Raw genomic sequence first — 56,293 nt, 5'->3', positions numbered from 1 at the left:
GACAAGCTGGCAGGTAAGTTGACTCAGTGTCCTGATTAAAATGACTAAAAAACTAAATTAAATTCATGTTTTAAATCCATCCTTGCTTGTCATTTTTCCAGTTTAGACTAGCTTCTAGCCTTTTAACTTTATAGCAATAGTACATCAGAGACTGTATATTCTGACTTAATAAAATTAGTCACTTAATAGAGTCATAATGATTTTTCTCTTTTCTTCAGTGTGACCAGTCATTCTAACTCAATCTTAGACTGGTCTAATATTCAGTCCAATGTTAGAGATTCCTATATTCTAAATTACTTAGCAAAGTTAATTCAGAGCATATCCCCCACTTCCCCTAGATCCCTAACCTCAGAAGGATTGCTGGCCTTACAGCTAGTGGAAAAAGCTATTAAAGAGCAATTTGTCACTTATATAGATTACTCCTTGCCCCTGCATCTGTTTATCTTTAATACGACTCATGTGCCTATAGAACTGCTATAACAAAAATTTCCTATAATGTAGATACACTCAAGGATTTCTCCTAAATGTAATATCTTGCCATATCACAAAGCAGTGGCTCAGATGGTTATCACTAAAAAAAGGCAGGCATTAACTTATTTCAAAAAAGAGCCAGATATCATTGTTCAGCCTTTTAAGGAAAATATAGACAGCTATATCCCCCAAGGTCACCAAAGGCTCATCTTGCCTTTACCTTATTTGTTCTAAATAATTTACAAACTAATATTAAAGGTCAGTCTACAGTGGATTGCCACTGGCATCTAGTTACTTCTAATTCTTATACATTGGTAAAATGGAAAGACCCCCCTGACTAACAAATGGAAGAGTCCAGATCCAGTTCTAATTCGGGGTAGGGGCTCGGTTTGTGTTTTTTCACGAGATAAAGATAAAGCGTGGTGGCTGCCAGAGAGATTAATTCGTCAGATGAACACAGATTCTAAATCTTCTTATAAATATCACCTTGAGGACTAAAATTCCTCTTTTGCTTAATATTCAGCTAAAAACTAAAGCTCCCAGAAAAGCTGTTTTCCTGCTACTCTCTGAGCCAGCTCCCCGACAGGAGGCCGGAGACTAGCCTTAGCTTTACAATTTTCAACTAAATAAAGTACCTAAACTTCCCCAAAAGAAGCTTTGTGATGTTACTCTTCATTCTCTAAGATTTTTGTCTTTCAAACAGGTCAATTTACACCTTCAGCTGGACTGCAGCGGGCTTACATCCCTCTGCCCCCAAGAGCACACAGGTGACAACTGTTATCTTCAGTCCCAGGACATTCCAGCACATGGCTTTCAGTCTGAGTTAAAAATTAGGTTTACCAAGAGGGCTAAAAAAGTAGATATTTCTAATATTAATAGAAATTGGTTTTTATTCTGATAGACAGGCTTAGTCCCTTAGCTGGCCTCTGGCTTTTCACCCTTGCTGTTACTACAAGGTGTCCTTAGTCCCTCAGGCTGTGGGAAATACAGGGATGAGGAGGAACGACTTCCAGCTCCTATTTTAGCCACAAATCGTGGTGTTACTAATGACATAATTCTTGCCTAGGCCTTGCTAAATCTGAGGTTGATAATTCTCCTTTAGGAGCTGCACAGTACTCAGAACTGTGCATACTGGTTTGTGATCGTACAAATTCAGTATGGGTATCACTTGGTACAGAGACCTACTACAGGAAAAGGTCCAGTTTAACCATTTCTGAGTTTCCTGTGGGTTATACCGGGTTTAAAAAGGAGGTTGGTATCTAATTTTGGCTAAAAACCAAAAATATCTACGGCTCTGCCTCCCCTCCCCAAAAGATACCAAGAGCCACAGGTGTGGGTCGTGACAACACCCACGAAAAAAATCTGGTCAATGTCCACCCAAGCCAAGGTTAAAAGCCCTCTCATCTATGGATGAGAAAATATTTTGATCACCTCAGTTAAGCGTTGCCTTATTTAACTTAATTAATAGGGGAGAGAGAGGTTGGAGACCGTACTCTCTTCACTGCCTCCCACCCCAAAATAAAAGCCAATTGGCCTTGTACTACGGAGCCAGTTGCCACCCCCTTCTCTCTGTTTCCCGCCTGTCATCCAAAAATTCGAAGGAATATCAACTCAGTGTTATTCTTAATAAAGTGTATTTCAAATTTGTTCAATCAAACTTAGCCAGGGTTCCAATGCCCTACTTAAAAATCAACTAGGAAGCTACCTATTCAGTACTAATTAGCATTATAAAGTCAGAGCCTGCAGCTCCAGGCTTTTCAGTTAGTTGTTTACTAGAATAGAAAGGACAGTCTCAGCCAGATACAGTTTACCATTAGAAAAGTTAGGGAGTCCCACAGAGACAGGTTTTTTCCTTAGCCCTAAAATTCAGGCAGAACTATTGAGCATAGATAAATTTTTTGACTCAGGCCAGCTTTTTCTTTTTTCTTTTATTTTATTATTTTTTTTGTTAACAAAAGGGAGGAAATGTAGTCTCCCCTCCCCCAGCCTGAAACCTGCTTGCTCAGGGGTGGAGCTTCCCGCTCAATCGGTCTGCCATGCCCACTGCTGGAACCTGCCGCTTTGCTGTTTGGAGCCATGCACGTGGTCACCCTGCTATTGGATCCCAAGATTAATTGGCAAAAATCGGGCCCCCTTCCCCTGCTTTATAATTGTGTGCGAAACAGTAAAATTGAGCTTTGATCAGAATGACTGTCTTAGCTACAGTTCTTTATCTCGCCACCTAGCCCCTCTTCTCTTCCAGGTTTCCAAAATGCCTTTCCAGGCTAGAACCCATGTTGTGATCTGCTAGCCAGACACAACAGGCTATCACTAGGCAAAAATTACCATTGCTCTGACCACTGGGGGAAAAATGCTGTCTGAAATGGGCAAACATGATGGAGGAATGTTAACTGCTGAACTCTGCCAATACAGGGTAAGCAGACCTTCATAACTCCTGCTTCATTAAAGATCTGGCACATATTTTGGACCAGGATGCTGAAGGTAGATGCTCCAATATTTTAAAGAAATTCTGGGGGACTGTTCAGGCAGCAAGATCCTCAGTCATTTCTTAGTTTTAGACACTGCTTGGCTGCACTTCCTGCATACTAAGGTAATATTTATTCCTTCTCAAGTCTCAGATGGGGTTGAAGACTAGATGTTTATAAGCTCACAATTAAGTTTACATTGTTTAGGATTTAAGAATATCTTTTTACGTTAGTAGTACAAGTTATAATAGAAAATGATTTAGGTATGAAACACTAAACTCACCCAAATAGGATAGATAATAGAATACTTTATCCAAAGATGCCAAATACAGATAGACTGGACTTTAAATGTAATTCCCACTTGATGATTTTCATAATTGTTTCATATTTGTTCCTACTGTACACCATTTATTATTGTAAGAGAAAGAGCCTTTTTATTTAGACAAAAAGGGGGGAAGTGTTAGGGGTTGGTCTTGTTGTGGATGGGTCTAATGCTGTTTGTATTTTGAAGTTAATTCCAGTCTTTTGGGAGGGATTGGGGACAAGGACTGAGTCATATACTAGGTGACTTCTTGTAAACACACCCCTAATGAATAAAGGAGCCAATCATTGGACAAGTAGGAGGGACTTTTGGGTTGGATAGGGGAAGAGAAGAAGCAGGAAGGAGAGAGGGTCTTTTGGATGGGGATAGCATGAGGACAAGATGTAATGAGTAGTGTCTCTCATTTTCAATGGTGGATCCATCAGGATTCACCACCAGAGGATTTAGATTTAATAAGACTTACAAGATTAAGATTTTAGTTGTTGTGCCCAGAGATTGAGTTACTGTTGTTTTTGAACTAAGTTTGTGTTGTGTTTTCCTTCACGAGGCAGCTTGTCAGAGTTCAAGAGAAAAAGATAAGCGGCAAAGCGTGGGTTTGCCTGATGTGCACCACAAAGGCTGTGGGGGTTTTGAAGCATGGGGCTGGTGTGGTAGAGACCCGTCAGTAGGAACTTAGCAACCTGGGTCAGAGAGTCTCCACGAGTTAAGAATAGGTCGACCAAACACCTATGGGGCTGAGAGTAGGTGGGTGTAGTTTGGGAACTTGCCGTTCTCTTTTTAATATTTCCCGCAACATGGTCTAGTGCTGATATGTGTTCAAATGATAAATTCTGGACTCCCAAGATCTGGTTGTCTCAGGATCAGCACATTCCCATGTACCAGCTTTTGTTGTGTAAACCTTGTTTCCTAATTTAAAAGTATTGATTAAATAAAAATGGCTAGACAATTACTGGGGGGAATGGAGATAGCTGGGTTTTCAGTTACCTAGCTGGGGGTCCCAGGAAAGAAAATGAAGTAGGAAGAAGATAGAGGGACCACGATGTCTCCATTATAAGTGATGGACCAGGAGCACTGAGTACCCTCCCAGGATGCCTGAGTACCCTCCCAGGAGCACTGAGTACCCTCCCAGGATGCCTGAGTACCCTCCCAGAGTGAACTGCTGGAGCCAAAGTCATGTGGGTGAGATTCAAGAACAAGTCCCTTGGGTAATGCAGCTGGGAAGTAGTCTAGTCAATAGAAATATAGATTATGGGCAATACATCAGTAATATTGCTAGAGCTGATTTTTAAAAAAAATCCATAGGACTCTGCCTTGATTATTGGGGGGCTGAGAAGGTCATATTAATAACTAATTGAGTTTACTAAACTCCATTTACAAATGTTCCTCTTTCAAAATACTCTGACATGCTTAGCCCATTGTGTCTTGTACCTGAAAAAACTCCTCCTGCCCTTAGGCTCCTAAGCTTAGAAAGTTGTGGACGTCTTGGAAGATGGGAATGGAGAAAGTCAGTTACTGTGGGTAAGGTCATTGAGGTTTGATAGTCTAGTCCCACTTCCTATTTAGTCTCTGTTTCCTCATAGTTACATGCTTTCCTGTTCCAGGTAAGAATATGACCCCATGTTCCCACAATCGTGCCTCCCTGCTGTGATGGGCTGAATCCCCTCAACTGTAAGCCAAAAATCAACCCTCCCTTAAGTTACTTCTGGTTAGATATTTGACCATAGCTGTTGAGGTTTGGTTTTTTGCTAAATTGCTATGCTAAATAGTGGTCTCCAAGACCTGGCAGCCCCCAGGGATGAGAGAATCCATAGTAAACCCAAGTGACACTAGGTAACTTTCCCCCTGCCCCCAAGTTATCCTTGATTGGTGAAGAAAGATGCCTACAGCCAACAGCTGGGAAAAAGAGAGATGTGTGTGGCTTGGGGTTCTTGGACTCAGGGTTAGAGGAGGACCAAAGGAAGATGCCATGAGGTAAGGGATTTTAAGAACTGGACATGTAGCCGGGCGTGGTGGCGCACGCCTTTGATCCCAGCACTTGGGAGGCAGAGGCAGGCATATTTCTGAGTTCAAGGCCAGCCTGGTCTACAAAGTGAGTTCAAAGACAGCCAGGGATATACAGAGAAACTCTGTCTTGAAAAACAAACAAACAAACAAACAACAACAACAACAACAACAACAAAAAACAAGAACTGGACATGTGGGCTGAGCAATTGGAGTAAGAGCCGCCCATCCAGAACATGTCAATTCATAACTTGAGGTTACTGGTAGGGAGATAAAAAACTAATAGTTTAGAGGGTAGATATCAGCCCAGCTCTAATGCTATAAAGGGTTATTATAAATATAAAAGTGTTGTGTCTTTTATCTGGGAACTGACTGGTCAAAAGCAGGGTAGAAACCCTAATTTGAGATTAAATATCTACTACCACAAACTGATGAGCCAAAGTGTGGCAAGAATTCACTATTAACAAAATGATTCTTAAATAGAACACACTGTCACTGAAAGACCCCTGAAGGGAGACCCTCCCTCAAGTCTCAGGATAGTCACAGACCCCCAAGAACTCACGAGAGACCAAGCTTGATGCAAATCACACGAGGCTTTATTTGGGGAAAGTCAGAGCTCTGGGGACGACTCGTATCCCACGCAGGGGTAGAGGAGTCGACCCAGAAGTGAAATGGAGCCCTCCTTTTGTGGGCCCTCAAGGGGGAAAGGAGGAGGAGAAAGTAGGGGATTTCCAAATCACATGTTTCTAAGCAAACAATTCCTAATCTAAGGTGATTTCACAAGAAATGGGTATGGAGAGGTACAAGGGAGGAGTCGTGCACAGGCACTGGGGTGATGCTGCTCTATTGGCTAATGGCTGATAAGTGGGGCAACGCAGGATTGGCCCTATCTGAAGTTGTTGGGGAAATTTTCTGATTTCAGCCCAGTAACCAGATTACCATCACTTGGCAGTGAGCTACAGCGGTTGGCAAATACATGAGTTCAAGGAATGGTTGGAACATTGACAAGCACAGGTTCAGAGAATGGTCAGAATATTGTGCATAAACATTTTCTAAATCAATAGAGCAAGTTAAACTTTTACTTTCTGTCAATAGTGAGGTCCATGTTGGGTGTCAGTCTAGAATCTCTCATGAATTTTTTCATTCTTTCATTCCCCACTTCTTCTAGTCACTAGTTCTAATCTTAGAACTACACTTCAACCTCTTCTTCAAGGTTTTTCAGGGACTGGTACTGTTGTCTCAGCACCAGCAACTGAACTGCACTAATTCTTTCTCTAACCAAGGTCACCAACCTATTAAGAATCAATGGGCCGCATGTCAGCAACAAAAGCAAAATTATTAAAGGTCCCATCAGAGTGGAGATGAGGGTGGTTAACCAAGGGGATTTATTAAAAAGGCCTTCAAACCATCCGGTCTGTGCTTCTCGGTCTCGCTTCCACTTTTCTAGTCTGTCTCTTAACTTGCTCATGGAGTCTTCAATTACTCTATCGTGGTCTACATAAAAGCAACATTCTTCTTTTAAGGCAGCACACAATCCTCCCTCTTTAAGGAAGAGCAAGTCTAATCCCCTATGATTCTGGAGAACCACCTCAGACAGAGCTGTTAAGGACTCTTTTAACTTAGTAATGGATTGCTCCAGGGCCGCTATATCAGTGTCCATGGCTTCTCTTAACTGATTGTAATATCAGGGCACCTTATCTAGGGCAGCAGCGCCAATTCTAATTCCTGCCGCTATTCCTCCCACTCCCAAAAGCATGGCCAAAGTCATAGTCACAGGTTCCCTGGGGAGGCGAGTCGGCAATTTGTCAAACTCATCAACAAAATTTTCTGTGGGATGGTAAATAACTCTAGGCACTAACTGCACCAAGATGCAATAGTCTCTGCTCTCATTAAACACCGATGTTGACACACAGGGGGTCAATACGGTGCTGCAAGCCCACCACTTATTAGGACCAGGTAATAAGTAGTAATAAGTTAGTTCAGTCTTGGGGCTTTTATGGGTTTCATTACACAGATGACGATGACTTGGAGGCACTTTTCCTATACATGTGCCTGTGCCCGACACTTCAGTGAGAGTGAGCGTGTGGCTACATCCCCAGCTGCAGTGATCATGACTGGTGGTATTATTTTAAGTTCTCATTACTGCCATTCCCTCATAACAGGGAGGACCAGAGGCTAAACACAACCAACAAGATTTAGTGGCATTGGGATTGGTACTATTTAACACAGAGAAAGCTCCCTGGAGAAGGCTGAATAGTCTTTGTCTGGTAGGTGGTGGCCCGACTTGTGCTGGGGTTATGGGAGGGAGAGCGGAACTCAGAGGAATCCCCTGTGGGGAAGACTTTTGGGTGGAGGGTAGGGCCGGGAACGAAACCGGGAGGGAAAGTTAGTTTTGCTCAGGGAGTATCTTATTAGGGCCCACTGGTAGGGCCAGAGGTCTTTCAGTGTGTAAGCGTACATGGAGCAACGATCCTGGCTTACTCCCATAATTGTAAAACACAATGCCCCAGGTCATGCCCCTGAGCCACTGAGCAAGATCATACTTTTTCCCCATTTCAGTAAACTGCAGTTTTACTCTATCTAAATCTGTAGACTTGCATTTCTTATCCGTGTAGAGCCCCATTACTACATGCTGGCCTGGACCTTGATTTTGGAAGGAAAAGTTTAGCCTATCCCCGGTGGACTCAGTGGCCCATTTCCAATCTCCATCATTTGAAGTAACACAACTCCAACCACTGCAAAAATACCATCTGGGTCCTCCACATCAGGAACTCTTTTTTTTTTTTTTGGTTTTTCGAGACAGGGTTTCTCTGTATAGCCTTGTCTGTCCTGGAACTCACTTTGTAGACCAGGCTGGCCTCGAACTCAGAAATCCACCTGCCTCTGCCTCCCGAGTGCTGGGATTAAAGGCGTGCACCACCACGCCCGGCACACCAGGAACTCTTAATGTGCTTGGGGCAGCTATACAACCAGTAGCTTCAGACCGCGTTAGGGGGCGTACTTCCAGCCGCAGGAATAATTTGGCGGAGACAAAAATACAGGGTTGGGCACCATGCCCCCAGGGGTTCCTTTTTTGAAGTGGTGAAAAGTATTTCCCCTGATTGGGATAGTACTTGCCAAGTAAGAGTCAGGGGCTGATGCGGGTTATCACTCTTTTTCTGGATTGCACCGGCGGCATAGGCGCAGCTTAAGAGGATCAGCAGTCTTTTCCACTTCCCAATTATCTTGGGGTTGATCAGGAGCTCGCTTTATGTGAGAGGCGTGGATCCAAACAGAGATGTCTTCTACTTTAACCGTGGTGGGGGTGGTCAGCAGCACGATGTAGGGGACCTTCCAATGAGGCTCTAGATTTCCAACTCGGTGTCGTCGGATGAGGACCTTATCTCCAACCTGGAACTGGTGTGGCACCATCAAATCTCCTGGTTCATAGGCCTCCTTGAGCTGTTCCCAGGCAGTGTTTCTGACCACTTCTAGGGCTTTCATGCATGTAAACAATGAAGGACCAAGGTTAAATTCTGGAGGCTCTAACACTCCCCCCACCTCGGTGAGTGGGGAAGCTACCCCCCCCCAAAGGATCTCATAGGGAGTGAGCTTAAGCTTTCCTAAAATGTTCCTGACACGGAACAAGGCAAAGAGAAGGAGAGCTATCCAGTCATTCCCGCCAGTCTCTATGGTTAATTTAGTTAAGATCTCTTTTAGAGTTCTATTCATTCTTTCTACCGGTCCTGAACTCTGGGGTCTATAAGCACAATGCAACTTCCAATCAACCCCCAGTTGAGTGGCCAGTCCCTGACTTACCTGGGCAACAAAGGCGGGTCCGTTATCTGACCCTATTACCTTAGGTATTCCAAATCATGGAAAAATCTCTTTCAGGATTGTTTTGACCACGACATTGGCAGTTTCCCTTTTAGTTGGGTAGGCCTCCATCTATCCTGAAAAGGTATCTACAAAAACTAAAAGATACTTGTTACCATATTTAGTTGGTTTTACTTCAGTAAAATCTACTTCCCAATAGGCTCCGGGGCGATCTCCTCGTAGTCTTCTTCCTGGAGGGTATCTTGAATGTCTTGCATTAGTCATGGCACACGGTACACAGTTTTTAACCACGGCCTCCGCGACATCGGAGAGTCCCAAAACATAATAGTTAGAAGACTTAACCAAAGTCTGTAGATGCTTGGCCCCTAGATGGGTTAATTGATGTAAACTAGCAACATATTTCTTTCCTTCTTTTTGGGGCAAAATCACTTTCCCATCTGTCTTAGTTAGGGTTTTTACTGCTGTGAACAGACACCATGACCAAGGCAAGTCTTATAAAAAACAACATTTAATTGGGGCTGGCTTACAGGTTCAGAGGTTCAGTCCATTATCATCAAGGAGGGAACATGGCAGCATCCAGGCAGGCATGGTGCAGGAGGAGCTGAGAGTTCATGTCTTTATCCAAAGGCTGCTAGTGGAAGACTGCCTTCCAGGCAACTAGGGTGAGGATCTTATACCCACACCCACAGTGACACACCCATTCCAACAAGACCACACCTTCAGATGGTGCCACTCCCTGGTCCAAGGATATACAAACCATCACATTCCACTCCCTGGTCCCCATAGACTTGTTCAAAAACATGAGTCTATGGGGGCCATACTTAAACATAGCATAATGCAAAATGCATTTAGTCCAACTTTCAAAGTCCTCATAGTCTATAGCAGTTGCAACAATGTTAAAAGTCCAAAGTTCAAGGTCTCTTCTGAGATTCATTCAACTTAATTAACTGTAATCCCCAAAGCAAGGCAGGAAACCAGCTGGGAAAACTCCAAATTCTGCATCTCCATGGCTGATGTCAAAGCAGTCTTCAGATCTCTACTCCTTTTTCACCTTTGTTGACTGCAGCAAACTGCTTTCTCCTGGGCTGGTTCCACTCCCTGTTAGCAGCTTTCCTCAGCATGTATCCCATGGCTCTGGCATCTTTAACATCTTTGAGTCTCCAAGGCAATTTCAATGTTACAGCTTCTTGTTTCAGTGTCTGGGATTCCACTTGATCTTTTGGACTCCTCCTAAGGGCTGGCATCACTTTTCCAGCTCTGCCCTCTGTAGCACTCTATGCTCAGGTTGATCCACTCCACTACGGCTGCTGTTCTTGGTGATCATCCCATGGTACTGACATCTCCAATACACTAGGGTGTTCCACTCCAACTAGGCTTCACCAATAGCCTCTCATAGGCTCTCTTCAGGGTGCCAAGCCTCAAATCCTTTGCATGACCCCTTCAGTCCTGGGCCATCAACTACAGCTGAGGCTTCACCTCCAATGGCCTTCCCTGGCCTCTCACAGTGCTAAGACTCAGCTTCTCTCCATGATCCCTTCATTCCTTCACAAGCAGAAACACCTGAGTGACTTACACTTTACCAAGTCCAGCTGCAGCATGAGGTACAACCTTGGGTATCTCTGGAACACAGCTTCTTTGTGCTCCCAGAAAACAATTTCCAGAAGATTTGACCCCACTGATGCTGGTCTCTTCTTAATCACTGCTAATTCCTTAGCTCCAGCTAACCAGCATCAATTTTCCCAGTAGTTCCTTCCATTCTTAACTCTAGAGCCAGAGCCACATGGCTGAAGCTGCCGAGTTCTGCTGCTTACAGGAACTAGAACATGATCCCCTTGTACTATTACATTATCATTAGCGTTATATTTTCTAAATCCTTCACTGCCTAAGCTTGGCTATCCTGGTTCTTGCTCTGTAGATTGACCTTGAATGCAGAGATCAGCATGCCTGTCTCATGAGATTAAAGGTGTGTACCACCATGCCTGGATCTAATTAAACTGGGTAGAATCTTGCCCCAAGGTCCCACTCCCTTAATCTGTTATCTCCTAGAACACAAGATTTTGCTCCATTTCACTTCCTGGTACTCCTTTAATACTCAAACCATATATTTTATATTTTTCCTTTCTAAGCTTGCTATGCTTGTTCAAACTTTTCTTCATAAGACTTAACCAGAGTGCTCACTTCGGCAGCACATATACTAAAATTGGAACGATACAGAGAAGATTAGCATGGCCCCTGCGCAAGGATGACATGCAAATTCGTGAAGCGTTCCATATTTTTCTAGCTGCATATGTATCAAAAGATGGCCTAGTCGGCCATCACTGGAAAGAGAGGCCCATTGGACACGCAAACTTTATATGCCCCAGTACAGGGGAACGCCAGGGCCAAAAAGGGGGAGTGGGTGGGTAGGAGAGTGGGGGTAGGTGGGTATGGGGGACTTTTGGTATAGCATTGGAAATGTAAATGAGGTAAATACCTAATAAAAAATGGAAAAGGGGAAAAAAAAAGACTTAACCAGAGAACAAAGTCTCTGCTGGGATTTTTTGAAACTTCTTTTGTCAATGCAATTAATCTAAGTCTCTTCACCTTAGCCTCAGGCAAACTTTTCAGACAAGGGCAAAAAGTAGCCACATTCTTCACCAAAATACCACAAAACAGTCTTTATGCCACATTCTGAAATTCTTCTCCTTTGAAATATCTTGGGCCAGTTCAACACAGTTTAAATTACTCCCAGCAGCTAAGTCTTCCATATTCCTACTAGGATGACCCATTAAGCCCCATTTAAAGCATTCCATTGCTTTCCAAATACAAAGTCCCAAAATCCACATTCTTTCAAATGAAAACATGGTCAGGCCTATCACAGCAGTACCAGTACCAGTACAAACTTCCACTCCCAGTACCAACTTCTGTCTTAGTTAGGGTTTTACTGCTGTGAACAGACACCATGACCAAGGCAAGTCTTATAAAAAACAACATTTAATTGGGGCTGGCTTACAGGTTCAGAGGTTCAGTCCATTATCATCAAGGTGGAAGCATGGCAGTATCCAGGCAGGCATGGCACAGGAGGAGCTGAGAGTTCTATGTCTTCATCCAAAGGCTGCTAGTGGAAGACTGACTTCCAGGCAACTAGGGTGAGGATCTTATACCCACACCCACAGTGACACACCCATTCCAACAAGGCCACACCTTCAGATGGTGCCACTCCCTGGTCCAAGGATATACAAACCATCACACCATCTTTAGCTTCTCTCAGGCCATAATAATTTTCAAACTTGAAGCCTAATTTATTCATTTGTTGATAGTCTTCTGGGATGTAGTTAAGGCTGACCTTTAGGGAACGATAAGGGTTTTCAAGTTGATTATGCCAGGTTTTCATGGTGAGGACAATGGGTCCTTGTGCCACTCCTTTTGCTTCTTGGTCAGTCATCTGATTACCTCTAACCACAGGGTCTCGGCCTTTTTGATGCCCTGGGCAATGAATGCATGATGGCCACTTTAGTTGGCAAATGGATAGCCTCAAGGAGACTCAGCATCTCCTCTTTATTTTTTATGTCTTTGCCTTCTCACATCAGCAACCCACTTTTTGTCTATAGATGGCACCGTGGATGTGGGCTGTAGCAAAAGCATACCTGCTATCAGTGTGGATGTTGATGGGTCATCCCTCAGCCATCCGAAGGGCTTGCTTCAGGGTGATCAGCTCGGCTTTTTGTGCTGATGTACCCTCTGGTAGGCTGCTAGCCCATACAACTTGCTGGCATCTACCACCACCGCCCCTGCCATCCTCTTACCTTCTACCAGAAAGCTACTTCTGTCCGTGTACCAGCTTGGAATGCCTGGCCATGGCTGGTCACACAGATCACTTTGGATCCCTGTTTCTTCCATAAGGATGTCTGCACAGCAGTGAATGGGCGAGGAGTCGTCCATCTCAGGCAGAGGGTAGCAGGGTTGAGGATAACGGGAGGAGCAAACACAATCCGTTCAGTCAGCAACAGACTCTGATAGTGGGTCATTTGGGCGTTGGTCATCCATTGGTCTGGGGGCTGGCGGATAATGCTCTCAAGAGTGTGGGGGGCCACCACAGTCATTTGTTGTCCCAAAGTTATCTTGTCAGCATACTTAACAAGCAAGGCTACCGTTGCAATGGCCTTCAGACATGTGGGCCATCCACTGGCTATTGGGTCCAGCTTTTTAGACAGATATGCCACGGGCCTTTTCCATGGCCCCAGAGTCTGGGTAAGGAACCCTCTGGCCTCTCCTGCCCTTTCATCAACATAAAGGGTAAAGGGCTTGGTTAAATCTGGCAGAGCCAAAGCTGGCGCAGTCAACAGGGCCTCCTTAATATTCTAATAGGCTCTCTGGTGTTCTGGTGTCTATTTAAATTCCCCACTTTCCTTTGTCAGGGGATACAGGGGGCAGCCAATGTTGCAAACCCAGATATCCAAAGTCTGCAGAACCCAGCAGTGCCCAAGATTTCTCTCACCTGCCTCGGAGTAGCCGGTACTGGTATCTGAGTCACAGTCTTTTTCCTAGCCTCCGTCAGCCATTGCTTCCCATCTCGAAGAGTGTATCCCAGGTAGACAACTTCCATTTGACACAACTGGACCTTTTTAGCAGAGGCCTGGTACCCTAACTCACCCAGTTCCGTTAGCAGTTTCTCAGTACCTTGCCTGCATTCTTGCTCTGAGGTTGCAGCAAGGAGCAAATTATCAGCACATTGAAGCAAAGTTATCTGGAGTTTTTTTTTTTTTTTTAAAGCTCTGAAGGAGGCTAAATCTCCATGTAGAGCCTCATCAAAAAGGGTGGGGGAAATTCTTTTTTTGTTGTTTGTTTGTTTGTTTTTGTTTTCGAGACAGGGTTTCTCTGTATAGCCCTGGCTGTCCTGGAACTCACTTTGTAGACCAGGCTGGCCTCAAACTCAGAAATCCACCTGCCTCTGCCTCCCGAGTGCTGGGATTAAAGGTGTGCGCCACCACTGCCCGGCGGTGGGGGAAAATTTTAAACCCCTGGGGTAACAGTGTCCAGGTCAGTTGTCCCGTTTGTCCAGTGTCAGGATCTCTCCACTCAAAGGCGAATATAGGCTGACTGGAGGGATGTAACTTTAAGCACAAGAAAGCATCTTTTAAATCAAGTACTGTGTACCACTTTCGCTCTGGGGGAAGTGAGATGAGGAGGTTATAGGGATTGGGAACCATTGGGTGAATGTCTTGGACCCTCTTGTTGACCTCTCTCAGGTCTTGGACAAGTCGATAGTCACCAGATACCAGGTTTCTTTACCGGCAGCAGAGGACTTTCCAGGGCAATTGGCAAGGCACCAGAATACCTTGTTGTAACAGTCTCTGAATATGAGGCCTAATCCCATCCCTCGCCTTGCGGCTCATGGGGTATTGCCGCACCCCTATAGGGGTAGCATCCGTCTTTAATCCCACAACTACGTGGGGGGGGGTTACTCTGACAGCCATTCCCATGCCTCCAGTCTCCTCCCATGCTCTAGGGAAGGCAGTCAACCAGTCTTTCAGGTCTAGCACTTCTGCTTGCTTTGTGCATTCATGCAAACGATATTCTTCCTCGAGCTGCAGGGCCAAGACCATGGAGGTGGGGGATTCCCAACTTACTCTCGGCCCTTTTTGGGTAAATCTGATCTATACCTTTAGTTTAGTCAAGAGATCTCTCCCCAGAAGTGGTGTGGGACACTTAGAGATAACCAAGAAGCAGTGTCTCACTTGTCCTTTCCCTAAATCTACGGTACGTGCAGTGGTCCAGGGATATTGTTTCTGACCTGTGGTTCCAATTACTATGGCTCTTTTATTTTTAAGTTTTCCTAATGGTTGTTTCAACACAGTGTTCGGCTCCAGTGTCTACTAGGAAGTCCATAGGGGTCCCTTCCACAGACAAGGTTACCCTAGGCTTGGGGAGGGGGTCCGAGCCCAGTCTCCCCTAATCATCATCTTCTAGGGCCAGAACCTTAGGGGCCTTTCCCCTCTTCTTAGGGCATTCTCTTGCCCAATGTCCTTTCTCTTTGCAATATTCACATTGGTCCTTCTCCGGAGTCCTCTGGGTGGGTCTTCTTCCTCCAGATCTGGATTTGTTGTTGCCCAGGTACCCTGTATGTCTATTCTCAGTTCTACTGATTCTCTCATGTTCCCCTACCACTGTGGTCAAAACCCTGCTCAAGTTTCTCTCCTTTCTTCTATCCCTCTTATTTTCTCTCTCTTCTTCCTCACACTTTTCTCGTTCGTTCTTTCTTCTCTTCCTCTGTCTCTCTTTTATGATACACTTTCTCTGCCTTTCTAACCAAATCTTGCAAAGCCATAGCATGTAACCCTTCCAATCTCTGTAACTTTCTTTTAATATCTGATGCTGACTGCCCTATAAAAGCCATAGCAACTGTGGCTTGTTGACCCTCAGAGGTCGGGTCAAAGGGAGTATAGTGTCTGTAAGCCTCCATTAATCTTTCCAGAAAAACAGATGGAGGCTCAGTGGGGCCCTGCATCACTTTTCTTACCTTAGCCAAATTGGTGGGGCATCTTGCCGCTCCCTTGAGACCTGCCACCAGAGCCCGGAGATAAACTGTCAACCTCTCCCTACCTTGAGCCGTATTGTAATCCCAATCCGGCCGGTCCAGAGGAAACCCAGCGTTAATCTCATTAGGCAGGTTGGTTGGAACTCCATTCACTTTGGGAACACTTTTCCGTGCTTCCAGGAGGATGCGCTCCTTTTCTTCAGTGGTGAACAGACCTGCAGAAGTTGCTGGCAATCATCCCAAGTGGGTTTGTGAGAAAACATGAGATTCCATCAGCCCTGTCAGGCTGGCCGGATTCTCAGAAAAAGAAGCATGATTAGCTTTCCAATTATACAAATCGGCCGACGAGAAAGGCCAATATTTAGGGTCTGCAGGGACTGCGGATCTGCAGGCAGGTTTCCATGGCTTGTAAGGAGAAAGCAGATGTGGTATCAGAAACCCCATCTGTGGAGAGGCCCTGGGACCACCCGCTTCGGGTCCTGGCTGCTGGTCCACCGATTGTGCCACCATCAGCCCCAGGGACTGCCTCCAGAAGCTGTGGAGGCTCGGGGGCTGGAGGGGACAGGGGGTAGGAGGGGAGGAGGTTCCAGCCACTCAAAAGGCCCCTCGATCTTGGGATAGATGGGGGGGGGGCTGAGGGTTGAGATGAAGGCTCTGTTTTGGGGGGAACCTTTGGTTTCATTTTGTTCTGTGGAGAGCCAGGGCTCAGGAGCCTGACTTCCACTGTGGGATCCACGGTTTAACCCACAATGGTGGATTCTGGACGAGGTTTTGCCATACAGTTATATATCGCTGCTGGTCCGGATGGGACCCAGGTCCATCCTGAAAAACAATGGCCTTAACTTCAAAGATTAAAGTCAAGTCAAAAGTCCCCTCTGGTGGCCATCCTACATTAAATGTTGGCCACTCGGAGGCTCCAAAAGTCCGCCAAGGTCCCTTCTTAATTTCCACTGAAAGGTCGTGGGCCCTTGACCTAACTTCAGTCCAGTGATCTAAGGTCAAACTCGGGGGGGGGGGTTGTCACAGTCTGCCCCATTGTCCAAACCACAAAAAAACACAAGACAGACGCAAGAAATGGACACACACAAACTGACAAAAAATGCTCGTCTTCTATTAGACAAAACCAATTCAGAGATGCAGAAGGTCAGGTTGGCATTTAGTTCTTCCAATCCAGAAAGACTACTGAATCCTCACCCCGTTCCCAGATGGACTCTTGGAACCCTTCCCCTCGCTCTGAGGCATCCCCCAGAGCGGCAGCCGATGATTCCAGCACATCTGCTGATCACACTCTGTGTCTCGTCTGGAGACTCGGGTCTTTGTTTCTCGTGAACCTACATGGCTGCAATTTGAAAGTTCAACACCAAACTTCGCCGGCACACAGAAACAGTTTCAGACAAGAAATCTCACCTCCAAGTGGGTCTTTGGAGACTAGGGTGGTAGCGCAAATCCCGGACGAGCCTCCAAATGAAAGACACCCCCTCCCCCACTTCTTCCATCACTTTAAGAACAAGAAGACAGGAAGAAATGGCTCTATCAAGTTGGTTCCTCCCCAAGTGTTTACTATTTTGCTGAGATATTAGCCGCACATTTCATTCCTGGAGTCATGCTGTCTTTGATTATCATGGAGTCATTAACGTTAACAGGGAGGACATCCCTTGAAGGAGGTGACAGACCCTAAGAGCTTTTTCCAGTCCCACACCCTCCTTGCAGCTTCCCCCTCCCACCTGGAGTCAAGTAGGCCACCCACAGCAACATTCTTGAGTAAAAATTCTCAGAGTGTACTGACAGTCACCTGACCCTCTGGAAAGTACCAGGTAGAGTTCAAATGCGTGTCATGCTTGCTAGCCAATAGATTTAAAGGTCAGTATTCTTAGCCAATAGATTTGAACTGTAACCTTGCTGATATAACCTATAGCCCTAAAACGTATAAAACCTGCTTGTAATAGCCATTCAGGGGTCGCCTTCTAGTCACTCGACTTAGGCACTGATTGAAGGTCGACCCTGATGCTCCAGAAAATAAACCTCTTGCTTTTGCATCAATCTGCATTTTGGTGTCTCTCTCAGGGGTGTCTCAAAATAAGTACCACTGACTGAGGGTTGTGGGGGTATTACATTTGGGGGGTCATCTGGGATTTGAGAAAGCCCCCTGAACAACCACCAACTAGACTGATGGGAGGGAAAAAGACCTAGCTCAGCAATGGCAACAGGCGCCTATGTGTTTGTCTCTCTCTCTTCTGCTTTCACTTTTGGCTCTCGAACACAGTGTTGGCTGGTCTGGTGTGGTCGATTGATATGGGAAGACTTTTGGAAACAGCAGGAGCCTTGCTATAACCTGTTTTCTGTGTCTGTGGCAAGGGCAAACTGTCTCTGTGTTAACTGTCTTTTTCTGTGTTCTTGGACTTGGACTGACGTTATTTTTGGACATGGGACAGACTGAATCTACTCCATTAAACATCCTAGTTAACCACTAGAGGGAAGTTAGGGAAAGAGGAGAAAACTTGTTAGCAGTAGTAAACAAGGGCAAGTTAGTTACTCTCTGTTTCTCCAAATGGCCCACCTTCAGAGTAGGGGTGTTGGAGACTGCCAAAAGACCCTCACTCACAAAGACCACAGAGACTGACATCACTGTAAACCACAAGTTTTTTTTTTTTTTTTTTTTTATTGTTCCAACGTGATAGGGACCCCACCCCCCACCACCGCCAGCATGCAGGCAAGAGGAGAGAACCCAAACAAAGAAAGAACACACTTTTTATACCTTGTAAAGGGCAGATTTAGGCAACAGGGCTAGCTGGCTTATTTTAATTGGTGTAGCAAGTAACCCTTTCAGGCATTAGTTGGTTTGTATAGGGTGACTAAGTAACCCTTTGGCCTAGTCCCTCCCTCACTCTGCCTGCCCTTGTGATTTTGAATTTATGTGTCAGCTATTAACATTACGGGAAATTCTGCCAAGGTAAGGGCGGTTTGTGGTCTTCCTCGGGAATTTGGTGTGAGGCGGGGTAGGTTTTTCTTTTTTTTGTTTGTTTGTTTGTTTGTTTTGTCAGAACTGTTATTTTTGTTATGGTAGTTTTTCTGAGAACAGCTCATCTTGTTCTGGCAGCTGTAGACTTGGTCTGGTCATTATTTAGGATCTCTAAACTTAGTCATAAGGGTGGTATAATAAGCTAGGCACCATCTGAACCAAAATGCAAAAGTCATGGTCATTCTGACAGCTAAAGTTCTACAGTTTGAAAAGTCCCTTCAAAGGGGGAAAGGGTTGGGTGGTCTTGAATTTATTTTGAATTCTACATTCTCCCTTTTTTTCTCTGGTGTATTTCAATCCTGAAATGATGTCTCACTTTGTTGAAGCTAATGATATTGTTGTCTGAGCATCAAAATTTGTACTGTACTTAAGCAATCAAGGATGCATGGGCCAAGGGTTAAGAGCAGAAACAGGATAAGAAGGGGTAGTAAATGGGACTAGGCAGGGACCCTTCCAGCGAGGCTCCAGGGTCTGGGTGCAATGCTGGTGCACATAGATTAGATCTCTGACCTGGAAATGGTGAGATGTCTTTAGAGTACCAGCTCGTTTGATGTAGCCAGTTGTGACCAGACTTCTTTCTGCACCACCTGCAAGCCTTTTAACTTAGCATACAGATCATTATTACAACAACATGTGGGTTCAATCACATCATTTAAGACCATGAGAGGTGCAAGAGCCCCATAAAGGAGTAAGACTGAATTGAGAGGGAGTATTTCTGGAGCACCACCCAGTCTGCACCTGTCTCTATGGTTAATTTTGTCAAGGTCTCATTTAGGGTTCTATTTATCCTTTCTACCTGTCCTGAACTCTGAGGTCTGTACACACAATGTAATTTCCATTCGACCTCTAAATACTTGGCCATACCCTGACTTACCTGGGCAACAAAGGCAGGGCTATTACCTAACCCTACTGCTTTTGGCACTCTGAACCTTGGAAATTTTTCTTCAATAATCTTCTTGATGAACAACTGAGCAGTCTCATTTTTACAGGGAAAAGCCAGAAGATATTAATACCCATATTTTCTTCAGTAAAGTCTACCTTCCAGTAGATGCTGGGTCTGTCTCCCCAGTACCTCTTTCCTGGATCCACCATGGTGTGGCAGACATTGACTTTTTGTCAGGGCACACACTTGTGCACCACCTGGTCCACAAGGTGTTTTAACCCTGGTACATGATACTTAGTCTTGAAAAATGTCTGCATGAGATTGCATATCTCTAAATGAGTCCATTGATGCATTTGTTTGATCATAGCCTCTGCTTGTCTTTGTGGCAGGATTTTCTTTTCCCTGGAGGTGTACCACAGTTCCTTCTTTTTGTTGAACTGGTGACTGGAATCTTTGGAAATGAGGGGTAAGTCCTCTGCTGTGTAGGTAAACTCGGCTCTGTTGCCAGGAGCACCGGCAGGGCCATGGCTGAAATTGCTTGTGCCTCTTGGTCTGCCATGTTGTTGTTCCTTGCTATCACGGTATCTCTCTTCTTGTGACTAGGACAGTGGATGATGTTTACCCTGGCAGGGTCATGGAGGGCTCTCAGTAGAGCCAGTATTTCCTCTTTGTTTTTATTTTTTTTCCTCCCAACCTATGTTGATATATGGCCCCATGGACGTGGGCTGTGGCAAAAGCATACCTGCTATCTATGTAGATGTTTTGTCTTCTTTCTTTTTCTAATTCCAAGGCCTTAGTGAGAGTGATCAGTTCCTCCTTTTGGGCCGATACGTCATCTAGCAGGGCCTGTGTCCAGATAACTTGGTGTCTCTGTCTACCACAGCTGCTCCAGCATGTTTCCTCTCTTCTTCTAGATAGCTGCTCCTGTCTGTCAACCAGGTAATGTCTGCACCCTCTAGTGGCTGGTCTGTCAGATCTTTATGCCACCCATGTGCCTTAGCAAGAGCTTGCTGACAGTCATGGGCAGGGGGCTCTAAGTAGCATGACCCCAGTCAATTCTGAGACTGAAGGCAATTTTCCCAATCTGCTTTGTATAGTATTTTAATTTCATGCAAGTATTCAGGGCGAGCAGTACAGTAAGGAACTAACAAGGCAGTAAGCAAAAGTCCCGTGATTACTCCTGTGACAGGTGTTTAAAAGTGCTTGTCATAATGACCAAAATACTTGAGCCCACTTCCTTGTCCAAGCCCAAAATCTTGCCTGAAGCCTACTTCTTTTGTTGCACCCTAAGATTAAAATTCCTGCCTTACCCCACTTCCCTATTATAGCCTAAAGTTAGATTTTTTTTTTTAAAGGACAGCATTCTCAACAAATGGTGCTGGTTCAACTGGCAGTCAGCATGTAGAAGAATGCAAACTGATCCATTTAAAAAAACTTTTTAATTATTTTTTATTTATATGAGTACACTGTAGCTGTCTTCAGACACACCAGAAGAGGGCATCATATCCTATTACAGATGGTTGTGAGCCACCATGTGGGTGCTGGGAATTGAACTCAAGACCTCTGGAAGAGCAGTCAATGCTCTTAACCGCTGAACCATCTCTCCAGCCCCTAAAGTTAGATTCTTGCCTAAGCAAGAAACTTACTTCCTTATCATGCCCTAATGCTAGATTCCTGCCTGAACTTATGTCCCTGTCATGGCCAATGTCAGATTCCTGTGTGAAGCCCATTTCCTTGTCCTAGGCCAATGTCAGACTCCTGCCAAGCGGTACCTCAAAAGGCCCTCCACAAAAACGCTCAAGCCTAAGTTGGCTAATATTTAACTACCCTCCTACTTGAATATGATCTGCCCACTTCCAGATCTGCCCACCTCCAGATCACATTAGCTCAAACACACAAAGGTTCTGGAACATCTTGGCTCCTCAGGAGAAGTTTTGATCTAGAGGTCAAACATGAACAGTGCCTCTGTCAGAACAACCATTATAAATTCCTCTGTTTCCTTCTGAGAACAAAGCTACAGGTTTCCAGCATTTTTAGCCTGTCACACATCTGAGAGCCTGACTTGCTAGAGCCCTGCTCTCAAGGCCTTGGGCCCGTGCTGGGAAAATTCGCGTTACCATGGAAACGCGCAAGCCACGCAGGCCTGCCTCGTGCAAGGTGGAAGTCCAAGCAGCCATTTTAGGAGCTGGAAAGAGGGGTTGAACAGGCACTGCCAAGCAATGGTTGACCGGTTTTAACCAAGTGACTGGTACGGTGGGGCGGGGAGAAGAGGACGGTGCCATCCTAGGGGATGATGGGGTGTGTGTGTGTGGGGGGGGGAGTTGAGAAGGAGAGGGGAGGGGTGGGAGGCAAGGCAAGGAAAGGCTGGGAAAAGAGCAGGGCCAGGCAAAGAAAGGGCGAGGTGAAGGCCAGGGCGTGGCCTGAAGGATGGGTTTGGGTGCGGCTAGAAGAGGCGGGGCATAGGGCAGGTGGATGTTCAGGGAATGGACAGGAGAGATGAGAGAAGGTGGAGGGAAAAGGTGTTGGTGGGGACAGTGAGGATCGCGAAGTCAGCGTGGGTGTGGAATGACGGGAGGTCTTGCGGCCAGAGGACCATCTTTACCCAGGAGAGACCCAGAGATCAGGAGCGAAGTCCAGGCAGAGACACAAACTGGGGCAAGGAGAGAATTGTTTACCAGAGGGGGTTCGGTAAAGAGAGAGCCAAATGGGAGGACAGGTCTGGTAGAGAGAGAACGGACTGCAGTGAGGAGCGACTACCCTGCGAGGAAACAACCGGAGGCGAGGAGAGACCCCAAGGAGTAGAGAGGCCCCACGACCAGGAAAGGTTCCCTAAGGAGAAGGTGGCCCGGCGGGGCGAGCTGGTGCTGAGGAGAAATCACCAAGGCGGGAGAAGGGCTTTAAAGAAAAGGGGTGCGACGAGCAGGAGGGCCAGGTTGCCCTGGACCCAGGGAGAAGTGGCCAGGACCAGGGGCGTGGCCAAGAGAGGAGACAGTGAGGATTCGAACTACTGCAACACTTGGGGCCTGAACCAGGACCAGGGGCGTGGCCAAGAGAGAAGGCAGAGTGAAGATCCGCTCTACCACAACACTTCAGACTGGAGCCAGGACCAGGGGCGTGGCCAGGAGAGAAAGCTGAGCAGGATCTGATTTCCAGAAAGATTCAGACTTTAAGCCAAGGCAAAGCGCCTAGCGAGTAAGGAGGTGTGGATGAGGAAGAAGACTAGAAGCAGAGCAGGAGCGAAAAGGGGCGTGGCGAAGAGCAGTGTGAGGGCGGGGAACCTTGTGAGGGCGGAGCCAAGTCCCCTGAGGGGCGTAGTGGTAAGGAAAACACTCTGGCAAGACAAGAAAAAAAAGAGGGACTTGGTAGGTTAGGAGTTCCAAGAACTGGAACAGAGAAGAGCAAGGCCAGGGCAAAGGGGGAGAGAGCAACTAGGAAGCAGGGTGAAAAGAGCCGCAGGGGTAGGGACAGTAGTAAGAGCAGGGGCGGGGCGAGGAGTATTAGTAGGGGAGGAGCTGAGAGTAAGGGCGTGGCAAGGCCTAAGAGCAGGGCCCAGGCAGAGAGTAAGGGGCCCCAAAGCCTGATCAAAGGTGGAGCTAGGAAGAAGAGTGGGAAAAGGGGCAGGAACTGAGCGGTTTCCTAGAGATCAGCCTCAGCTAGCCAACTTGCAAGTGGGTGTTAATCCCCACGTTCTCCAGGTTCTAGCTACATGGTGTCCCGGCCAGCCATGTCCCCTGTCAGCCCTGTGTGGCCGAGAAAACCAAACCTTTGGGCATTCTGGGTACTGCGGCTAGTGCTATTGCTGTCATTGAAGTCGTGGGCTGAAGATGCTTTACAGCATTGCACCTGGCTTCTTGTCCTGAACAAGTTCGAGAAGGTAGGCTTGCATCTCTCCAAGGATCGATTTCAAGATCATGAGCCCATCGATACAGTGGCCAAGGTGTTCCAAAAGTTGACAGACTCGCCAATCGATCCGTCAGAGGTGAGGGAAGTGAGATCAAGAGTATCAAAGAGATTTGGGGTCAGTAAATAGAGGGATCTTGAGTCATTATACCAAGTGACTAGATATTTCCCCCAACTTTCCTTACAGAACTATTTGAGCTTTCCTTACTACCTGCAAATCAACTTTTCCTGTCCGGGACAGGTAAGAGTTTACAGTATGAGTAGGCTGATTTCTGTAACTCTCCAATTTCCCATTATTTTCAGCAGTGTTTTTTCAATACAGTTTAATAGTAGTCTCCACCAACCCTGAAGGCATTAACGATTCAGTCTCCCACTAGGAGAATTGAATAAGAACACAATAGGGACAAAAAGTGAGCACAGCACCCCCCCACGGGGCCCCATTTTAAAATTGAGATGTAGCTCATCTTTTGTTTTGTTTAGGGGCCTAGGGACAGAATCCAAGGCTTTGTACATGCTACCACTGCTACCTGCTACCACCCTGTTCTCAGCCCCTAAAGGTGTCGTTCTAAAGTATACAGATCAGTACATTTTACTGTATCTACAGAGTCAGGCAACTGTCTCAGCTCCATTTAGCCATGACAGAAACATCGTGACCAAGGCAACTTATAAACCAAAAGTCCAAGAGCAGCACAGTAGGGAACCCGGTGGGACCACCATGGCAGGTACTTCCATCCACAAGCAGGAAGCAGAGAAAGCGAACTAGGAATGGTGCAGACCTCAAGGCCTACCACCCCTGGTGACACATCTCCTCCATGAAGGCCATATGTAATCCTATTCAGTCAGACCCACAGCTAAGGACCAAGCATTCAAACATAGGAGCCTAAGGGGCTCAAACAATACCTCACTCAAACAATCACACTAACCTCATTATCTTTCCCTGGAATGTTCCTATTATCCTCCAATAAGAACCCTGTGTCTAATAATAGTTATTCTCTCTTTTAAAAAAAGCATTCATCTTATTTTTAATAGGTCTATACATGTGCATGCAGTTGCCTATGGAGGTCGGAAGAGGGTGATGAATTCCTGGGATTGGAGTTACAAGCTATTGTGGCTTGACATAGATGCTGGCAATCATGCTTTGGTCATCTAGAAGAACAGTTAAACACTCTAACCATTGAGTCAGCCAATCTCTCTGGCCCCGCACTCTTCCTTTCAGGATATAGGATAGTGTTACTTGACCCGGGCTGGCCTTGAATTCACAACAGTTCTTGTGCCCCTGTCTCTCAAGTACTGGGATTATAGGTATGAGCCAGCATGCCAACCTTCCTTTGCCCATTTTGGTTGGTTGGTTGGTTGGTTCTTTAGGACAGGGTCTTTCTACAGAGTCCTGGCTATCTTGGAACTCACAGAGATCTGCCTGCCTTTGCCAGGATCAAAGGTGGAATGTGTCATCTGGATTGGCCTTCCTTTGGTTTTATTATTTTTAAAAACGATTTATTTCTTTTTATTGTGTGTGCATTGGTGTTCTGCCTGAATGCATGTCTATGGGAGGGTGTCAAGTGTCCTGAACTGTAGTTACAGACATTTGTGAGCCACCATATGTTTGCTGGGAACTAAACCTGGGTCCTCTGGAAGAGGAGTTGGTGCTCTTAACCTCTAAGTCATCTCTCCAGCCTCCCTTGCTCATTTTAAAATGAAGTTTTGTTTGTTTGTTTGTTCGTTTGTTTTTTTTACTTTTAATTATTGATTTGTGAAAATTATTATTATTAATTATTAGAGATTTTATCTTATGTATATGAGCACACTGCAGCTGTCTTCAGAGGCACCCAACGAGGGCTTCAGATCCCATTACAGATGGTTGTGAGCCACCATGTGGTTGCTAGGAATTGACCTTGGGACCTCAGGAAGAAGAGTCAGTGCTCTTAACCGCTGAGCCATCACTCCAGCCTGTGAAAATTATTTATAAATTTTAAATAATAGTTTGAATAATTTCATACAGATGATTTGCAAACATTGTGTCCTATTCTGTAGGTTCTTTCTCTGAAGAACCTTGCTATGGGTCTTGCTATGTAGACCGAACTGGTCTCAAACTCATAAAGATCTACCTGCCTCTGCCTCCTTAGTGTTGGGATTCAAGGTGTGTGCCATCACCACCTGATTCTTTTATTAGTGTTTTTGAGGCGGAGTCTCATGAGAGCCAGGCTGACTGACTGGTATAGCAAAGAACCACCTCAGACTTCTGACCGCCTGGCCTTTCCAGGCTCCGTGGGAGCTTGCTGGGATTCTGAAAGCCCATTGGACCACCGCACTTGTTTTTATTCCGTGATGAGGAAAGAGCTTAGTGCCTCACCATACTAGGGAAGCAGTCTCACTGCAGGACCAGAGATGTAGGAGCTCATTGGTTAAGAGTACTTGTTGCTGTTGCAGACAACCAGAGTTTGATTCTTAGCACCCATCCGGTGCTCACAGCCACACATAACCACAGTTCCAGGGGATTCAACAGGCATGCACACGGTACACATACACGTTATTCACACAAAATATTGATGCACGTTAAGTAAAATAAGTAAATCTAAAGAAAGGGAGTAAAAAAAAAGTGTCGATGTGTGTCTGTACTTCAGAACAAAAGCGTCTAGGCTGGGTGATGTAGAAAGATCCTTTCTCAAGACACCAACAAAAAGTTTTAAGTACATTGAGCTATAACTCACTCGTGATAAAACACCACAAAAGTGACAATTTGGTCCTAGAAAAAGCTGGTTGACTATGCTACAAGAACCAAGGGGCTGGGCAGTCAGTCACCCAAGTACCATTTGCTTCTTATGTTGGTTTGAACTAGGGTCATATGTGTCGCAGGCTGTCCTTAACTCAGGGTCCTCCTGCCTCCTTCTCCCAAGTACTGGGGTTATAGGTGTGTACAACCATGCCCAGCTTTGTTTTTGTGTTTTTTGAGACAATGTCTTACTATGGAGCCCCCGCTGGTCTAGAACTCCCTACTTGGATCAGGCTAGCCTTGAACTTGCATTGATTCTCCTACATCTGTTATCTGAGTGCTGGGATCACAGATTTAAGTCACCACCCTTGACTCGAACGTTTTTGTTTTTAAAACATTTTATTTATATCTATGAGTGTTTTGCCTGCATGTGTGCCTGTATATCATATGTGTGCCTGGTACAGATTCCAGAAGAGAGAATATAAATCCAGGAGACAGGTTCACTTAGACCTCTCTGTATAGAACAAACTGGTCTCAAACTTGTGGTGGTGATCTTCCTGTTTCCATCTCCTGAGGGGGTGGAAGGTGAATGTTACTACACCGGCCTCTAGATTTTATTGATTTGCTTACTTTTGAGACAGCCATACTTTATTCATAGCCCAGGCTGACTCCAAACTCCCTATGTGCCGTCCTGAACTAGCCTTGAATGAAAGAGCCTGCTGTCTAACTCTCTGGAGCACAGGGAACGAGTGTGTGCCATCACAGCAGGCTGCACAGCCACGATCTCTTACCCTTCCATGGTGGGGAGAACCTGCTGTGTCCACCCAGCTATGGGTGTAGGACATTACTCCAGGGGTCTCCAGGCAATGGACCCTGGACTAAGTTTAGCCCTCTCCCCTTCAGAATATCGAGGAGCTGGCCCGAAAGGGCCACCTGATGGGGATGAAGCCCATGGTCCAGATCAACTACATGTACTCAGTCAATTTCTACCGTTGGGAGATGGAAAATGTACAGATTCTGATGGAGGCTGCTCCAATGCGCAGCACAGGTGGGCCAAACTGCTTGACGGTGGTAGGTGGGGGTGGGAGTGTCTGGGGAGTGCCCTGAGCCCACCTGGGCTTCTGGCAGTCTCCTAATACCTCTCTCTTGCCTGTGCCCCATCCAACCATCAGGGTACTGCCCGGCAGAGGCCATGTGCGTCCTGAACTGGTACACACCCATGCCCTTTAAAAACGGCTCCGTGGTCTCCTCAGTGGACATCTATACCAATGGTATAGGGCCCTTCGTATCCAAGAAAAGGTGCTGTTTCTGGTAGTGGGCATACTCAGAGGAAAGGCAACCCCCAGAATCCCAAAGGAAGCAGGGGAAGCAAAAGGGAGGTGGCAGGGGAAGGTGGCTGTGAGCTGGGAGGGTCCCCTGAGATGGCATTCCTCACTGGAACCTGCTTGCAGGTTCTATGTGAATATGAATGGCTTCTTGAAGAGAGATGCAAGTGGTAAATCCTTATTCGCCATAGGATATGAGGTGAGGGCTGCCAACTGGGATAATACAGGAAGTGGACACACATTGTCTTCAAACCTCCAAACCAACACAGATCCATCTCATTTGCAGAGCACTTTCTTGATCTCTGGGCCCCAGGTGCCATTTGTTCCAACAGTACCTTGGAGTTCCTCTTTCAGGGTATATATGGAGAGGGAGAGGTGCTTACACACACACACACACACACACACACACACAGCCTCCTCCGTGCTAGAGTCTGAAGAGTGCTTTCCAGGTAAACACAGGGTGATAGCTAGCCCATCCCCATTGCCTCATTGGATTTTGTATAGATTTTTTTTAAATTACATTATTTTGTATGTGCTTATACCATGATATGCATGTGGAGGTCAGAGGACAGCTTTTAGGAGCCTGTTTTCTTTCCACCATGTGGAATTGCCTGGGATTGAACTCAAAGACATTAGACTTGGCAGCAGGAGCCATTGCCTGCCAGACCATCTCACAGGTTCCTGTGTAGTGTTTTGTAACAAGGTGTCAGTAAACCTGGCAGTGGTCTAGAACTCATTATACAGACCAGGCAAGCTTTGTGAGACTCCTGCCTCAGCCTCCCAAGTACTAGTCCTAGATGTGGGGCACCAAGCCAGGCCTATAGATCCATTTTAACTTTTCTAATTCATTTCTCTATTTTGTGGTGGAGGACACACACGGGGCACATACATGGAACAACTTTCAGGAGTTGATTCTCTGTTTCTATCATTAAACTCAGGACATCAAGCTTGGTGGCAAGTGTCTTTTACCCACCAAGCCAGGTCACATGCTGTGTATATGCACTTCAAAGACAAGAACACTGAGGCTCCAATTCCCTACCTCCTGTCAGAGAGATCGCCAGAGAAAGAGACCTCAAACCATTCTTCATGATTCCCACACCCATATTCCAGTGTGAGTGTGTTGTGAGAAAGAGAAAGAGAGAGAGAAAGAGAGAGAGTTTGTGTAAGAGAGAGAGCAAGAGAGAGAAAAGGGAGAGGAGACCATGTGTGTCCATGTGTGTGTGTGTGCATGTGTTGAGAATTGAACTCAGGTCCTCATACATGCTAGACCAGCCACATCACCATTGAGCTAAATCCAGAGCCCTGCAGCCATGTTCTGAGTATGCTATGCATTTACCCAGCTAGCAAATGCTTCCCCATCATGGGAATGGAGCTCAGAAAACTTGCTAGGAATGCACCTCACTTCAAAAGTAGGGGGCATGAAGATGGAAAGGGAATGAAGAGGCCACTGCTGTAAAATCCCTGGAGTGAGCTGAATGTAAGGAAGAGGCTGGGATTGGGTTAGAGAGGAGCCATAGAGTACAGGAGAATGGGGTTAGGGAGGTGACAGCAAGCAGCAGAGGCTTTGTAGTCAGATGAGAACTTTGGCTGTGGCAGAGATGGAGGTACAGTCAGGTAAGTGAGGGCTGAATGGCGTTTCTGTTTTCCTGACAGAGCCTTGTTCTGAAGTCGAGTCACTTTAGGCTTTCGAAATCAAGACCCCTGTGGTACACTGTGAACCATGCCCCCGTGTTCATCCTTGGGGGCTTTTATGATGAAAAGTCCATCCTGTTCTCAGATTCTAATTTCCAGGACTATGTTCTCTTGGAGGTGAGTGATAGCAGGCAGATTCAGGCTTAGCTTTCTGGGCAGTGCTAGGTCTTAGACCCTGAAGGGGGTCTGGGACTACAGAATGGGACTTCAAAGATATGCCAGTGTACAGCAACAGGGCTTGAAGAAAAATTTTACTGCTAAGAAGCATAGGTTCAAATATTTTTTCAAAAAAAGACACTTCTTGGGGGTGTGGGCTGGAGAGATGGGTAGGAGGCTGAGATCACTGGCTGTTTTTCCAGATGATCTGGGTTCAAGTCCCAGCAACCACATGGCAGCTCACAACCTCCTGTAACTCAAGCTGCAGGGAATCTGGTGCCTGTGGACACTGTAACTCCTACACAAACTCTCTCTCTCTCTCATACACACACAAAGATACATAATTTTAAATAATGAAATATATATATTTAAAGATTTATTTATTTTTATGTATATGAGTACACTGTAGCTGTACAGATGGTTGTGAGTATTCATGTGGTCATTGGAAATTGAACTTTAGGACCTCTGCTAGCTCCAGTCAACCCCATTCCTCCGGTCAGCCTCTTTTGCTCTGATCAACTCCACTAGCTTAGTCTCTGCTCGCTCTGGCCCAAAGATTGATGTATTATTATACATAAATACACTGTAGCTATCTTAAGACACACCAGAAGTGGGCAACAGATCTCAAGACGGGTGGTTGTGAGCCACTTTGTGGTTGCTGGGATTTGAACTTAGGACCTTCAGGGGAGTAGTCAGTGCTCTTACCCATTGAGCAATCTCACCAGCACCATGAAATATATTTTTAAAAGTCATTGGTCAATTATATTTTTGTTATTGTTTTATTTTGTTAAGACAGGGTCAGAGATGGCTCAGCATGTAAGAGCACCCAACTGATCTTTTGAAGGTCCTTAGTTCAAATCCCAGCAACCACATGGTGGCTCACAACCATCCGTAAGGAGATCTGACTCCCTCATCTGGAGCATCTAAAGACAGCTACAGTGTATTTATAATAAATAAATAAATAAATAAATAAATAAATAAATCTTACCATAAAAAGACATGGTCATATGTCAGGCAGTGGTGGTATACACCTTGAAGCCCAGCACTTGGGAGGCAGAGGCAGGCAGATCCCTGAGTTCGAAGCCAGCCTGGTCTACAGAGTGAGTTCCAGGAGAGTGAGAGCTACAGAGAGAAACCCTGTCTCAAAACAAACAAAACACAAAAGCCAATGTGTTACTATGCAACCTTGGCTAGCCTAGAGTCTGATATATAGATTAAGCTGACTTGAATCTTATAGAGATCCACCTGCCTCTGCCTCCCCAATGCTGGGATTAAAGTTGGTTCTCCATCATGCCTAGTCTCAACATTTAATACATAGATAAATGTTACATATATAGATATGGGATGGAGGATGATTGTAAAATTAAGAGCACTGGCTTCTCTTCTAGAGGACATCGGTTTGATTTCTAGCCCGCCATGATGGCTTATACCTGTCTGTAACTCCACTTCACAAGAATCAACAGTCCTCATGTGGCTACCCAAGGCACCAGACTTAAATATATCAGGGAGTCCACCTATACATACAAAAAATGAAATATATATGTAAATACACATATATGTGCATGTATACACACATATATGAGAGAGTCAGGAAGACAGGCAGAGACAGAGACAGAGGGAGAAGAGCCAGGGATAGTGGTGCACGTTTTTGATCCCAGCACTCAAGAGGTAGAGGCAGGCAGATCTCTGTGAGTTTGAGACCAGCCTGATCTTGATTTACATAAAAAGTTCAAGGCTAACCCAGGCAACATAGTAACACTCTTTATAAAAAATACACACCCTCGTGGGCATGCAAGTGTGCGCACACAGACACACACACAGACACACACGGCTGGAAAGGTGGCTCGACAGTTAAGAGCACTGGCCTGGTGCGTACAGATGCCAGAAGAGGGCACTGGATCCCCTCTAACTAGAGTTAGAGAGAGTTGTGAGCCCCCAAGTAGATGTTGGGAATCAAACCTGGGTCCTCTTGAAGAACAATCAGTCCTCTTAACCACTAAGCCATCTCTCCAGGTTCAACATGGACTATTTTTTTTTATCCATGGGAGCAGAACTCCGACATGGGCAGAGGGACTGTTAAACACATTGTACACTGTTTAGCTCCAGGTTGTGTACAATGCTCAGAACTTGGGTAGTATGCTTATCTGAGCAGTTAGACCAGCATGGATACCCAAGGCAGAACTCAGAGGCTGAGGTCTCACACTGTCTCACACATTATTCTCTGCTCCCCTGCAGCTGAGTATTGACAGTTGCTGGGTCGGCTCCTTCTACTGTCCCATTCTTGGCTTCTCAGCCACCATCCATGACGCCATTGCCACCGAGAGCACGCTCTTCATTCGACAGAACCAGCTTGTCTACTATTTCACAGGCACCTACATCACACTCTTCGACAAAAGCCATGGCAGCAGTGAGTACACTGGACTTGGGGTAGGGGGCAGGAGGCATGTGGGTGTCAGAGAAACAAAACCAAGAAGGATATTGACCAGAAAGGAAAAAGTCCAGGCATTACCATGGTGTACACCTTTCATCCCAAAACCTGGGAGACAGAGGCAGGGGCATCAGGAGCTTATGGTCACCCCTAGCTACATAACCTGTTTGAGGTGAATCTGGGCTACATGAGACTCTGGAGAGGCGGGAGCACACACATGGGTAGGGACGTTGCCAACCTCTAATCCTAGCACTTGAGATGATCTAGTTCAGGGCAATCGTGGGGTATGTATGTATGAATTAGGTCCCAGAGAGCCTGGGACACTGAGTGAGAACTGGTTCAAGCCACTCCCTCTGGGATGGAGGAGAGGGCAAAACAAACCAGGAGAGGTGGGGCGCACCTGTGGGTTGGCTTACCAGACCCAGAAGCCCATGAGCACTTGGCTTCAGACAGATGTCTATCCAGGTACTCGCTGTAACTCTTGGTCTCCTTGCTAAGCTTGGTGATTCCTACCCACACCCAGACCCAGAGAGTCACACATCTTTTGGCTAGTGGCTGCATGATGGCAGGGCCTCTGACTTGCCTCAGTCTGTCCAACACACAGTTCAGAACCAAGGGAACAAAAGAAGGGGTAGCCCATCTAGACCTCACAAACAGCCCCAGTAGAGTGGTACATACATGGGAGGAAATAGCTGTGGGGAAAGAGGGAGTGGGAGAAAACCGTGTTCTGCCAGAGTTCTGGTGCTCTGAGTGGGCAGATGCAGAAGGACTGCCACATGCTTTCCACATAACCCCAGGTTGGTGTCTGGCTGCGGGAAGCCACTAAACCCCAGCTTGGCGTGTGGTGGACAAGGGGTAGCCCCAGGTACCACATTCTCAATCTCAGGCATCCCACGCTGGATACTGTGGAAGAGCTGAGAACAGAATGGGGGCCCCAGGACGGCTTGGTCAGCCCCAGAGCCAAAGGGAGGAGAGGGCAGAGAGAGAGGGGGCGCTGTGTGGTTCCTATGTGGGTGAGAGTCCTTGGTCCAGACTGTGGCTGGAGCACAGGATGGCCTTCTGGCAGGAGGTTAGACGCAGCTCCTTAGGGGAAAGCCTATCCCATCGCTCAAGCACAGCAGGCATTGATGAGCAGAGACAGTCTATGGTTTTAGAGCTTTATTGTAGAATGGCAGGGAGAAAGAGAGAAGGTAAAAAGAGGGAGAGAGGCCAGCCATGGCCATGTGGTGAGAGGGGGGAAGGAGAGAGAGAAGGAGGGCTAGAGAGTAAGAAAGGTGAGTTTAAGAGTACGAGGGGGGGCCAAGCGGATCCTTTTATAGGCCGGACCATCTTGCTTTTGCCAAGTAACTATGGAGAGGATCATACCTGGTTATGGTCAGGTAACTGTGGGGGTAGTGTCTAGCCAGAATGCCCGGAGCTTGGGACATTGTCTGCTTGACTGCTAGTCACACATCTCTCCTGTGGGGGCTGTGGGAGTGGTAACTTCAACAGGGTCCAGGAGTCCAGGAGACATGATCGAACACCTTCCGTCTCATGTTGGTGGAAATCACCATCCATCAGGACCCTGGGGTTCTAGATATTGCTTGATTGGAGACCAGGCTGTCTCTGCCCAGCCCACTGCCCCACACATACCAGATACCACACTGCAGCATTGAGGAATGCAGCAGCTGGAAGCTGGCCTATTTGAGAGCAGCCTGGGTTATATATGGAGTTAGAGGCCAGCCAGAGATACAGTGTTAAAGCCCTGTCTCATAAAACCAAAGCCAGTCATAGCACGTTAGAATTCAAGAGTAGAGGATGGAATGGGGGTGGGGTGTTGTTACAAAAGTGACAGGTGTTGCTCTGGAGTCTCCCCAGCTCTACAAAGACATGTTGCTCCAGGCTAAGAGGACAGGTAGCAGGGTCTGTAAGACCCAGAAGGAAAGGTTTGGGGTTCAGGCCCCATTTTGACCAACCTGGTTTTGAGTCCCCATGTTTGCCCCCCAGGCAGATGGGTTCGTGTCCTGCCTAGCGAGTGCATTAAGAGACTGTGCCCGGTGTATGCCAGTGGCAATGGTTCTGAGTACGTCCTAGCCCTCACCACTGGCAAGAATGAGGGTTATATTCACATCGGGACCATCACAGGTAAAAGCCATGTCTTCTGAATACTCAGGAAAGAATTTTCTACATTCTCACCTAGGGCTCCTATTCCTTGCCATGTGTCCTCAGGAGAGGTGGCAGGCTCAAAGTTGTTCTGTATGTATGGAAATGGGTATGCTTGCTGCTAAGCCTGAGGACTTGAATTCAGTCCCTGGGACCCACATGAAGAAAGAAAAGAGCCAAATCCCACAGGGTGCCCCTCTAACCCACACATATGTGCACAGCATGTAGGGATTTGGGGCCATCCTGGTCTATGTAGGGAATTCCAGGATAGCTAGGGTTACATAGTGAGGCCTTCTCTCAAAAAAAAAAAAAAAAAAAATAGGGGAAGGACCAGAGAGATGGCTCAGAGGCTGAGGGCACTGGCTGCTCCTCAGTTCCTAATCACATTCCAGGGGATCTGATGGTCTCCATTGGCCTCCTCCAACACCAAGCACTCAGGTAGTACATATACATATAGGCATGCAAACACACACACACACAAAGGGGATCATAACAATGCTATTTGTGTGCTCACATGCAGTATTAGTCAGGACTACCACATTTCTTGGTAGTCAAGAGGTCATACAACAGAGGCAGGCACGGCCTTCCTCATTCCATGTTCTCATGCCACATCATTTACTTGGTTGTTTTTGAGACAGGATCTTAGCATGTAACTTACTCTCTTGGAACTCACTATGTTGAGTAAGCTAGCTTCAAATCTATAATGCTCTCCCAGCCTCTGCCTCTGGAATTAAAGGCCTGCACTGATAGTCAGGGATCCCACCAAGATACTCAGTTTCCTGCCAGGATCTGCTAGACTCAGCTGAAAAGATTGTGTGTGTGTGAGTGTGTGTGTTTGTTTGTCTGGGTTTTTTAAAAAAGAGAAAGCATAGCTGATAAGCTGGGCAGTGTTGTTGCACACCTTTAATCTCAGCACTCAGAAGGCAGGGACAGACCCATCTCTGATTTAGAGGCCAGCCTGGTGGACAGAGTGAGTTCCAGGACAGCCAGGGCTCTATAGAGAAACCCTGTCTGGAAAAACAAACGAAAAAGAATAGTTGATGAGTCCCTGTAAACAAATCACATATTGACAACCATATGTAACACAGGTACTCCCACTGCCACCTGCCTGCTCCATGGAACCCTAGATCTGTGGCTTTCACCAAGTAACAGGAGTTACACACACTTTCCCATCTGTAAAATGGGACCAGATGACAGTACTGTAGTATTTGGTGGGGGGGTTATAATATAGAGATCAAATAATTTCCACATGGTAGAAAGAGGAAGACTCCCAAAAGCTGTCCTCTGTTGCTGAAGAATGTGCATGTGAATGCACACATACACATACATGTTGACATAGAGTATACATAATAAGTGCAGAGAGGGTAGGCATAACCCTTGGAACTCTAAAGCCGAAGGACCAAGAGCTGGAAGCCATCTTGAACTAAAAAAGACAAACGCAGGGCCAGAGTGTGGCTAAGCATTAGACAGTCTGTATGGAATCTACCAGTAAATGCTAGGTCACCCATTGTGCACCACCACACCTCACTACATCACTTCTAACACCCAGCCACAGGATGCACTCTGACTGGCCTGTATTGGTCACACCTCCATATCTAAAAATGTTTTTGAGACATTAGGTTAAGTGTAGGTCAAGTGTAAAGATGAGAATGCCGGGAGTCAGCCTGAACCCTAGAACCCCTGGACTAAGAGGTTCAAGGTGTGGAGGACCCCGATGGAGTTCTGGTTGGGTAGCATGCCCTACAGGTGCTGGTGGACTAGAAAGGGCCTGAGCGTGGCATCTGACTTGATCCACAGATGGCCTCGTGTCCTTCGAGATGGTGCCAGATGGCTGGTCAGTATGTGAAAAATTACCAGGTACTCATTTTTTTTTTTTGTGTGTGTGTGGGATCTGGAATAGGAGGGTGGTAGGCCTTTGAGAAATGGTGTGAAAGGTTATGGGGATAGCTGGATTCTAGACTGCTGTGGATTTTTCTCTCCCCCAACAGGTAAAAACTGCAGCATCGACTGGGCTACATACATCGCTGATGAGAGGAACCTGCTGTTGTTAGTGAAAATTGACTCTGGGCAATTTTACCTAGTCAACTTTAATACAGGTAAATCAGGTTGCCTGGAGGTCAGGAGGGAACATGCAGGGGTGAGGACTGTCACCATAGGCCCACCCCACACATGCCACTCTTAGATAAGGTGTGCAGTGGGCTGGTGAAGCCAGTGTGTCTAGGACAGAGAGAAGAGGACAAGGTGGAAGCCTGCAGACCGAACAGAACTACATCAGGGAGGGCCCTGTAGTCCACAAGGAGATTCAGTTTTATGTTCCTTTGAGATAAAAACTGTCTCAAAAATGACAATAGAGGAGGAATCCCCAAGTGGACACCCAGTGTGTATATACACATATTTGCAGTTTGATATTCTATGTCAGCAAGGTGGCTCAGTGGGTACAGGCACTTGCCACCAAAAGTGATAACCTAAGCTCAATTCTCAAGACCCACATGATAGAAAGAGGAAGACTCCCAAAAGCTGTCCTCTGTTGCTGAAGAATGCGCATGTGAATGCACGCATACACATACATAATGACATAGAGTATATATAATAAGTTAAGGAAAATATTCTATGTTAAATGGAAAATCACTAGGTCCTTTATGGTGGGTGGGAATTGTTTTGTTTGTTTGTTTGTTTGTTTGTTTTTGTGTTTTGAGACAAGGTTGTATTGTGTAGCCCTTGCTCGCCCAGAACTCCCCTTGTAGACCAAGCTGTCTTCCAACGCTCAAAAGATTCACATGCCCCAGTTCCGAGTGCTGGGATTAAATAGTCACCTTGCTCAGTTGACAGCAGAGTCACATATAAAGCTTGGAGAATAGTAACTCTGACTTTGCTTACAGATATTGTGAGATTAGGGTTTCAAGAGAGTTCTTCAGGTTTCTGGGTGCTGTTTTCTTATCTCTAGAGTTCAAGACTCTGAATATCCTCTACAAAATACCAGAGTTTATACCGGAAGGTAGGACCAAAGGGCAAGGGTGATTTCCAGGGTGGACAGTGATCAGGAAGAGACCAGGTGAGCACTCTTCTCCTCTCCCCTGCCTCCTCATCTCCTCTGTTGTGGTCAGCTAAGGAACTAGACTTCTTGGTGCTCCTTGATACAGTGACATACACCAACACTCCTATGACACCCAAGGGCTTGTTCTTCAACACATTGAACAACATGTTGTACATCTGGGGCAACTTCATCCTGCAAAGGTAGGTGTAAGCCATCTTCCCAGGGATCCAGGCACACAGATGTGCCTGCAAACACACACATATTTGTTTACATAAATAATTTTAATCTGTTTTTGAGACATGTCTCACCTATGTAGCCCTGGTTGTCCCAGAACTCACTCTGTAGAGCAGGCTGGCCTCAAACTCAAAGTTCTGTCTGGCTCTGCCTCCCTAATGCTGAAACTAAAGGCCTATGCCATAGCTCCCAGTTTTATTTTATTAAATTGTGTGTGTGTGTGTGTGTGTGTGTGTGTGTGTGTTAGTGGTGGTGGTGGTACACACATAGGAGTGCAGGTGTCTGTGGAAGCCAGAAGAGGATGTAGGAAACCCTGGAGCTGGAGTTAATCCAGGCACTAGAGTGGAGCTCAAGGTCTTGCTTAGGTTAGGAAAGTCCTCGGCTGGTAAGCCCTGCCCCTGGACCCTCACTAGTGGACTCTAGATGAGGACTCTGAACAGAATCTTCCCACTCCAGCTCTGGGAGCCCTTTTGTAAAATGAAACTTTTCTGGACGGGACATGTGAGCAATAGAAAGTGTTTTCTGGGATCTACCCTCTTATTCTTCAGGAACCCAGAGGCCCTGTTCATGGACAGTTGGCATCTGCTTTTTCATGATGCACTTGGTTAAAAGAAAGGAACCCAACTCAAAAATCACTTAAGCAGAAAGAATCTACTGTGCATGACTGTTGCATGGAAAGATGAAGGTCTAGCTTCATGCATGACTGGATCCAGGGCTCAAGGGTTTGCCACTAGAGCCCCATTTCTAGGCAAGGTAGTACTTTTACTGTCCTAGGCCAGAAAGCTGAGTCCTGGGGTCCCCCAAAAAGCAGAGATGGGGAGATAGAGGTCCAAGAGCACAAGGACACTCTCTTGCACAGTGGAAGCTAGAGCCACAGTCACAGGGTCACTTTGCTAGTGTTGACAATGCCAGAGAACAAGCAATCTGATTACTTGCTGTATTATGGATGCGATGGGAAAAACAGGTGTTCAGAACACCAGATGTGCCCATGCTCAGAGCCTACTCTCTCTGCCCCTGCAGCTACAATAGGGAAGAATTCATTTTTCTGGCAGACTTTCCCAAGGAGTCCACCATCAAATACATGGTCAACTCTTTCAAAGGACAAATGGCTGTTGTCACAGAAAATGAAGAGGTGAGATACCCTGTCTTTCTCCCTCAGCCCTCCTTGTTCATCTCCAAATCTTCCTGCCCTGTCAGGGTGAACACCCTTCAGGGACCCCAAAATAAAGGTCAGTAGAAGGCGCTACCTCTAACAGGGTCCTGGAACTCAGAGGGGATGGGGGACTTTTCCAAAGAGTACACATCCTTGGAAGGACACAGTGGAGTGGGAGAGTAGGAAGGCTTCCCTTGTTCCTGAAGACTCATATATATGCTGCTGGATCCACAGATCTGGTACTTTCTGGAGGGTGGCTATGATGTATACCAGGTGGTCCCTTCCCAAGGCTGGGAAACCTACCATAACCTGCAGAAGATGCAAAAGTCTTCCTTCCATTCAGAAGATGAGTCCTTGGTCTCCCTCTTCTTTGAGGATGGGAAGCTTTTCCAGGTGCCAGGAGGGTTTGGAAGGGTGGAAATGGGGAGCAGGTTGGGAGCTACAAGGAGGTTTCCACACCCTTACATGCCTGCTTCTGGCCCCAGCTGGTCTATCTTTTTGACGTTGGAAAAGAACGTTTGGTCAAGAGGCTCCTGCCTGTGGGAACACTGATGGAGTACAACCTGCCCAAACCCTTCACAGTGGTGAACCAAGGGTGAGAAGATTGGGCCCATGAAGCTGTCTCAGAGGTCCCACCCAGGGGTGGGACCCAGAGCCACCCTAAGGATAACCTGGTGGTGGGCATGGATGGGTGCAAAACATGGAACACAGATCAGAGGAAGAGTGCGGTGCAGCTGAAGGGCTTGGGGCATCAGGGAGGAGCTAAGCTATTACCTGAGGGTGAGGAGGAAGTGGAAGGGTGTTAAAGGGTGTATTGTTTAGGATTTTACTGCTGTGAGCAAACACCATGACCCGAGGCAACTCTTTTTTTTTTTATTATTATTATATGTAAGTACACTGTAGCTGTCTTCAGACACCCCAGAAGAGGGCATCAGATCTCATTATGGATTGTTGTTAGCCACCATGTGGATGTTGGGATTTGAACTCGGGACCTTCGGAAGTCAGTGCTCTTAACCGCTGAGCCATCTCTCCAGCCCGCGAGGCAACTCTTAAAACGACATTTAATAGCGGCTGGCTTACATGTTCAGAGGTTCAGTCCATTATCATCAAACTGGGAACATGGCAGCATCCAGGCAGGCATGGTGCAGGAGGAGCTGAGAGTTCTACAGCATCTGAAAGCTGTTAGCAGAATCCTGGCTTCCAGGAATCTAGGATGAGGGTCTTACATCCCACACCCACAGTGACACACCTACTCCAACAGGGCCCTGCCCTCTAATAGTGCCACTCCCTGGGCCAAGAATGTACAAACCATCACATTCCACTCCCTGGCCCCTATAGCCGTGTTCAAACATAAGAGCCTATGAGGGCCACACCTAAACAAAGCATAATGCACAAGACTTCAAAAGTCCCCATAGTCTATAGCAGTCTCAACAATGTTAAAAGTCCAAAGTCTTTTCTGACATTCATCCGATACTTAACTGTAATTCCTAAATCAAGGCAGGAAGCCAGGTGGGCAATCTCCAAACTCTGCATCTCTGTGTCTGATGTCAGTGTGGTCTTCAGATCTTCAATTCCATTTTCATCTTTGTTGGCTGCAACAACCTTCTTTGTCCTGGACTGGTTCCACTCCCTGTTAACAGCTTTCCTCAGCAGAAAGCCCACAGCTCTGGCATCACAACATGTTGTGGTCTGAAAGGCAAGTTCAATGTTACAGGTTCTCTTTCCAATGTCTGGGATCCACACATGTTCTTCTGGGCTCCTCCAAAAGGCTGGCCTCACTTCTCTGGCTTTGCCCTCTGTAGCAGCCTTAGCTCAGATTGATCCACTCCATTGCCACTGCTATTCTTGGTGACCATCCCATGATACTCACATTTCTAATATGCTGGGTTCTTCCACTGCAACTAGGCTTCACTAATAGCCTCTCAGAGACTGTCTTCATGGCGACAAGCCTCAACTCCTTTGCGTGACCCCTTCAGTCCTGGGCTGTCAACTGCAACTGGGGATACACCTTCACCAATGGCCATCCATGGCCTCTCACAGGGCCAAGCTCCAGCTGTTCTTCATGTTGCCTTCATGCCTTCAAAACACGTACCACCTGGGAGATTCTTACACATTACCAAGTCCAGTCGCAGCATGAGATACAACCTTGGCTCTCTCTCTGGAACACAGCTTCTTTGTGTTCTCAGAAAACACTTCCCAGAACATTGCACCTCAGTGATGCTGGTCTCTTCTTCTTCTTTTTTTTTAATGTGTAGCCCAGGCTGGCCTCAAACTTGTGATCCTTCTGTCTCTGCCTCCTCCAGCAAATCCTACCTGCCTGTGCCACCACAAGGGGCAAAGGCTAATATCTTAGCTCCAGTTAACCAGAATCAATTGTCCCAGTAGTCCCTTCTATTCCTGAGTCTAAGTCCAGAGCCAAATGGCCTAAACTGCTGAGTTCTGCTGCTTGTTCCCCCTCCTCACCCCCCATTCAACTTTCTCACGGCTGAGATTAAAGGGGTGGACCACACTGGACTTGAGCTCTTGCCCACCTAGAACTTGCTCAGTCCTGGGCTGGCCTTGAACTCAGATATCTGTTAGGCTTTTTCTCCAGGGATTAAAGGTGTGTACCCCCATGCCTGGATCTAAGTTTAGCTGGGTAGGATCTTGCCCCAAAATGCTCCTCTCTTAATCTGTTATCCTCTAGAACATAGGACTCAGCTCCATTCTACTTCCTGCTTCCCCTCCATATATTTTATATTTTTCCTAAGCTTGCTATGCTTGTTCAGATTGGTCTTCATGAAACTTAAACAGAGAACAAAGTCTGTGATGGGTGTTTCTGAGACTTCCTTTATCAATGCAATTAATGTAAATCTCTTTACCTTAGCTTAGGTAGACTCTTCAGACAAGGGTAAAAGCAGCCATATTCTTCATCAAAATGTGACAAAAACAGTCTCTTGGCCACATATTAAAATTCTTCTCCTCTGAAACCTGTAGAGCCCGGCCTCCACAACAAATCACCCTCAGCAACAAAGTCTTGCATATTCCTACTAGGATGGCCCACTAAACTCCACTTAAGGCATTCTACTGCTTTCCAAATCCAAAGTCCAGAATCCACATTCCAAACAAAAGCACGCTCAGGACTACCACAGCAATAGTGATGTCTCTGGTACCAACTTCCAGGCAGCAAGGATGAGGGTTTTAAAGCTCTCCCCCACAGTGAAATGTCCACTCCAACAAGACTACACCTACTCCAACAGGGCCACACCTTCTAATAGTGCCACTCCCTGGGCTAAGCATATACAAACTGTAACACAAGGCAAGGAGAAAGACTGAGGGTTGTGAGACGTGGGAGCCTTACTTGTAATCGACAGACTTCAGAAATGGCCCAGCTCTGTGGTTTCAGCACTTGTGAGGTTAAGGCTGAAGAATTTGGAATTCAAATATGTGAGCCAGTCAGGACTATATAGTGAGACTGTATGGAGGGAGGGGAAAGCTTTTGGGTATCTGCAGGTTGTGCCACCAGGAAGGCAGCTTGTGTGGGTAGAATCAAGTTATCAACCAATTGGGATGGAGGGAGAAGGGGTCAATTAGAGAGCATATGGTGACTGATGGTGGAAGGGAGTGGGCTCTGGCCTGAGGGACAGCCAACTGAGTGTGTCTAGAGGCTGCTGAGAACGAGGGCACTGAACTGAGTTTGATATAGGCCAGGTTCATTTGGGGAGTCAGCAGCTCAGAAGTGGGAAATGCAGACTGGGGATGCTCCTAAAGAACTGTCAGCTTATCTCCCCTTCCATGTTGTTGCCCCCGGCTGCCCAGGAACTACCAGGCGATCTCCTTCACCCACACGTGCCCTTTCAAGGAGATTCATTTAATTGATGTGCCCAAAAAACATCATGCATCACGCACAGAGAGCTATGTTGCTCTGCCACCTCTGGTCTCTGAATCCTTGGGCTTCCACAACAATAACACACTCGCTGTCTATCAAGGCCTCGTCTATTACCTGCTGTGGCTGCACTCCAAGTATGATAAGGTGGGCACCTGGAAGCACTGAGGAGGGAACTGTTCTGTAGGGGTGAGTTTGAGGGGTTAATTAAGCCAGAGCAGAACCTGAAGTTCAAAGACATAAGGAAGGTGAAAGTCCAGGGACAGGAGGCAGGACAGATTTGAACTGGTTCTTAGGCATGAGGCCCTTGGATTGAAAACTAGGAAGGCATGTTTAGATTACACATTCTGGTTCATGCCTGTAACCTGAACACTTGGGAGGTGAACATTCAGGACTAGACTGGGCTTCGTGAGAACTTGACTGGTCCAGAAAAAACAAACAAACAAACAAACAAACAGCCTTGTATAACAGTGCATGCTTTTATCCCAGAGGCAGACAGACAAAACTCTTGAATTTGAGGCCCTACTTGATACACAAAACATGACCAGCTGAGTATGAATCACAGCACCCACAGAAAAAGCTGATTGTGAGGGCTGGGCTTGGAATCCCAGCACTGGGGACGCAGAGACAGGCAGAAGTGTGAGACTCACCAGTCAGAATGCTCAGGTCAGGCCAGGGTTTGGTGTGAACTCCCTGAGCGGCTTCTTTGGAAACACAAGTGAGGTCTTCCTCTGGCCTCCACAAGCTGGCACTCCCCACCCAGGTCCACAAAGCTGAGTTTTGGGGCGGGCTGGGTGATTATCTCCTACTTCGGTCTATGAGCTAACTGCAATCCTAAAATTGTCTGCCTTCTTCTTCATGTCACCTCATGGTGTCTGACGGTTCCAACAGCCCTATGCAGACCCAGTGCACGATCCCACCTGGCGCTGGTGGCAACACAAAACAAAGGACAAGGTAGGTGGACATGTTGGGAGTTGGTGGAGGACAGAACTGAGGTACGTTCCTCCTGGCAGGCGCCCACTAGCTGACCATCCTGTGCATCCAGGATTACTTCTTTTACCTGTTCAGCAACCGGCTGGCGGCAGAAGGCATATACATCAACATGAACGCCTACCAAAAGCTCTACAACATGTCGGGTGACTATGGAATACCCGATCTTTTCTTCCTAGACAAGGGCAACTGGTTTACCATCACTGTGGTCTTATTGTCACATCAGGACACCTTCACAAGCTCTGATAGCCAAGGTCTATGGTTGGGGCCTACTTAGCAACCTAGGGGCGAGGCCTGAGTACTCTGGGGGGTGGGATGTAGGTATCAGGCATCAAGCCCCACACCCCAACCCTGCAGGACCCACTATTAATGTGGATAAGAAGCTGGCAATTGCTGTGACAATAGCGGATCCTGAGTGCCTTTCAGTAACTGTGACTCAGGATGTCCTTCTTAATCGCAACGCAGTGATCAACAAGGTGAGGACGCCAGAGAGAGGTACAGGGTCTTGGCTGCTGTCCCTCTGGTCCTCTGCACAGTAAGTGGAAATCCACAGATCTTCTTACCCCACTCTGAGTCCCAGTTATCCAGCCTTTGAGTATCTCTGGATTAGGACAGATTTGGATATTCCTTTATTTCAGTCTCTCCTTTCTCTCTTCCTCAGATTAAAGTCATAGATAAAAAGAGATGCTCTGAACAGGGCATGATTGGACGTAACATCAAGAAGACTTCTATGATGCTCAAGGTGTGGTCCAAGTTTTTGGGAGGGATGAAGAGATAGGACACTGGCCCTTGGGATCTCCAATCACTGATTCCTCCTCACAGGTCTTGGGCGCTCCTGGGAATTGCATCCAGCGCACGTACCTTGGGGGAATTATTCAAGTACTGGAGTTTGGGTACTGGGTCTGGTACTGGGGATGGAGGGTTGGCTCAAGTCCCCTGAGGGCTGGTTCCTGTTGCTGTCCTGGGATCACCATAAATCCATTCAGATTTTAAATGTACGTGTCTGAATATTTTACGTGTGTGTGTGTGTGTGTGTGTGTGTGTGTGTGTGTGTGTATTCAGCACTTGTATGCCTGGTGCCTTAAGAAACCAGGACATAAGAGGCCTTTTGATGCCATGGAATTAAAGTTACAAATGCTTGTGATCTGTCATGTGTGTGCTGGGGATCAAACCCCAGGGCCTCTCCAATTGCAATTACACACTGCTACAGACCAATTTTATTCATCTATGTATCTGTTTATGTTTTTATATATTTATTTATTTGAAATTTCCAGTGCTAGAGATTGAACTCAGCCTTTGAAGGTGCTAAGCGAGCAAGCACTCTACCACTGAGAGAACCGCCCCACCACCACCACCACCACACACAGTGTTCTACATTTTCTGACTCTAATGTTCTTTATTCTCTCCTTTGCCTTTGTTGCTCTCCTCTTGCTTACACAGGTACTATCCTCCCCTCCCAGCATAAAGTTAGTCATTGAGGCCCAGAGCAATGCAGACTAACCCAGAGAGCTCAGAAGTGGTGGAGGGCCTAGAGTCTTTGTTCTCTGTAACTGCCCTGTCCACTCACTAGCAAACTCACCTCTGGGCCCCTCTTTCCTGATCTAGAATGACCCAGGAAGTACAAGACCTTTGTAATATGCACAGACTCATTAGACGGCATGTGTTAGGCTGAAGTAACAAGACACAAGCTTAATTGAGTCAGGATGAGTAAAGAGGAAAGAGGAGAGATTGGGCTGCTCACATCTGGGTGTATGCTGGGCAAAGTAAGAGAGAAAGAGAGAGAGAGAGAGAGAGAGAGAGAGAGAGAGAGAGAGAGAGCTCTAGAAAGCTAAAGGAGGAAGTTTAGAGGAGAAAATAGATAGGTTTTAGGTGTGGTCTTTCTTTCTCTTCCTTTCTTAGACAGGCTCTCCCTCGGCTCTGCAGACTGGCTTCAAACGTGCAGTGATTCAGCCTCCTTAGCTGGATCCCTTTTTGAGTTGCTAGAGGTGAAATGCTACTCATTACTGTAGGATGAGCCATGTGCCAGCCTTCTGGATGGATTTGGAAGGCTAAAGACAGGAAGCTAAGCAGGCATAATGAAGGCGTGCCTACATCCCAACACTGAGCAGGCAGAGAGGCTCAGCTACACCCTTCGCACCTCACTGTGCATTATAGGCCTGTGATCTATAGGGTCAAGCACATTCACAGTCTAGAACCCAAAATTTTTCACCTGAACATCTGGGAGAAATGGAAGTCCATCAACTAAGATGAGTTGATCAGTATAGGCCAAATCTTAGATGCCTGGGGTCTCCTAGTGAGTACTGACTGATGGGTGATGTGACTAAGGCAGGCCTGGCATGGAAGATGCTTACTCAGCAGCCACCAAGCTCAGGGCACACACAGTCTCTGGATGTCATGACTTAGACCCAGATGGACCTAGAGAGATTCTTCATCCTGAAGACAATGTAATGGGGGACAATGTAATGGGATGTCCCTGACCTATGATACTCTTTCTGGGCTCTATTTTCTTTGGCTATCGTATGTTCCTTCTAGTGATTACAGTCCAAAGTCAGACCTCTGAGATGTGGGTAGGAGCTGAAGCCACGGATGTGCAGGTACCAGTGGCTTTGCTATTGCTTGCCAGCAGTATATGAATCCTACCTGTTTCGGCTCCAGTTTGGCCTTTCTGTGCCTAGTTGTTCATTTGTACTTTCAGACAGGGTCTCAAATAGCCAAGGCCTGCTTTGTAGCTAAGGATGACCTTGAATTCCCTGACCTCCCTTGCCTCAGCCTCCAAAGGCTGAGATTACCAGTGTGAGCTCCCATACCAAGCCTACTGCCTATCCCCTGGACAGGGCCTCAGTCTGTAGCCCAGGCTAGCCTGAACTTACTACATAGTGCAGTCTGACCTTAAACTCTCAGCTTCAGGCCTGCATTGTTTTCCCAAATGCTGGGATCCTAGCATGAGCCATCACAGCTGGTTGTCCCTCACCTTTGTCATCTGTTTTGGTTGCTGTTGTTTGACACAGGATCTTGCTATATATAAAACACTGGGATTTGGTCTCAAATGCCAGATCCTCCGGCCTTACCCTCCTCAGTGCTAGAATATCAGGTACTTGCCATTGCATGTGGCTCCACATCTCTACTGTGGAGGACATTGCCTAGGGTGATGCTACATGTCTCTCATCTCAGTGCTCAGCAAAATGGGGCATACTAATGATCTGTACCATACAGGGCTCCTACAATTCACACAGGTTTGATTAAGAAAATGTACCAGGCAGTGGTGGAAAACAACTTTAATCCCAGTACCAGGAGGATATCTATGAGTTCGAGGCCAGCCTGGGTTACAGAGCGTTCCAGGAGAGCCAGAGATACATAGAGAAACCCTGTCTTTAAAAAAAAAAAAAAAAAAAAAACAAAGAAAAGAAAATATGTTAAGCTCTTAGAACATTACCCAATGCCTGAACATTTAAGAGAAATACTGTCTTAATTGGGCATTATGGGACATACCTCTAACTTGTAGGGAGGTAGATGATATTCAAGGTCAGCCTGGGCCACAGAGGAGTCTATCTCATAAACCAAGGAAACAGGGCCTGGTAATGTAACTCCTTTAATCTGTCCAGCTCTTGGGAGGCAGAAGCAGGGTGATTTCTGTGACTTGGAGACCAGGTTGGTCTAGGTAGCAATTTCCAGACCAACCAGGGCTTCACAAGGAGACTCTGCCTCCAGCAGCTGCAGAGAACTTGAAGTTGAGGGAGCAGGAAAGTGTGATTGGGTCTGGGAGGAGTTAAAGGAAGGAAGGAAAGCGAATATGACCAAAGTATATATTGTATGAAAATTTAAAAGTTAAGAAAATGCTTATTAAAAACAACAGCAACAATAACAACCAAACAACAAGGCTGGAGCGATGGCTGCTGATACAGAGGTCCTGAGTTCAATTCCCAGCACCTACAATGGTGGCTCACAACCATCTATGAAGAGATCTGTTGCCCTCTTCTGGCATGCAGGAGTACATACAGACAGAGCACTCATACATTTAAACAACCACCACCACCACCACAACAAAACAAAAGCAAAGAGACAAAGTCAAACAAGGGCTGGAAATGTAGCTCAGGGGTAGTGTGCTTGCTTAGTTAGTACTTGGAGGCGGCCCTGGCTCCAAGCTTAGCACTGGAAAGGAAAAGCAGGCAGGTGGTAAGAATTTGGAAATAGACTGCAGTGTGGCCAACCAACCATGCCAGTGGGGGTGGGGGGTGCTACTGTGTGTTTTTAGAGGGGTGGTTTTCTTGATGCTCCTTCAAAGCAATCTGGACACCTGCCAGCAGGGGGTCTTTTTCTCACCCAGGGTTTCAAAGTGGTACCAATATTCATCGGCTGTCCGCCTGGCAAGCGCTTGGCCTTTGATGTCTCCTACACGATTATGCATTCCGAGGAGATAAACAAGCACTATTTCGACTGTGTGATTAAAGACGCCGAGATGCCATGCTTCCTCTTTCGCGACTGTGTGTTCCATCCCTTCTCTCAGATTTAGTGCCCTCCTGTCCTGGCCATTTTGCCCTCCCTCACTTGTCCCCTCCCACAACAGCACCAGCACTTTTTGCTCTAACCTGGAGTCCCCCTCCACTCTTCTTCTGTTCCTCTTTGGACAAAGCTAATGTCTTCCTCCCCTGCTCTCCTTCCCAACCCACAGTATTCCAGCCCTTCTTCTTAGTCCAAGACTTGGTGACTGGCGACTCTGGCAGTTTCTTGGGCAGGTGAGGAGAGACTGGTTGCTGGTTTGGGATACTTGGCAGTGGGAGAGGGAGATGTTCAAGACTCTACTTGATCCATATTTACCTCTGCATTCTTTAGTTATGTGCTGAAGGTGGTGGGTGGTGGTCGCACACTGAACACCATCAGAGACTACACGGAGGAAGAAATCTTCCGTTACAACAGCCCGCTGGACACGTAATCCCTTGGGGACCCCAGTCCACAGTTGGTGGGTCTGGTCTGTAGGGTCACCCCTCCCACTTCCAGTTATGCAGGGGACTCTTTCTGCAAACTACACTCAAGGTGCCTCAAACAGTAATGCCTAGGGTTCCACAATCCTGCCCCACCCACTAGGTCCCCACCCTTAGGTGCTGAGAACTATTTCTGCTCTCAACCCACTTTGACTTTATATGGGCCTGCATAGAACGAATAGCCTCATCTGGAAAACAAAGGTCGAAAGGACCACCGAGGACAAAAAGTTCTACATAATGTCCCATGAGAGCCCTGGAGTCGAGTGAGTGCAAGTCCTGAGAGCTCCACCCTCCAGGCTAGCCTTGAATTCACTGTGTAGTTGAGGATGACCCTGTTCCTCAGAGTCTCCCACACAGGTTTATGGGGGTCTGAGTTTCCAACCCAGGGCTTGGTGTATGCCAGGCAAGCCTTCTACCCACTGAACTACATCCCCTGCTCCCCGACCCTGGTATTTTTATTCTACACAGAGTCTCACTATATGGCCCTGCCTATTCTCAAAATTATGATTGTCCTACTTCTGAAATGTGGGGACTATAGATCCGCCCTTCGCACAAGCTTTTCCCCACCTCATCCTTCTGGCCCATTGTGCTTGTCTCTAAGAGGCTTCCCAGATAGTCACCTTAACCGTATTAGTGTTTCCAAAGGAGGGCTCTCCTTCGTAGAGAGAGGCTCTCCTGGAAGTTCAGGGCCTTTTACTCTGCCTTGCAGCCTTAGATCACATGCTCCTTCCTTCAGGAGGGCTTAGCCATGCCCTGTTTTCCCCAAGATGGGCAGTCAATCCCTCTGAACTCTCACATGCCTTTCCCACCCTGAGCCTTTGCCTGAACCTCCACAACCTTCCCTGGCCCTCTGCCTGCATATCTACCTCCTCACATTTTGGTCCTGGCCTCTCAGAGCCTGTCCCTGTCTCCTGGAGGACCTGTCTCTCTATAGCACAATTTGAATAGACACAAAATAACATTTTAAAAATGAAGAAGGAACAAGTTAACGCCTGGTCAGAGTTCATTGACAGCTAAGTGGAGATGTTAACAAATGAAGAAACTATAGAGGACCTAATTAGTATGCAGGGGCTTGAAAACCATTTTCCTAACTCAATGAAAGAAAAACATAAGGCAGCAAATGTGTAGGTTTAGATTTTGTTTTCTTTCTTTCTTTTTTCTTTTTTTAGGATTTATTTCATGTATGTTGGTACACTGTCACTGTCTTCAGACACACCAGAGGTGGGGGGATCGGTTCCCCATTATAGATGGTTGTGAGCCACCATGTGTTTGCTGGGAAATTGAATTCAGGACCTCTGGAAAAGCAGTCAGTGTTACTTACTGCTGAGCTATCTCTCCATTCTAGGTTTAGATTTTTTTTTTTTTTTTTTGGTTTTTCAAGACAGGTTTTCTCTGTGTAGCCCTGGCTGTCCTGGAACTCATTTTGTAGACCAGGCTGGCCTTGAACTCAGAAATCCACCTGCCTCTGCCTCACAAGTGCTGGGATTAAAGGCGTGCACCGCCACGTCTGGCCCGGCTTAGATGTTTTAATTTAAGATTTTATTTATTGTATGTACATGAATACACTGTAGCTGTCTTCAGACACACCAGAAGAGGGCATCAGATCAGTTACATGTGGTTGTGAGCCACCATGTGGTTGCTGGAAATTGAACTCAAGACCTTCAGAAGAGCAGTCAGTGCTCTTAGCCGCTGAGCCATCTTGGCAGCCCAAGGCTTAGATTTTTTTTAACCTACTTTTAATAAGGGTTCTCAAATGCTTCAGCATCATATGATATAGCCAGAAACTTCTACTTCAAAATGGACAAATTAACTACCTGCACCCAAGACCATGTTCAATCTGGATTTATTGAACAATGGTCAAGAGGGAATTAGTGAGAAAAGATGTGAGTCTGTACTTAGCTGGTGTCCAGACTGTACTTGTGGGATGAAAGTGGCACACAGGAGGTCCACCATCCAACATCTGGTTCAGTTGGCAGGTGGAGGCAGCAGGCAGTAACTGAGCAGCTAGTCTGTTTTGATGACTGGTGCTCAGACAGTCTTACTCTGAGTGAATGGAGTAGGCTGTTGAAGGCAGAGATTAGAGACTGGAAGTGTGGCTCTGTTGGAGGGTGCTTGCCTGCAGTACTGCAATGAGTTGAGTCTTGGCCCAGCAGTAGAATGCTTGCCTAACTCTCATGAGGCCCCAAGTTCAGTCTGAAGCACCATAGTCACCAAGCAGCAGGCAGATTGGAGAAATTAGTGTTTCCTCTGGACTGTAGGTGCTACACCTGTCAACTTTTGGACTTGTAGGTGGCTGTGCTTGGAGAACTCCCCTTGTTATGACATCATCCCCCAAAGCATCTACCCACCTGAGTTCTTCTTCAAGTTGTTAGTGAGCAATAGGTAAGCCAGGCATATAGCCTAGGTGTGTGTTGAGGGTGGGGATGCAGTGTGCTGAGATTGTCCCTTGACATTTAACTCAATCCTGGACTCCATTCCCTCACCAGAGGTGTAGACAATAGCACATACTGTGACTACAAGCTCACCTTTATAGTGCACATCCATGGGCTACCGCTCAGCAGCAAGCGGACCTCCTTCATTGTTATGGTGAGTGGCAGCCAAAGGCTTCCTTACTGGGTGGGCAGGGGGTTCACCTACTACTATACCCCAACCCCAACCCCGACCCCTTGTGACTGTTGTACTGGGCTTGCAGGTGTCTACCAGCTTCTTTATAGCCCTGGTTGTCTTCTACATCCTGTTCTGCCTCGTGTGGCCTCACATAGTGAAGGCCTGGGTCTCATTACGCTGGAGGATTAACAACATCATGGCGTCAGAGTCCTATTATACATATGCCTCCTCTACTGCGGGCTTCAGCCTCCAGTCTCACAGTTTTGAGGGTCCCTCCAGAGCTGGTTCGAAAGAGGACAATGTTCAAGCTAAGACAGCATAGGTGGCCTGAGTCCCTGGTCTGTACTCTTCCTCATGAACCCTTAGGCCTCTCCTCATGGGAATGCAGCCTGCCACCTCCCCAGGACTTTCTGGTTTGCTAGAATGTTCATGTCTCATTCAGACCCTAATAAAGCCTCCTTTCAGAATCAGTCCCGAGTCCTCAGAAAGGCTCACGTCCGCTTGGTTTGTACCAGCACAGCTGTAGTTAACTGTCAGAATGTCAGAATCTTTTATTTTCAAGATGGCACAGCAGATAAAGGAGCTCTCAAGCCTGACAACCTGGGTTTGATCCCCAGGCCTCATGAGATCTAAAGAGAGAGCCGACTCTGTGAAGCTGTCCTCTGACCTCAACACTGGCCTTGAGGAACTAATTGAAGGTTGACCCTGACATGCTGGAAAATAAACCTTTTGCTTTTGCATCAATCTGTGTCTTGGTGTCTCACTCAGGGAGCATCTCAATTGTAAGTACCTCTGACAGAGTGTTGAGGGGCGGGGGTCTTACATTTGGGGGCTCATCCAAGATTTGAGGAGACACCCCTGTACCCCCGCACCATCAACTATACTGATGGGAGGGAAGAACACTGAGCTCAGCAATGGCAACAGGCACCTCCTTGTCAGTGTTTGTCTCTCTTTTGGCTTGCAAGCAAGGTGTTGGCTGGAAAACCTCTGGTCTGGTGCAATCAATTGCAACAAGCAGATGTGCCTTAATGCTGTGACCATGGGGGAGTCTGGAGAATGCTTCAGGCCCCCACCCACCACCCCTGAGGGAGACGTGAGGACTTGGCTCCTTTTGGAAAAGGCAAGACACAGTATTGGGAGGAGCCAACTGAGTCTTGCTATAACCTGGTTTCTGTACCCGTTGCAAGGGGCAACTAACTGTCTGTGTATTGATTCTCTTTATTCAAAGGTTGCATGTTCGAGTCCTACCGCAGTCAAAATGGCAAGACACAGTATCGGCAGGAGCCGACTGAGTTTTGCTATAACCTGGTTTCTGTGCCTGTGGCAGGGGTGAACTGTCTGTGTGTTGACTGTCTTTCTCTGTGTTCTTGGACTTGGGCTGTTGTTATTTTTGGACATGGGACAGACTGAATCTACCTCATGGTAGTTCACATGGTAGTTAACCACTGGTAGTAAAGATGCATGAGTTAGTTACTCTCTGATCCTCTGAATGGCCGCCTTTTGGAATAGGGTGGACACCTGTATGGACCTTCGACTTGCAGGTAATCAAAGCAGTAGAAGGAAGAGTCTTTAGGCCAGGATCCCCCAGACACGTAGACCAAGTGCCCTATATAGTTACCCAGAAGGATCTAGTGGAGGAGCCCTCTTTTGGATAAAAGCCATTTTGTCTCTGAGACTCTCACAGGTCCTGACCATGAAGGAGAAGAATACTGTAGAGAACAATGAGTCTATAAAGAAGAACATCCTCCAGGATCCTTCCACAGTGGGTCTGCTACTGACAGATCATCCACCCCTTACCCTCAGATGGGTCTCTCTCACGAGAATTCTCCAGAACCTGAGATATGTCAATCCCCTCCTGAGACCAAAACAGCCTCGCAACCTGAGACCAGTCATCCCCTCCTGGGACCTAACCAGCCTCGCAAATGACAAACACAGACAGACAAACTAAAAGCAAAACAGAATCAGAAGGCAGTCTAGTAGAGGACACACAAGTGAACAAGACAGACAGACAGACAGACAGACAGACAGACAGATGACAGACAGAAACAGACATGGATCCCACTTTACCTTGCTTGAGCAGACCTCTGATGCACTGTGTCTGGGTCTTCTTGAGAAGGATCTTCAAGGCCAATGCACCAAATGTTTGAGTCTGCTAAAAGACCCTCACTCACAAAGATTACAAAGATTGACATCGATGAAAACTGCAAGAGGTTTGTTTGTTTGTTCGTTTGTTTGGTTGGTTGGTTGGTTTTGTTGTTGTTCCAATGCATTGGGGATCCCCCTCGGCATGCAGGTAAAAGGAGAGATCCAAAACAAAGAAAGAACACACTTTTTATACCTTGTAAGGGGCAGATTTAGGCAACAGGGCTAGCTGGCTTATTTTAATTGGTGTAACAAGTAACCCTTTCAGGCATTGGTTGGTTTGTATAGGGTGACTAAGTAACCCTTTGGCCTAGTCCCTCACTCTGCCTGCCCTTGTGGTTTTGAACTTATGTGTCAGCTATTAACGTCATGGGAAATTCTGCCAAGGTCAGGGCAGTTTGTGGTCTTCCTCGGAATTTAGTGTGAGGTGGGGTAGGGTTTTTTGTGTGTGTGTGTGTCTGAGAACTGTTATTTTTGTTATGGTTATTTTTCTGAGAACAGCTCATCTTGTTCTGGCAGCTGTAGACTTGGTCTGGTCATTATTTAGGATCTCTAAACTTAGTCGTAAGGGTGGTATAATAATCTAGGTACCATCTGAACCAAAACGCAAAAGTCATGGTCATTCTGACCGCTAAAGCTCTACAGTTTGAAAAGTCCCTAAAAAAGGGGGAAAGGGTTGGGTGGTCTTGAATTTATTTTGGATTCTACAGGTGGCCACCTATAGGGACCTTTGACTTACAGATGAACAAAGCAGTAGGGGAAAGATTCTGTAGGCCAGGATCCCTCAGGCACCCAGACCAAGTGCCCTATATAGTTACCCAGAAAGATCAAGTGAAGGGACCCCCCCACACACACACACACCTTGGATAAAAGCCATTTTGTCTCTGAGACTCTCACAGGTCCTGGCCATGAAGGAGAGGAACCCCATAGAGACCAACAAGTTTGTAAAGAAGAACATCCTATAGGACCTTTTCACAGTGGAACTGCTACTGATAAATCCTCCACCCCTTTACCCTCTTACCACAGACCTGGTTCTCACAGCCCCTCCTCAAGGATCTCCCTTCAGCCCTTGTCCAGCTTACCTTGCTGCCCCCCCCTCAGATAATTCCTAGGGACTGATTAATCCCTTTTTTGAGACTTTTATTTACTCATCAGTCCATCTGGGATGATATCCAACAATTCATGAGAGTGCTTTTTTGACTGAAGTGCAAGAAAGGATAATGCAGGAAGCCAGAAAGAATGTCCCCTCAGACATGGGGCACCATTGATGGACCAGGCTGTTGTCAACAGTGGATTTCCCTTGATGAGACCTGATTGGGACTTTAATATAGCAGAAGATAAGGTGCACCTGAAGGTCTACCACCAGGTTCCATTGGCAGGTCTCAAGGTCACACAATGACCCACAAATTTGACCAAGGCATGTGAGGTTAATCAGGAACCAGATGAATCACCTGCAGCCTTTTTAGAGCAACTCATGAAGGCATTCTGTCAATATACACCTATGATCCCAGCAGTAAGGAGCACAAAACTACTGTGACTATGGCTTTTATAGACCAGGCTAGTAGAAATATCAGGAAAAAGCTTCATAGGCTAAAGGGACTACAGGATAAGTCGCTGAGAAATTTAGTGTAGGTTGCTGAGAAAGTCTACCATAATAGAGACAGAGGACGAGAAGGAACAGAGAAAGAGAAAGGGAGATGAAAAAAGAAAGGTGACAGGAAAGGAATTTACAGGAAATCTTGGCTACAGTAGTTAGGAAAATCAGAGAAGAGAGACTCCAACCAAAGAGAGACAGAAAACCCCATGAAAAGTACCAGTGTACATATTGTGAGGAGTGGGGCCACTGGGCCTGAGAGTGCCCAACAAATGGAACCTGGGGGCGGGAAACCCCAAGCCTTGGGAAATGTGCCCCCAAATGGCAAAGGTGTTAGCCCTGGGTGAAGACAGTGATTAGGGGAGATGGGGTTCAGACCCCCCTCTCTGAACCCAGGGTAACTCTGAGAGTGGAGGGGAAACCCAGTCAATTCTTGGTGGACACAGGGGCTCAACACTCAGTCCTCCTCCAAGCCAATGACTCCATTTCCAAGAAAAGAAAAGTCTTGGGTCCAAGGAGACACTGGCACCAAAATGTATTCATGGACTACCCAAAGAAGAATGAACCTAGGGATGGTCCAGGTATACCATTTATTTGTGGCCATCCCAGACTGTCCCTTCTCTCTGTTGGTGGTAGACTTACTCTTCAAGATGGGGGCCCAGATATACTTCCTGCCCAATGGGCTGCAACTAACTGGCCCAAAAGGAGAGTCCATACACTTTCTGACTATTAGACTAGATGATGAGTATAAATTATTTGAACCCACCTTTACTCAGAATCAGAACTTGACTTGGTGGTTGGAAACATTCCCGTCAACCTGGGCAGAAGTGGCAGGGATGGGCAAAATATTGTCATTCCCCCATGGTGGTAGAACTCAAGACTCAGGTTACCCCAGTGTCTTTCAGACAATACCCTATGTCTCAAGAGACATGAGAAGGAATTAAGCTAAACATCTCCAGGCTCCTCCACCTTGGGGTTGCATAAGTGCCGTTCGGCCTGAAACACACTGCTCCTGCCAGTTAAGAAGCCAGGCACTAACGATTACTGCCCAGTCCAGGGCTTATGAGAGGTAAACCTCTGAGTGGCTGACATCCACCCTACTGTGCCTAACGACTACACTCTGTTGAGTTTTTTGCCACCTTCCAGAATTTGGTACATGGTCTTAGACTTGAAAGATGCTTTCTTCTGTCTGCCCCTGACACTCCAAAGTCAAGAATACTTTGCCTTTAAATGGAAAGACTTTTCCAAATGAACCCTGCGGGGAGCCAAGGCTACCTGATTTATAGACTTGAGCAGTTTTCTTCATGAAGGTAAGAGATGAGTGGTAGATGCTGTGGTAGATGGCACAAATATCATCTGGGCAGAACATCTACCCCCTCGGCGTATACGTGCAGAAAGCGGAGCTAATTGTCTTCACCAAAGCCTTGGAACTGGGGCAGACAAGAAAATTAACATCTACATGGATAACAGGTATGCCTTTGCCACAGCCCATGTCCATGAGGCTACATACCAAGAGAGAGGAGTGCTCACATCAGAGGGAAAAGAAATAAAAAACAAGCAGGAAATCTTGGCTCTCTTGGATGCCCTGATGAAGCCAGCAACAGCGAGTATTATTCATTGCCCAGGACATCAGAAGGGAAGAGACTCAGTGGCCCAGGGCAATAACCAGGTAGATTAAGTGGCTCAAGAAGTGTCTATTCAGGAGCCTATCCTGCCCATGGTCCTGCAAGAGAAACCAGCTGGGGAATGGGACTGAACTAAGGGATGGCCTCACTTAAAATATATGAAACAAGCAGGGCGTGGTGGCGCACACCTTCAATCCCAGCACTGGGGAGGCAGAGGCAGGTG

The 56,293-nt window shown here is 46.7% G+C and overlaps 1 protein-coding gene and 1 non-coding gene across 12 annotated transcripts; both read left to right on the top strand.

Annotated features, from left to right (window-relative positions):
• The first annotated feature begins 11,245 nt into the window (after positions 1-11,245).
• Gm23103 lies at positions 11,246-11,352 on the top strand. Its single transcript, XR_003947151.1, has one exon. It is a non-coding gene; the product is annotated as a U6 spliceosomal RNA (small nuclear RNA).
• A 10,268-nt stretch (positions 11,353-21,620) lies between these two features.
• Positions 21,621-51,453, top strand: Catsperg2 (cation channel sperm associated auxiliary subunit gamma 2). Of its 11 annotated transcripts, none has more exons than XM_011250737.2 (29): positions 21,623-21,742; positions 23,190-23,473; positions 23,582-23,635; positions 27,008-27,152; positions 27,277-27,403; positions 27,556-27,628; positions 29,083-29,238; positions 31,513-31,684; positions 33,692-33,829; positions 35,645-35,704; positions 35,836-35,943; positions 36,792-36,842; positions 36,952-37,081; positions 38,136-38,247; positions 38,503-38,661; positions 38,754-38,863; positions 42,067-42,280; positions 43,025-43,087; positions 43,179-43,269; positions 43,481-43,599; positions 43,785-43,865; positions 43,946-44,002; positions 47,448-47,604; positions 47,793-47,856; positions 47,954-48,049; positions 48,276-48,365; positions 50,392-50,484; positions 50,589-50,688; positions 50,795-51,453. In XM_011250737.2, the coding sequence occupies exons 2-29, from the start codon at positions 23,201-23,203 to the stop codon at positions 51,029-51,031; spliced, it is 3,330 nt and encodes a 1,109-aa protein (XP_011249039.1). In that variant the 5' UTR covers positions 21,623-21,742; positions 23,190-23,200; the 3' UTR covers positions 51,032-51,453. The 11 variants fall into 11 exon arrangements, with proteins under 11 accessions (XP_011249041.1, XP_006540476.1, XP_011249039.1 ...); NM_029714.4 differs by having other exon boundaries at positions 21,638-21,742; positions 43,179-43,377; positions 50,795-51,451; XM_006540412.2 differs by lacking the exon at positions 21,623-21,742 and adding an exon at positions 22,629-22,686 and having other exon boundaries at positions 43,179-43,377.
• Positions 51,454-56,293: the final 4,840 nt, after the last annotated feature.

The sequence above is a fragment of the Mus musculus genome, chromosome 7 (genome assembly GCF_000001635.26).
Source record: "Mus musculus strain C57BL/6J chromosome 7, GRCm38.p6 C57BL/6J".
In the NCBI taxonomy this organism is placed as follows: Eukaryota; Metazoa; Chordata; class Mammalia; order Rodentia; family Muridae; genus Mus; species Mus musculus.
Note: the sequence above shows the minus strand (reverse complement) of the source record. Positions and strands in the feature narration are given on the sequence as shown.

Coding starts and splice junctions, on each gene's coding strand:
- Catsperg2 (XM_006540412.2), top strand. CDS start 23,201: ATGGTGTCCCGGCCAGCCATGTCCCCTGTCAGCCCTGTGTGGCCGAGA. Junction 37,082..38,135: donor GGCAACTTCATCCTGCAAAG/GTAGGTGTAAGC, acceptor CTGCCCCTGCAG/CTACAATAGGGAAGAATTCA. Junction 48,050..48,275: donor TACAACAGCCCGCTGGACAC/GTAATCCCTTGG, acceptor GGGCCTGCATAG/AACGAATAGCCTCATCTGGA.